General features: G+C 39.8%; 2 protein-coding genes across 6 annotated transcripts; both read right to left on the reverse strand.

The window, feature by feature from the left end:
• Nucleotides 1–238: 238 nt before the first annotated feature.
• Nucleotides 239–34,987, reverse strand: CYB5R4 (cytochrome b5 reductase 4). 5 transcript variants are annotated; one of them, XM_068678048.1, is made up of 16 exons: nt 34,831–34,987; nt 33,888–34,041; nt 31,116–31,216; nt 28,886–28,970; nt 25,420–25,461; nt 19,011–19,065; nt 17,509–17,566; nt 17,312–17,405; nt 16,667–16,699; nt 15,870–15,992; nt 10,354–10,494; nt 10,067–10,219; nt 9,317–9,467; nt 2,937–3,023; nt 1,397–1,561; nt 239–875 (listed from the first exon to the last, which is right to left on the reverse strand). In XM_068678048.1, the coding sequence occupies exons 1-16, from the start codon at nt 34,903–34,905 to the stop codon at nt 821–823; spliced, it is 1,572 nt and encodes a 523-aa protein (XP_068534149.1). In that variant the 5' UTR covers nt 34,906–34,987; the 3' UTR covers nt 239–820. The 5 variants fall into 5 exon arrangements, with proteins under 5 accessions (XP_068534149.1, XP_068534153.1, XP_068534152.1 ...); XM_068678052.1 differs by lacking the exon at nt 34,831–34,987 and adding an exon at nt 34,509–34,784; XM_068678051.1 differs by lacking the exon at nt 34,831–34,987 and adding an exon at nt 34,419–34,784.
• A 442-nt stretch (nt 34,988–35,429) lies between these two features.
• On the reverse strand, nt 35,430–38,148 carry RIPPLY2 (ripply transcriptional repressor 2). The gene is made up of 3 exons (XM_068678054.1): nt 37,512–38,148; nt 37,338–37,402; nt 35,430–35,730 (listed from the first exon to the last, which is right to left on the reverse strand). Exons 1-3 carry the CDS (start codon nt 37,689–37,691, stop codon nt 35,565–35,567), a joined length of 411 nt encoding a protein of 136 aa, XP_068534155.1. The 5' UTR covers nt 37,692–38,148; the 3' UTR covers nt 35,430–35,564.
• Between the last annotated feature and the right edge of the window lie 22,496 nt (nt 38,149–60,644).

Genomic DNA, 60,644 nt, shown 5'->3' on the forward strand with positions numbered 1-60,644 from the left:
TATTTTTAGGTACTTCCATGGTCCTTACCATGGTGTCTGTAGGCCACAGGCTATCTTGTTTTTACCCTCAGAACAGCTCAAGGTAAGTGATGAATAATATCAATGTGGCCACATAGAAAACCTCATGGCAGACCAAGATTGTACCGCTCTAGTAAGTTCTCAGTTGGTGTCCTAAGCTTCTGGAAATCCTTCTGTATCACATTATAAACTGAAAATAAAGAGAATTTAGAAAAATACATTTCGTAACATATTTTTTTTTATTAATATCTGAGATAATTTTTTTTTCTGTTTTAACCAAAGTTACTGTTATTCTTTGTTTACAAAGCCAGAAAACATAATGGGATCACCTGCAAGTCAAATAGAGATTTCAGATGAAAATGAACATTTTTCAATAACTGGTTACCTGAGTTACAGTGCAATGTATAAATTTGGAAAGTATTGCTCTGCAGACTTTTTACAGTAAGAAATAATAAGCTTTTCAGGTCAAAAACCTAAATCAGTGCTTGCAATAGATTTAAGAATATTCACAGACAAACAACATGAAATACCTTACATAATGTAAGCTATACACTTCTGTTTCCCTCTACAATAAATTAACATCCTGGATGACTAAAGTATTAGCAAAAATATTTACAAAGACAAGATAAAACACAGTATAAAATTTTTTTTCCGAAGATGTATTTCCTCCAAGAAACAGTTTGGTACCAAGAGTGAAATTTCAAGTCTTTACAAAATTGTTTCTCACTTATTTAAATTCGTGAAGGTAAATAAATAAAGATGATTGTATGGTACAAACAGACATTGATATCCTCATATGGTTTTATGCAGTAAAAGCGTGCATCTCTTCTTGGGAGTATCCAAGATCCCTCAGACACCTGAAAGTCACAAAGTAAATTTGTAAGATCAGTATTTGGAACCCAAAACACACCACAGACACTGATGAAGCACTGCAGCTATCTAGCACTATCTTGTCTTTATTAAGATGTGCACAATCAAGTATCTCAGATTTCTCAAAAGAAAATGATTATTGGACAAATCCACCCTCCATTAAATCCACAAATTTGACTTCAGTAGCACTGCAAAAATATAAGTGACATCAATTTGGTTCAATATTTTGAAACTGGTCAAGAAAAAGTTAAGAGCCCTTTATCCTTAAATATATGGCATCTAATGAAAGCATTGGGTAGAGATGTAACTAAATGCATCAATAAAAATCAAGAGAACTGCTTGTGATAGAACAGCAGCTTTGAATTTTAGTAACTCAATTTGTTAAGCTAAAACCTACACAGCAAACGAGACATTTTTTAAAAACTTCCAAGTCAGAAACATTCTGGTTGTTTAGGTGATCAAATTAAAAAAATTAATTGTTCTCTAACTCATCATCTAAAATACTCACTCTACTCCCTGTTCTGTAAAAGGTGTTGGGCCACAGATGCAGATAAGCACTTTGGAGTCTTTTCTGCTTCTTTTCACACACTCAGAAAGAAGGGATAAAGAAATCTTCCCCTGTTTACCACCCCAGTCCTTCGTTGGTTCTGAAAGAACAAATTGAACCTCAAACCTGGAAAGCAGAAGAGTATTTCAGAAACATCGCCTTTGATTAGAAATCTGCTTTAAAAATATTAGAAAACATTGATGTTTTCTAGGTTTATTTTCTTGTTGTGCTCTATTCCCACTGTGCAGTATCAGTTCTCACACACATTTAGTTGTTCCTACCAATTAGGTCAATCAAATCACCTCCAATATTGGGTATTTACTTATTAAACGCAATCCTCAAATGTTAAAAATTCCAGTTGTGTATTCCACCTTAAAATAAAAAAATAGCTAGTATCACTCAAGATACTAAAGCACAGATTTTGTTTTTCCATTATTTACTTACACAAATGTTGGTGTAGCTCAGTACATCAACAGGGAGATAAGAATGCTTAGTCAAACTTGTGAAAATGTCAGCACAATTTCATTAATGAGAAAATACTCTAACTAGCTTCAAAAAATCCACTAAGAGGAGTTATTGAGTGAAAAACAAGCACTTGTGTATCTAAGGCTCCTATTGAAAGGGAGAAAGGGATTTTGATGTAAATTTGCAGGGTCTAGACTATGAAGCTTTGAAGGTGCCAGACATCACTATGTTTGAAATAATACCGATTTTTCACATCAATGCTAGGAAGGAACAATGTAAACTTGTTTGTTCATACAATTTCAGCTAAGAATTAAGCAAGCACGAACAAAACATACTTCTGTCACCTAATATCTAGGCACTGGTAATTTAGCTAGTCATAAAAGCAACGGTATTGAAATTAAAAAGCAACCTGAAAAAAAAAATCCTACATCTCCTGACAGAACTATGGCCTGGTAAATAAAGCTAACATTACATATGCGCTAGTGCATTTTAACCCACAATTACTTTGTAACTTAGAAAAGTAACAGCAAGAAAAAATGAAGGTAGGGCCTAATCTGAATTTTGAATTTCTAGATAAGCATTTTTGTAACCAAGTGTCACCAAAGAGACTTTTCAAGACTTCTCAGTAAATTCAAAATTCTCTTCCCAAGGTAGACGATCCATGTCTATTGTTTCCATCTTTCTCTTTGCATATCTCTATTTTCTATCACTAAGGCTAATTTTCTTCACCTTCTAAATGCTTCTCAGCTAATCTTAGCTATCATCTCACCTAACACTCCATCTTCAATAAACATCTACTAAACACTGTCCTCAAACAAACTCTTTGCTTACCAGAATGATGACATACCCTGCTGATATCTGTGGCATATATAACCAAATCTTCTGCCAATCCCTACATCTCATTAAATTCTAGCTGAAAGTTTCCAGAAGCAGGATCTATCCTTGTGCCAGAGCTGTACAGTTACTACATGCCTCAAGGTTTATTCTCCTGAACATTGGGATAATACAAGTTGTTCTGCACAAGGGTTGTAAATACCTTTTATCTTTAAGAGCTAATTCCTCTAGTTGGTTTCTCCAAAGTATGTCATCTTCCTTTTTGTTGAAGAAGATCAACTTCACTGTCCTTAAAAAGAAAGAAATAAAATTTAATTGCAGGTTGTTTCTGCATTTGAAACACATGTTAAAGAATCAGAAGTTACGGGATTATACAGAAGACTTTTACAACAACAACGATGTAACTATTCAATTCTCTATTTTTTTTTACTTCTAACCCACTATAAATTTCTTGTTGTACGTGAAAGCTGTTGAACTTGTGACCTCTCTTCTAAATGCCATTATCCTGTCTGTGATTGCAACCTCTACTTCAGGAACTACTGCTCTAAGAAAAATAAAATCTCTTAAAGTTACTAAGGCTTGACTGAGAATACAATATATTTATTTGTCAAGTTTTATGTAATGGTTTCTTGATATTGCCTGAGCACTACAACTGGAATTAATAGCTGGTTTATGAACTCTGTACACGCTTTTTATATTATGTACCCCAGCTTATGGAGAAGTGGAATGTCAAGAAGCTTATGTCAATATTAAATTCCTAAAGACAGAATTAAGCATATAGAAGAAGTAAGAGAAATCTAGCTTACCAATTTGAAGAGAAAACTGCAGTTCTGTACCAGATTATCTTATTCAGATGTTATTTGCTAATTTATAAAACCTATTTTCATTGAAATCTACTGTTTATAAGCCTTATATTTGCCAAGTAGTTAATTTTGCTGTTAAGGTGAGTGCTATTATCTTTTCAGATTTTTATGCTACCATGAAGGTAAAATGCAAAGAGACCAACTACACGAAGTATAATTTACACCACTTGATAAAGCTACATAAACCTAATTTCTCCTTTTTTGCTAATGCCAGACTAATGCCCAGCATACAACTGATACAATACAGATGATCTGCTGTTGAATGCAAGCAGTTCCCGAACTGTATCCCACAGGGCTTTAAGTTACTGTTGTTTCTTCTGCTGGGGCACAGCTCTGAGTAGAGTGCCTCCTGCTGTGGTTGCAGAAGCAGTAAATTCAGCATTGTACTCGCAGGAATCAGGAGCACTAAGATCCCAAGTGCAGAAATGCTTGCAGAACCACAGGGGTATCTGTCAGGGACACCACTGAGGCTCAGCTAAGCCTGTTGGCCCTTCTCACCACACAGCCCTTACTTACGAGTAGAATTCTTTTTCAGCTGCCAAAAAATAAAATACTGAGGTATTACAATAGTGCATAATACACAATATCAACTGTGTTATTGAGAGAACTTTCCCATACAATACAACTCTAAATAATTTACAATACACAAGCTTTGGAAAACTTCCCTGGTATAGAACAGACCATCCCCAAATCAGCGATACTGCATCCTTAAATACTAAAAATCAACATATTCAGAAGCTAGCCTGTGCCAAAAATCCGAGTTCCTTATGTGCTTCCCAGGGCCCACTGCCCTGAAAACACAGATAATAAAGCTCACTTCCAGAATGTAATGCTGTCAAAGCTGGCATGGTGCACTACAGCATCAAGTACTACTCAGGTGGGGAAAAGAGTCACCAAAAACAAGCATGGAAAGACGTGAAATTTAGTCCTTGAATATTAAGGTAGAGGTTGGGTTATTTGAGGAATAATGCCTTGGGACACGCCTACTGAAACTCCCCATTCATTGTATATACATTTATTTGGTGCAGTACTGCTCAGTAAGCATTACAAAGAGAACCCAAAGACGTGGAATGAACTAATCATAATTTTGCTACAAAAGAGAGAAAAAACAGCTAAAAGGAACATGTGGAGATTCAGATACAATACCTACCATTACAGAAGAGCTATCTGAGAGAATGATGACAGAACTTCGAATTTAAAAAAAAAGAAAAAAAAAGAAAAAAAAAAGAGGAACTTTCAGTCTTTGGAAAATAGATGGGAAGAATCTAACATACTGCCAACTTCAAGGGATGCAGATTTCAATAAACTTGAAAAAAAAATGGTATGTAATGTCTTACAGAAAGTTATGTAGGAAGAGGAGTAAAAATGAGCCATCCATGATTTTAACACAGAGGAAGAAGAGAAGGTAGAAAAAGCTACAATATCAACTTTAACAACAACAAAAAAGAAGGCTGTTCAAAGTGGAATGGTGTATTTATAAGGAGTATAAAAACAGTATGGTAATTTAGGAATGAAAACCTGGATACAAAACTAGATACAAATACCAAAGAGAATTAAGAACAGCCTACTAGCATTCTGTATGTAGTTGAGAAGAGCGTTAGCCCCCTAACTAGTGTTTAGTGCCTCTGTGCCTCAGCCTTTTTTAAGAAACATATATCCACTTAATTGTGGTAATACACCACAAGTAAAAAGGAGCAAAAGTGCCACCTTAAATAGGAAAAAAAGCTGCATAGATACTCGTTAAAATGAATACTTCAGCCAAATACAATTTGACCTTTAAGAGAAAAAAACAAGATGAATAAAGATCATTATGGCTTCATACACAAAGAGAGATATTGCAGACAGGAAAATAATAAATTGCTTTCCGTATTTACCGTAGACAATAACAGACTTAAAAAATAATAGGGAGACGTAGGCTAGGCAGTAAGAATGGAAATCCAATGATGCAAGACAGTAACGTCACAAAAAAACGCTTCATAGGGAAGCTGTAGGTTCTCCAACATTAGCAGCACTACCTCAGAGGTTCACCTCAGAGGTTCTGTTACCACTGGCCTAGAACTAGACAGAAACTGCTTCTGCAGCTGAGGTGACCATTAAGTCATTATTCAGATCCTTCCTCACCTTTCTTTCTGTAATTTGTGTTCCAGCATATGCAATCCAAAGCTATGGCAATTGTTACTTTTTACAGTAAGATATTCTTTTATGAAAATTACATTTACATTGTTTATATATGTTTAATATACATTTACATTGTTTATAACACCTAACAAGCCTCCAAGGTGAAAAGAAAAAAAAAACGTTTACTTTGACTAGTAAGAAAGTAGTAAGAAAACATGCTGCTGCAGCCTGAACTAACTGCTAGTACTGAGTTCCCAAGAAATCATGCTGAAGAGAGTTAAAATAAGCACTTCTGATCATCCTTCAATGACAGAGTAGATATGAGCACTGTCTGTGCTGTAGAAGTCTTTCACACACATTACCTACCATGTTTATTCTGGTGATGGACAAAACGTCAAGATTTGCATCTTTTGTTATTGGTTTTTCTGTCCTTGGTTTTGCTTTCACGTTATATTTACCTCACATGCTAGTTTTCCACTCAAGAAGGTAAAAAACAAAACAAAAAAAAATCTGAATTCACTCTGTAGTATTTCCCAAGCATTTTGTCAGATGATAAATTTATTTCACAAAGCCAGGCAGTCCTGTATCATTTGCTACTGACAACAAACGATGCTTCGGAAGAGCCTTGTAGGCAAACAGCACATACTCTCTGTCCTCACAAAAGAGGATTACGTGTAATTACTGGACAATACAAATACAAGAATAAAGTACGCTTTTAGATTCTTTTCTACAAACAGATTATTGCAGTCCACGTAATCCTTTTAGTTTTACTAAGAAGACTGGCCTCCAATTTAAACCCTTTATACTCTTTCAAAATGTGCTTCATAAAGACATAATGAGCCAAAACATCCTCTGTTTATATTGAATAAAACCCTGTATTACAAATTAATATCTATTATGAGAGTCTGAATTCAAAGACACAGAAAACAGTAGCAAGTATCTAAAAATGTCCCCTGCAACAGCTTTAAAGAAAACTAAAGGTCAGGCATATTTTCCATTTCTGTAATCTCCCAAACTACAACAGTTCACATCGACAAAAATGTAATCTGTTAAGAAAATCTGCAAAGCATGACACTGGAGACAAAACCTTGCTAAAAGCAACATAAACACAGTTCATCTCTTCAAAACATGCCCCTATGAGTAATTCTTTGCATTTCCTTTTAGAGTTGAGCTATCGCACATTCTTCTCAGTTAGGACTTTTTACACTCGCTGTCACATTTCAGTTTACATTACAGCTTAAATAAAGACACACATGGCAAAGCATTCTTTTAGAATTCACGTTGCTCAGCTGTTTTTTTTTTACGAGAGACCAACACAAGCAACAATCTCTTGTACACCCTGCATTTATTCACACAAGAGAATTGCTTGTGGGTCTGCTTGAACATAATCAAAATCCAAATTCAAGATGACAGCATGGTCAGATCTCAAAAAAATATAACTATGCTAACTGATCAAAATCTGAGTATTTTTAATTTAGGCTCCTAATTCTCCCAGATTATTTTTAGCTTAACACATTTTTCTCCTCTCAAGGAAAAAGATTTTCCTAATAGGTGCTGCAGAAATGGTTGAACTCTAATAGAGAGTGCTAGTGTCTGTCTCACATCAAACCATAGCACAGTTTGTTATTTACTGAGAATGGGACTGAGAACTGTACCTAAGGATTTGAAAAGCTGAGGAAATCTCAAAATTACCAAAAAACAAAATGCCATCACTACTCAAAATTTCATCCATTACCTAGATGTATGTCTACAGTGAAAGTTCAAGCCAAATGAAGTTGGAGTTTCCTGCTGAAAACAGGAGGAAGACAGAGTGTACAGTTACATACAGTTATGTGTTTTTGTAAAACATAATCAAGTGGCATGTAGAAACTAAATGGCAAAAGAAAGGGTGAGAAAACTTGAGCAGAGATACTATTAAAAGAAGAGGTGGCCTGCCTCAGTTTCTCTGTGGTTACATAGCAAAGATACTTAACAATACTGGACTACCAGTTCATGTACAACTTGGTCTTTTTTAGAAGTTAGTAACTAACCCAAAACCTCTGTGTAGTTTGAAAGTATAGAAGACTTATCCAGTAGCCTGGTTCCAAAGGGATTCCTGCCCACAGAGGGACACTTTTCAACTAATTGCTCCAAGTCTTGAAAACTCTAGCAATCCCCAAGTGGGTAAGAGACACTGATAGGTAAAACAAAGGAGGAAGAACACAAAACTGTTACTAAATATGGAAGGATCAGTGTGCTGATCTGGTGGGAGAGGTTAAAAATGCAGAAGGGTTTCCAAAGCTGCAATTCAGAAAAGGCTGGTAATTTCTGAGTGAAGCACTGGGTCCATTTGTTCACCACAACGGAGCCCGGAGGAATATTAGAAACGATGCAACCAAGTCTTGTGTTAACTGATCAGGTGGGTGCTCAGTTGCATGTATTATTGCTCCAGTTTTGCAACCTTCTCATGGGCAATGTTTCTTATTTCAAAGATTTCTGTGACCTCTTGTCACAGACTTCAAGCACTAGAGCAGTTCAGGTCTCTCCAGCTGTTGGCTGTATTTACTTGTGTGACAAACAAAGAAAACAATCAAATACATGTGTGAATGAAAACAGATGGAGCAATACCTGAAGAAAGATATATATGGAAGACTTTAAAGGGCCAGGTTTCCAAAGCAACAAAACCATAAATCAAAAAGAAACAATTGTGAGAACTGATATCAAAAAGAGAACAACTACGACTAAACAAAATAAAAAGTTTGACTGATGCAGTGAAATTGTAGCAAGATTTGCCTAAACCAATGAAAGGAATGATATTGTAGAAATGTACTTTTGACAACACACACTTGAAGAAGGCATGAGTATGTTCTCTCCACATATGGCAAAGACTAGGATTTGCCAAGCAAGACCACACAGAAGTGTACATTCAGCATACACATGGACAATCGTGTCAAGAAGTACTAGTTCTGGGGTTCTGAAGGACTTAAGTGGCCAAAAGAACAAGTTCACTTCAGCAAGAAGTATTGTTTCCTTTTGGAGATTTTACGAGCAGCGTACAGAACAGATCTTCAATACTCATGTTTTTCTGCATCCGAATAAGCTTAATCCCCTGCTTACATAAATTGCACTTTTGTGAAAACTGGAACTATTCCAGTAAAAATATGTTACTACTGCTTACCAGGTGAAAACAAAATAAATGTATGTAAGGTATTCTGAAAGGTTAAACAGAAGCCATAACTAAACAACCATAAATCTTCTCAATCAGAAAACAATACCTACGTTGCAACTTTCAACATTAGAAAGTGCTCAAATGTAAAACTAGTTTTAAAAAAGAAATCAGATTTTCTACTTGATGAACTCATTTATATCATAACTAAAATCCGAAATACAAATCAACCCCTTTTGTTGACAGTAGCCAATAACCAAACGTGCTAGTTCCCAAAGACTCTGACAGAGCATTCCCTAAAGCATTCCAGCTTTTGGCATAAAAAAAGAAAAATGCTTTCGTGCTTTTTTTTTTTTTTAATTGTTTTATTAATACTGAAGTTTGCCTCTCACATTTCATCTCATTCTTCTTATAAATTACAGTAGCCTGGTGCTAAATCATAAGATATGTACATACCGGAGACAACTAACTTCAGTCAGAGCAAAATTCAGCAGTTTAACCATTGGTGTGAAGCCTGTGCCTGCTGCCAGCAAAAAGAGGTCTTCTGAAGTTTGAACTTGTGACTTCTTGAAGTTACCTTCAGGACTGCTGACAGAAATGTAGTCCCCTATATAGTCAAAAGAGAATGGTAAATCTTAATGAGATGAACAAACTAACTAGCATTCTGATTTTTAAAAGGTCCCTTTGTACTCCATCATTTTAGCATTAGGGCTCTTTACAGAAAGGTATCATACATATCAAATATGGATCATTTTTGTTAAAGGAACAGATGTTCAATTAAGATGTCTTGTTTTTGATAGATTTTACATTATACGAGTACATAAACATTTGTGAAGTCATTGTTAAAAATCTTCCTTATATCTGAAACAAAAAAGGAAGCATGTCTGAAGTCTAAAAAAACAGAATTAGTTTCTTTAATTAAAAATACGATGAGATTTTCTAAGAGTATATCTACTCAAATACAAAATGAACATATTTAGAAGATCAGTCCAGAGAATGTTATGTAATGGACGGTTCCTAGTTACACTGAGGATAAGCCTGTACACTTGGGGCATGGAGAATAGGTCTTAAAAAGAGTAATTAAGTATGCCCCAGTTTAATAGCAGGTAAGCAGTAAGAACATCACAATACCCAGACAGTGAATCTGAAAAGATAAAATAATCGCTGCAAAACCAAACACAATTCCCCCCCAAACCATATACTCACCAATTTGTAGACGGTCAAGTGCCTGTGTGAACAGTCCACAGGAATAAATTTTGATCATTAAATATATATGTGCACCATCATGGCAAGATGGTTGTTTGAAATCTAGCGTTAAAGAAGGCAATATAGGCGTGTATGGTTTCACTACTTCTGTCCCTAAACAAAAGACAAAAATGTAACTGAAGAATATGAAAAATAGTCTGTATCCAGCAAATTTAATGCAAACTATATAGACTCAAAATAGAAATTTAAGTTAATATATCCATGGTCACATTCTGAATTTTTCTTACCTGCAATGTCTTGTTTGAGGTAAACATGTTGTCCAGTGGGAACTTGTAGATGGGTGCTCTTAGGCAACATTAAGCAGAAGAGCTTGGTGTCGTGGGTAACTTCTGTCTTAGAAACCAGCTTGCATTTCCTGTAGAACAGTCCTAAAAATAAGGTTTTACTTGTTACTTAAGCCTCAACCTGTGTCTTTCTATTCTCACACATCTTTTAATGAGAGAGAAAAAGCCATGTATTTCACTATATACTGTTCTAAAAAGACTACAGATGCTTCTTGTATCATTACTTTTTCTAAATAACTCTTCTAATTTTGGGCTCAGGAATCACCTGTAGGTGCCTCATATTAGGCACTTTACAGACCGAATCTGCACGTACTAGTTAGCATTGGCTAAGAAGTAGAAAAAAAAACACCAAATACTAGCAGAAAGCAGAACCACTTGTACCACATTGTATCTACGCTTAATTCACAGTAGGACTTCAGCATGAAGTCATATGCAGATTAAAAACAGCTTGGGTGATGCAAATGAGGAGAAAGTGAGGCACAGCTCCACTGTCTTCACTATCAGACTACCTAAACCCACCCAAAACCCTGGGTATTTATTCCGCTGACTACCCTGCGCTGTTGCATTTTCACTTCTGTTAACACAGCCAGTATTTCTGACATGGCTACCTATAGGGAAGTATCTTCACAGTTCTTGCTGAAGATGGTGTATATTGACCAAAGAGTATCTTTCAGAATGGTTTCATCAGCTACTACCCTAGCTCGGTCTGCTTACAGTAATCAGTGCCACAGAACACCTTGTCAAGTCAGAACACCCACAGGAATTTCTACCATGCTGCTCAAAATGCAAAACAGCTTACAGCAGAAACTTAATTACTGATAAGAGTTTAAAAATTCAAGCATCCACATTCAAGTGGAGCCTCTTCACCTTTAGATGCACAAGTTTAACAGCCTAGCAGCATTCATTAGCTAAGAGTTTTGCAGTTTTTATGTACACAATACCAATGCTTAAATGCTTACACTTGACATAAGATAAAACTAACATACGTGCCTACATAGGCAAAGCACACTTCAGCATCACCAATACTTTAGACAGGATTTGTTGCCTTTTAGCTAAGCAGAAATGATGAACTCCAGTTATATGTTCACATGCTTCCTTAAACCAAATACAAGGTCATATGTAAAGTACAAACTTCTGTCGACACAGTTGTTTGTGAAGGCAAACACAGCAAGATATTTCTTAACTGCAGTACTCAGTTAGCAATACTCATCATCTTTCATCTAACATCCTACAAACTTGCTTATTTTCAATGAGCAAACCTTTCAGATGTACCAAAAGAATTGCCTTGAAAAATGAAAGGCAATAATACAATTTTATACCAATCTTGATGTATAGCAAAGCAGCAGCAGCTCTCCCAGCTATAAAAGAAATTTTATAAAATGTTTATTGTAATTTGTTCTTCTATCATTCTTTTGAAAAACTATATACTAAGATTGCTAAGTATATATTTTGTATATTATATTTGTATACCGTGTCTTTTACAGTACACAAATAACATACAGTGGAGCACACTTTAGCATAACGTAAGCTCAGATTGCTGTCAAATCTTCAGACTTATGAATTATCTGAAAGGATATGGGTGGTTGGCATCATATCCCACAGTATGCATCAGCTAGTATTATTCCAGATATTTGTAAGGAGAGGGAGAGATAAAGAGAGAGGTTAAAAAAAATGATTCATCAACTGATTCACCATTTCTTGACCTTTCTGATGTGACGAATTCCAACTGTTTCTACATGTAACAAACTAACCTTTACCTCCCCATTTCTAATTTTCCATACAGAACTTCTGTCCTAAATCACTTGATCTGACTTCTGAAAATTCTGACCTTTCTAGGACTGAGCAAACTCCTTGTTTAGGTTGTCCTCTTTACTGTATTAAATACAATGAATGGTCCCAATATAATTTGGAGTCACAAGCAAAAACAGTTGGCAATGTGGAAAAGCCTTTCACAACACCAGCGTCTGATAGCAAGCTGGAGAACAGTTGCTTTTAGCTACACATGAAGCCAAGTTTACTGGCAGATGCCAAAGACCTAGGATTTGCTATTACACATAAGGAAAAGGCACTGCTCTCACAATTTTGTAGCATGACGCAAGCGTGTAGCAGCAACTTCTGGTTTTCAAAGTAGGATGTTAGGCTTCATCAGGCTCTCCAGGATTGTGCAGACATTAAAAGTCAGTATCACAGCGCCAGATCTTCTCTAGTTATATCTTTTGCTTAATCATACTACTTATTGACAGTGTTAAACTTTTCCAGCAAAATCCTAAACACTTTAGTTTTCAGAAATAGTTTTCTCTGTATGGCCATAAGAGCTCTTCAAAGCTGAGGGATTCCAGGCTTGAAAGGTGCATTGCAGAGGTTGGACCATTCATTTACTCCCAAGCTAGTCAAAAGGACGAAAGAATTAATTCAGTACCAGTGTTTGCCCATCTGGAGTCCTTCAATAAGATTTTGTTTTCACGGACATGTTTACAAAAGAATAGTTCATTCTGTTATCTTAAAGATCACAACATCAGGTTAGAGATGTCACTCTTTGCTGAACATCTTCCTCTGCTGGAATCAATAACTACAGCACCTTGATTCACACACACATGACATGAGATCTATTAACATGACTGGAAGCATGGAAATATTCTGAGTAAAATTACTACTTTTATTAGAACATCAGTAACTTATTAAAAGAACTATGAACCTACACAAGCTGAATAAAACTGAAAAAACACATGTTAAATAAATTAATGCAACTACTTTTCAATTTGCTACCAGATTTTCAGATGCTTTTAAGCAGTGGAAGAATTTACATGTTATCAGTTATATTTTCTTTAAGCAAGACTCTCACACTCAAGGGAAGTAAATGGGCATGCTGAGAGAAAGTAGTAGAAAATACATAAACTTGAGTGAAAAGAAAAACAGAATATTTAACGCAATCATCTGTGCAACCATACACATACTGCAGCACAAAAATGACAGATATAAAGCTATAAAAACTTAATAACAGCTTTAACTAGACAGCTCAGGTCTTGGAAGCAAAGCCGATCTCAAGGCCCTACTTCAACACCAGTGCTGCTTCTGTTGCTCTAGCCTGCCTGCTTGCCTAGAAGAAGCACCAGTCTGCGGAGTTTGGTACAGACATGCCACACAAGTCACTATATACCTCACAGCAGTTGTTCCACCTGCTCTCAGCTATGACAAAATTTGAGGAACTCTTCCCAACAGAATAAGTTACTTCATTTATGGCACAGATTTTATTTTTTTAATGCTTATTTGTTTTTTATATAGCAACTGACAGATACATCACGTAAGTACAGCTGTTTACTAAACTAGTACATCCTTCCTCTGCCCTTTTATACAATCCTTGCAGACCTTTCTCAGCTATTTCACAACTATGCACTGGAGTAGTGTAAGTGGCTATGAATATATGGTAAATTGGACTCTGGTCAGCATCGTATGCATTTATGCTATCTTACTGAAGTGTTTAGGAGGAAATTCTTCACTCAGAAGGTGGTGAGGCACTGGAGCAGGTGCTCAGAGAAGCTGTGGATGCCCCATCCCTGGAGGTGCTCAAGGCCAGGCTGGATGGGGCTTTGGGCAACCTGGGCTGGTGGGAGGTGTCCCTGCCCATGGCAGGGAGTTGGAACCAGATGATCTTTTAGGTCCCTCCCAACCCAAGCCATTCTATGGTTCCCAGTACTTCTTGACATAATGTTATGTATTAAAAGTGCTCCTAGCCTGGGCATAGGTAAATAGTCAAGCTGCATGTGTTTAACCCTGATAATATTACTATCCCAGAATGCAAAATAAACCATACTAAGCTGTAGTAGCATTAAGGAGAACCTCTGTATCTACAACACACTTCATACTAACAGTTTCTGCAGTTTATTAAAGAAAATCCGAACTTCTCTTCAAAGACCTGTTTAACTCCATATAAAAATGTATTACTTCACTTATGAGGTCAGAATTACTTACCAGGCTGGAAGTCTAGACTATTTTATTTCCAGGATAAAGTTTCTATACTTCAGAAAAAGTAGTTTTGTATACAAAAACAAAATTTTACATCCAGTAAAGGTAGGAAAAAAAATAATCTAGAGTTGTTAATTACTATTTCTACGCTCTCAGCGTAAGAGGCATTTCTCTACATTTAACACTGTTTTGCTTCTATAGAAGTGGGATCAAAACAAACCCTGACAGTTTAGAGACAAGGGGGCACAATTAGAAGCACTAACTGTGAGGGCCTATTTAAGACTAGATTATACACACAGAAGTTACGCAAACATGTAGATGTTGGAGGCTCCTGTTTGCATCGTATGGCCTTAATTATTATGGCTGAGCTGCAAGTGCAGAGATGGAATAAACGAGAAGTACTTAAGACTGAACATCCTGTTTCTATAAACCTTCTGGTATATTCCTTGTTTTGAACATTGAAAATTCTAATGTTAAAGTGGATAACTCAACAGTTTCTGAAACACTCATAAGCAAAACTACAACCTGTGTATAATAAATAACCTAAGTGTACCTAGGAGAGGTGCTTTTATACAGTCTTCCTTTTTGGACTACTGTAATCTCTCAACTTTAAAGGCCTAATTAGCTTAACTAAAAGACAGTAAGAGGTATACGACACAGGGATCAACATTTAATTAGCTCTTAAAATGTACAGCTTTGCTCTTACACATAGGACAGACTGAAGTCAGAAAGCAGGCAGAGGGCCAAGAGCGCTTTTGAGAAATAGGGAAGTTACAGTAACATCAGGAACACCTTTGTATTATATAATGTAATTGTGTAGAAATTCCTAATTTAGCTGTAAAAAAAATGAATCACAGCGATCAGGGTAATGCATTTGAATGCTGCCTCATGTTCATACTATTCTGTTACCACAAAATGTATTCATACAAACACAGTAGCTTATTCAGAGCTGGCTTCAAGTGCCTCATTTAAGCATAGGGCAAGGTACAAAGATGCAGGCTGCTGGAACAACATTAGAGCAGTGAAAATGCATCCGTAGTAACAGTTGGAAGCAAGGTTTTTTGTTCTTTTGCTACGGCTACCGCTACATTGATTGACGCAAGGCTGTGCACCATCTCCTCAGGGTCTAATGAGGTTTTCATATGAAAGAAGGGATATTAAGTGCAAAGCTAGCCATGAGATGTCAACAACTCTCAAGCAGTTTTCACCTTCCCCTGTTAGGTTCTCCCAATCTTCCATCAAACCTGAAAGACCTCCAATTCTACTGTGGGACAAAACAAGCAAATCAAACTGGGGGAAAAAAAAAATAAAAAGAGGCTTCTGTCCTGAATCTGTTCAAGGTGAATACCTGAGCAGCTTTCAACAAGACCAGAAAACATTCTTGAAAGAAATGAAGTACGACTACAGAAAAGAAAAATCCTGGGAGAAACCAAGTATGCCTAACTTGCCCCCAGAAGTCTTAAAAGAACAGGTAACATGGCCATGAAACTGTTTACCTCTGTCTGTGCGTTTGATAAACGTATTATGACTCTCCAAGGGCCGTCCCAGCACTTTCCAGTGAATATTATCCTTTTTCTTTAAGATAATCTCTACCTTGCCAACTTTTTCAGCAATATTCACTACAAAAAAAAATTGTTTCATACTGTTACTTTTACTTACATTTTGTGCAAAAAAATAATTTTACTTCTCTATTATAATTAAACTCTAGAAGGATCGGTCATTTCTCAAGACACACAGAATTCATGCATTAAATTATAACGGCAAATTAAATGCACTTCCAGCTATTTCTGTGTAATGTTTTAAAGTGCATTTAAAACAACAAACACTAGCTTAACATGCATAATGAATGGACCATATTTACTAAATACATTGTGACAATAGTCATAGCCCATCTGGTCAGAAATAATGCTCATGAATTCAGAATACTTATTTACTGGAAATAGTTAACTGCCATTATTTACTTACTCCTTTCTTTTAAAGGCCATCTGAATGAACAAATAAGTTTAAGAAAATCCCACTTTAGGCAAAGAATGGTTTACTAATAAACAACTGAAGAAACTTGTAATTATTTTAGCATTTAGTGATGCTTAGAGGGATCAGAAAACCATCAACATATTACTTTTACAGACCCAAATGCCAAAATGAAAAAAATAATTTAATTTGATGGATTCATTTGTTGACACTGTCAGAAGCTGATGGTAAGAAAAACTGTGAAGTATCTGATAAGTCAGAAAAATAAACTCTATATTCTGATGTTAGAAGAGATATGGAAGAGTTGCAAGAGACAACTTACCATCAAAGCCTTCTTGAACCGCATGATCCAAGTCTGAAATAAAGAAAAACTATTATAAAGCAAAAACATTACCTTCTAGTCCTCATATACATACAGCTTAAGGCTAGAATACTGAGTGAAGAATGGGCCTAGAACCCTACAAATCTTTATCTGGCCCTGACATTTCATTCTTGCTTCATATTAGTCTCAGTGACTTCTGCAACCTAATACTTAACATTAAGAACAGCATTGTTTTTTGTTTTTTTTTTTTAAAAAAAGCACAATGACTCATGTGAAACTAACAATCTACGTTCCTCTAAATCATTCTGCTTGCCCTTTTTGAATAAGGGCATTTTAATAACCATCAGGAATATACACTTGCAGAAAATCTGCACAACTTTTACACCGATTTCTTACTGCATTTTATTTTATATGGCTTAGGGCATCAAATAAGAAACAGAAGTTAAGAAATTATATACATACTAAACACAAAAATGCTAGTCAATAATGTAATTCCTTGACATTAGGCTACTTTTAAGTAATCATCTACAGTAAAAGAGGAATAAAACGTTAATTGGTATATATAAAACATATGACCTAATGAAAAGGTTTCAGTAAAGCAGAATGAAAATTCATTATTTCCAATGGCAAAGATACTGTACCTACCAAGTTCTATAAGATACGAGTGGTCAGCCAGGATGATCTCTCCCCTTAATCTTTTGTCTTGACAATCAACTATCACCAATTCTGCGTTCATATCCTTTCATAGGCAAGGAAAAGGAGCATTTTAATTAAATTCTCCCAAAATTCAAGCTGGATCACAACTGGATCTTGTAATCACCTCTTTAATAAAATACATTTACCTTCTGCTTAGTATATACAACAATAGTGATCAAACCATCTGTTTGGAACCAGTCATAACTGTAAAACAAAATATACAGGAAAGAAAGAAAATTATACTTTTTATTTTTCCAGCATACCAAAATATGCTTAACCAGCAGTTTTCAAGTTGAGTTTCTTTCACAAAGTTACCAGCCAAATACATTACGTACTGTGTTTTCAAGAGGTAATCCCAGAGCCAATAATTTTGAAAAGACAATATAAAAGCAGTCTATACCCATCCTGATAGTCATCACATTGTAGCTGAAGTTATATGACAGTGGCTTTACTTAAAAAGAACATGCATCCTCTTTGCAACAAATTAATCTTCTTAGAAAGATGGTTAAAGTCCTTGGCTCCAAACAAAATTATTAAATTGCCAGAGAGGGTTCCAAGAGTTATGGATTCCACGCACATATCAGAAAATCACAATTCCCTTTGTCTCCCCAAATCGAAGTTCTACATTCCCATGTCCCCAAACAACCCAAACATTGCAGTTAATGAAGGGTAAGGTAAGCAGTCAAAGGGCATTCTTTCTGATTTCTTGCATTACCTTAAACTTGCCAGGCTTTCCAGCACCTCTTCAGCACAGTAACTTGCCCACTCAAACCTAGAAAAGCTTTTCCTTTCTCTCCCTGTTTTCATGGGGTCCATCCATGTGGCTATCTTACACCTGGCTCTCCACCGTATGACATCTACAGTTCTGACCTGACTCCAGCATCATGAAGCTGCAGTCCTGGTCCAAATCAACTCTATCACAACAAGGTAACCTCTCCCATCCACATTACTACTGCCTTTTCCCTTCCCTGTTACCTAACTACTTCTGCCTACTGTTTGAACCTCTTGGACCCAGAAGGAAGGGATGGTTGCATGTAACTAGCTCAGAGATTACCCATTCACAGGAGATTTTGATGCAAAGTCAGAAACTGAGCCTTGAGGGTTCAAGGAACAATGGAGTAGAACTAGAACGATACCTCAAGACTTATCACAGTGCTTTTTTTGTGGTTTACTTTGTTTTACATTTGCAAATCACAGAAACCTGGATAGCAGTATCACATCTTAAAGCATTCCAGCCTGAATTGAAGTACTTTTCCAAGGCATGCCAACTTGTACTTCCACAGACAAATAAATCAAAAAAATGATCAGCCCAGCTGGAATTACTTCCTAGAAGTTTTCTCAAGAAGTAAGGCTGAGGAGCCAGTGAAAACAAACCATAAGTTTATATACAATGCAGGGCAGTAAAAGTGTCAGAAACCAGAGCAAGCCAAGAAACGTGCATTACAATCTATTTGTAAGGTCAGTATGACCTCTGGCAAGTTGTTTAAACCTGAACCTCTACCATCCTTCTATAAGTAGGAAGGTTATGATACATACTCTCTTAGCCAAAACACTGAGATCTAAACATGTAAAAAGTTGCCTTCATTTACTAAGAACTGCCTAGAGTTATTAAATAGAATGTGTAAAAGAATGAAAAATAAAAGCTTACCTTGGAGTTAAATCTCTAGCAGAAGCACCCGGTATGTTCTTCTCAGAAACCATACCTACAAAGGGCAGAGAGTCATTAAAATATGTGCTGCGACACTCATTTAATAAAAACCATAAATATGTATGTATATATATGGAAAAATAAATATTCTATATGCAAAATACCCCTCAACAGATGGTATTTTCTTTCCACAGGACAGCTGGAAGTATTCATGCACTTTTTAAAGTTTTGCTATTATTCAGCACTTGCTCCTGGAGAGGAGGCTCCTAGAACATGATGTTCTGTTTCAGAAATTGAATTCCATATACCACAGAACCTGTGCACGCAGGCTTCCTGGTACATGTAAGCTGGTCTCCATTTCATTAGGTATTAGCTTGTGCTTTTATACTTTGTGACAGCGAAGCAGGAAAAAACATTATCTGAATAAATTTAACAGAACTATTTGTTCAGCCTACATTGCTCTACTTTGTGCTTTGCTAAGGATTTTCACAGAATTCAGCTACGTGTTTTAATTATTAAACAACATGAAAACCTGAAAAAAGCCTTTGCTTGGATACAATACTTGGTCAGTCTTTGCAAAAGTCTATTGGCCTAATCTAAATGGAAACAACAGATCTGGCAACAATTTGAGCACAGACCACAGGTTAAAGCAATTGCAATCCTTCATCAATTTTCATACACGGAAGCTAAATAAAATTAGATAGAAGAAGCTGCACAGCCTTGAATATAATATTATTTGTAACACCACAGATAGCAGCAATTTCACTGGACAATGGTTTAGGCAGAGGTCTAAGGTAACAGTTGGCAAGTGCTGGACAGCTGGAGCTGTTTTCAACTACATTCAAAGGCAGACCTTGGAAACTTAAAAAGGCTACGAATAAAATAATGGTCTAAGAAAATGAGAATTCACACATGAATTATCTTTTATAGGCCAATTAAGTTTCGTAGTTAGACTACAAGTTTAAACACAAGAATTATATGGCTTTGCTATGTGGGATGTAGATAAAACAAAGAGGACCATTCTGGTCTAATCCAATCTGCCAAAACTATAAACCATCCAGATGGGGAATTAACCCAAAACAATTAATACACGCTGGAACTATTTATTCTTTTTCTAATTACCCCTATGTACACACCATCTGCAGCTGCCAAGGAAGCTAAATGGCAGACCAGTCAGATCACTGCAAAAGAAAACCAATCATCTCATGATAAAAGCCTTCTCAAAGGCTAAGTCTTTTTCAGGGACTATATTGGGTTTAAATGGCAAGGTTTTGGTTGAAGGGGTAGCCTCTGTGAGCAGAGCCCTGCAGCTGCCCCCGGTCAGAGCAGAGCCAGCTCCAGCTGGCTCCATAAGGGACCTGCTGCTGACCAGAGCTGGGCGGGACTCTGGGAGAGAAGATTGAAGGAAGGGAAAAAAACTGCTGGGCAACAGCTGCTGTGAGAGTGTGAAGTGAGAAGCAGCCCTGCAGCCCCCCAGGTCAGTGCAGCAGGAGGACAGGAGGTGCTCCAGGCAGGCAGCAGCAGTTCCCCTGCAGGGAGAGGCCCCTGGTGGAGCAGGCTGTCCCCCTGCAGCCCATGGGTCCCACATGGAGCAGATCTCCACGCTGCAGCCCCCCCATGGGTGGAGGAGCCCCCGGTGGAGCAGGTGGATGTGGCCTGGAGGAGGCTGCGGCCCATGGAGAGCCCCCGCAGGAGCAGACCCCGGGCCGGAGCTGCAGCCCGTGGAGAGGAGCCCACGCAGGAGCAGGGGGTCTGGGGGGAGCTGCCCCCACCCGTGGGGGCCCCGTGCTGGAGCAGTTTGCTCCTGGGGGATGGACCCCATGGGACGGAGCCCTGTGGGAGCAGTGCTTGAGGAGCTGCTGCCTGCGGGCAGCCTGCGCGTCCCCACAGGGAGAGAATGAAGCATCAGGGACTGACCACAGCCCCCATTCCCCTTTCCCCTGCACTTTTCGGGGGAAGGGGTGCAAGAAGGTGGATGTAGAGAAGGCGTTTTTAGTTTGCTCTTAGATCTTATGCCTCTCTACTATTACCAACTGTCAATAAATGAAATTTATCTTCTTTACACTCTGCCTGTTTTGCCTGTGAGAATAATTGATTTGCAGTTTCCTTGCCCTTATCTCAACCCTTGAGCTGTTTTCAATTGCATTTTCTACCCCTGTTCCTTTGAGGAGGGGGAGTGAGAGAGTAGCTGTGTGGTGCCTGAGTACCTGGTGGTGTTAAACCACAACAGAGACATATACTGTGCGCTTAAACTGGCCTCTACAGATAAGAGAAATTTATGATCATACACACTCCTGTATGCTTTTGCAGGGCAACAGAAATATATGAACAGCCAGAATAAGACAGGACATTCTCGCAAACCAAGTTAATTTTGAATTATTCTGAAATACTGTAAGATTTTAAATGAAAACAAGAAATCACATTGTAACAAAAAGAGAATGATTCAGGTGATCAAAGACCCAATTCATTAAGCATGCTTCTGACTATGGTGGTCATAAATAATTAATAATTGGAGGTGAATCCAACAGCTGATGGCAGATATGAAATGAAGGTGTTCAAGATATTGAGAGAAGCAAGCACCTCTGCACCTCATGAGAGCAAATTTCAGCTTGTTGAGTGAACTTGCTGGCAAAATCCCATGCAGATCAGATAGGAAGGCTACTGATGGTCTCTCACAGGTTCTCCTTGTAGCCACACTGGAGAGAGCCGAGTTAGCAAGGTGAACTAAGATCTAGACAGAGCATTAGAAGGGCTGCCAGTTGCAAAAGGTGCTGTTAACAATATGAAGCCTGATTTCTGGCTAATTACAGCTGGCATTCCCTAGGGTATGCCAGGGCTGTTCAACATCCTGATTAGCAACATGAAGCATGCACGCTGTCCCACTGTCACGAATTAGTAGATGATAACAAATCAGTGAAAGCAGTGGAAGCACTAAAGGTCATGGTTACAATTCAAAGGGACCCTGAAATAAGCTGCCAAAAGATGCAAGAAGTTCAAAAGCAAATGCAGAGTTTTGCACCTGGACCAAAACAATCTTGTATATTGAACGGGCTGGGTGCCTGACAGGGTAGAAAGCAGCTTTGTAGAAAACTTCCTGGGGACCTAATAGACAAAAAGAGCCAGGACAGATACTACACCCTTTGGGCAATGAAAGCCAATTGTATATTGGGCAAAAACACAGCAACTAGCTTGAGGAAAGTGATTCTTCTTCTCTGTTCAGCAACTGTGAGACCATATCTGGAGTACTATGTCCAGATTTGGCTCCCCAGTGCAGGGCAGCCACTGACATGCATGAGCAACTCCAGGGAAGGGCCACAGAGATGGTCAGCAGTCAGAGCACAAAATACATGGAGGAGGCTGAGGGAATTGGGCTTGTTCAGCCTACAGAAGGAACAGCTAAGGGACAGGTTTCAGTGTGATCTTCAACTACCGAAAGAAAAGGGTGTGGGGAGGAAGAAGTACAGAAAAGATAGCCAGGTGCTTCTCTGAGGGAAGTGGCTGAAAGCAACAGACTAGTAGCATGGAGGAAAATTCTGTTTATGTTATTAAAAAAAGAAAACAAACAAAACACCACCACAAACCTCTTCTCTTCCCATGATGGTGGGGTTATGAGCACTCATGATCATGAGAACTGTGATCAAAGTTCACCCTGCCATGAGCAGGGGAGTGGACCAAACTAGCTCCAGATCCTTGTTCTAGCCTAAATTACTTTGGGATTCAGTGAAAACTTTCTCTATCTATTGTTTTCTTTGTCCTCTAAAGGCCCAGAACACGCCCAATCCATATTTATAAACTCCATACATTAATGAGAAAAATAGGATTGCATATATTACTTACACAAAAGAATTCCAGCTGCTTGAACCATGAGACTTAGGTTTCTGTACTCAAAGCCCTAACTCAAACTCTCCTCCCATTACCCTCTTATGTGCCATCTGTATTTTCAAGTTTGATGTGTTTAGACTCAAACACCAGCTTGTTTTCAGATGGCAGAATTGCTAAAGTCATTTACTTTACCATTAATACTACGGAAATTTTCATCTTAATAGTTGGGGTACAAAACAAATTCAGTTTAGCTTGACGGTGCAAAGTTGAAAAGATCATTTTTAAAGTATGTGCTTGATGCTAACTTGTTTTCAAACAAATAGGAAGTTTTCAAGCATGCCTTGGGAATGGCAGTGTTTTGAAATATTGATGTCTTTTGTCTGAATCTCATACATGAAGAGATGTGCAGGAGCACATCCACTTTTGAGGCTGTTATCATGAGTAATATATTCTGGAAACTTCAGCTTTCATTGTCCCTTATATTACACAAAATTGATGTTCACAAAAGTCAAGGATACATTTAAGTTGATTGATCTGAACATGCGACACAATACAATTATCATTTATATTTTAGATCAATACAACAAAAATGTCTTCACTAGTGCCCACAACTTCCTAAAAAATAAATTGGTGCCCATGCAGGCTCCTCTTCCCAAATTTCAGACAGTGCTGCTTATTTCTAGTCTCACTTTGATTTCAGTTTACGCTAAGACACAGCAATTGAGTATAACAAACTTCTAAGAAGGTAAAATAAATATGTCCACAACAGGCAAAGTCAGTGAAAAAACCCCAGGAACTGACCTTTCCTATTTTGGAAAAAGTCTTGCCAAACAGGTAAACTGAATACAAGAAGCAAGCATCAGTATCAGGCAATTTCAAAATCAGGCAGTTTCACTGGAAAACACAATCAGAATAATTTCCAACGTCTCTTGACAAGTCACATAATCTGGACAAAAAGTATTTCTGGGAGCACAAAGGGAAGCAAGACAAGAAGAAAGAAGGAGTACTGCTTATTATTCATGTTCACAGTAGATGCAGATAAAGAAAGAAGCACAGAAAAGCTCCGGGCAGCTAGACAAGCACGAAAAGTAAGGATTTCACGAACAAACATAACTGAGAAGATAAACATTGAAATAGATGCTACAGTTAGTCTTCTACTTGAATCAAAATACTTGTGGTGTATTTAATGACTACTAGCTGCTGCCAAGTGATATAATTCTGATAAAATAAAGCAAAATTTGTCTTCTAATTCTCCCTGCCCTTCAAAGCAAGGCTGATACATTCCAACTTGTTCATTCCTGAAGTCACACAGCAAACCCTGGCACAAAGTTTAGCTTAACATCCTATTAGGCTATACAGCAAAACAGGAACAAGTAAAATCAGTCTTGCTTATTTTTACATGGTGTATATTTAGTTGTAGGCATTATTGTGTAGCTCAAGCTTGTGCATACTGTAAGGTAAACTGCCTTTTAGAAGACAAATACGACATTCTCAGAACACAAGAGGACAGCAAGAAAGACAGTACAGAAGAGACAGTACAGAGAACAGAAGGAAACAAGATTCAAATTCATCCAACTAAGCATGGATGAGTAGGTGTCCTCTAACCATGCCTGGACTTGCTGGCACACCATCACGAGAGCCTCTCTGCCTCTATCTCAAACCACATCTAGGTTTCTGCTCCTCCTGCCATTCCAAAATTTGTCTGTTCCAGGCTCCTTTTCCTAGACTTTTCCATGACCAATTTATACACTTCCATGCTAAAAGGTCAACCTTCAGCGCAAAGTGCGTTACTTCCCTTCACAGGTGTTCATCTTATTTGCTCCACCAACACTCCCCCATCACACCTCATCTGATCGGACTTCATAAGCTGTATTATTTTAGGCAGCCTCTTATGCGAAGATGACTAATCACTCCGTAACTTTTCCCTAAAAAGAGCAAAATCAAATGTACGGTTCTCCATCACTAGCAACCAAAGCTACCCTCAGTAATCACGGAGGGCTCAGTGAAAGTTTATGCAAAGCCTGAATGCTTCCCTACCTCTGCAAGGACTACTGTCATCCTCCTTGTATATCACAGGACTTCATTTGCTCCTCTCGGAGCTACATCAATTAACAGCCCAGTCATTCCCACGGTTACACCTCAAGTAGTTGTCACGCTGCGCTCAACTAATACACCTCCATTTCAACTCGTTTTCCAGTGACAAATTTAATTCTATGTGTTACCCAAGTTTTTGTCACATCTCTGCTACTCCCCTGCAGGGCCACCTAGCGTTTCTGATACTGAGGAGTTTGGAAATGGCACATTTCAATAGCACACAGTTATTTCCCATTTACCTTCTCAAGTAAAAAGCTTGTCCATCTCTCATCTCCCCTTTCTACTGCACTGCACCACCATCTTCTAACACTTTTATTCACTGAATTTGCGATGTCTGATTAGGATTTTGCCTTCCGTAATTCCCAAATATCACTACAGCCTCAACATCAGATTCAAATGTATAGACAAAGAAGTCTGGATAAGCATCATGCATTAAACAATACTCAGGTAAGTTTAAGATTGACTCCCCACCTCGCCCCAGGTGAATACTTACCATTAACCTGTTTCTTCTCTTCAGACAGGGTAGAAGAAACGTCTACAAGCATTAAGAAAAAGGAGCATGACAGTAAGAAGTTGCAGTGCAGTACTTGCACATATCATACTATAAAAATAAGCCAAAGTAAGGCTTTCCAAATAAACCTTCCAAAACATTAACAGATTCACCAGGATGCTTCAGATATCAAGTCAGCACAATTAAACGCAGCACTGATTACCATTCCAAAATATTACATGCAATTAAAAAAAAAGTTTAAAATACCCTTTAGTGCTGTGCAACTTTTGTTAAGAAACATAAGAACTTCCCTGGCTCTTTAAAACAGACACCACAGATTATCTTGCACAATTATAAGCTTGATAGCCAAGAAGCTTGCTAAGTCTGTCAGGCTTTGAAAGACACTTGTCTCGAGACAACACATAGAAGACGCTGAGTCTGACCTACAACTATCTAAATCCAATCTTTGGCAGAAACCCAGGAAAAGGAAAATCTTCCTTTAAGCTCATTCTGTCAAGCAGCTTTATTTGACAAGTTATCTTCAACAACAACAACAAAACATAAGTACTAGTAGAAAAAAAGCAGATACAGACCAAGTAGATGAATACATAGTGACAATTCATACATATGGTGCTCATCTCAAGGGCAGAGGCATAGTGTCTCTTGGCCATGTATCTTTCTTCTAGTCCTCTGGATGTACCCAAGTCCCTTCTGCCTTCTCTACATGCATATCTCAAATTTTCCCAATATAAAGACCCCTTTTATATTTGCAAGATTTGGGGAAGTGGGAGCATCCAATTTGATCTTCCTGCTTCTTTTCATGAAGGCAAAATGATGAGTTACATTAATCTCCCCTTATTATGGGCTTTCGAGCCTCTCTCACTTCTCTCCATCACAGCAGTCAGTATTAGAGGGAAAATGCCAGTACAACAGCAATAAATAAAATGCTGGAACAATCTGCCAAGCATATAGTATTGCAAAATGACTTCAGAGCTGATCAAGTATTGCCCTTATCAGAGTCTTTCATGCTGTGCCACTGCGAGGTGAAAACACTCCACGGGTTGAATGGGACAGTGCACCCAAACCCTTTGTTTTAGGCTGTATTTCTTTGTATATTCTGCTATACACCATTTCAAGCTTTCTGCCAGGATAGGCAAGTCACAAAATCTCATTTATCATTAGAGGGAATTGTTTGAGTTCAAAAGTAAGCTCTCATTTCACTACATTTTAATACACTGCACTGAAACCAGCATTTGCAGGTTTAAGGACAATTGTTAGAGGCATTTCCAAGACACAGCCCAACTCCCTCTTCCTCGGATCATACCATAGCTCTCAGTCTCATCTCACTTACTCAATACATGTACATGCATTCCAACTCCCAAGTTATGGTACCTGTGAAGTTCCATACAGCCACATACTTACATATATCTGAGAGAAACATCAGCGATAGTTAAAGGTACTAAAGCAATGTCTGTGCTGATGTTTACAGCCGAGTACTCTGAAGGGAAGGCAAGCAAAATAATGGCAAAAAGCTTAAAGCTGTGAGGAAGAGGAATAGATAAAAAGATAAAGGGATTATCTTCCTTTGTTGAGGAAGATAAAAGCAGAAGGGAGATTCTGAAATAATAAATCTCTTGCATGCTTGATCACTACTGCAGTTACTGCATGGGCCTTCTCAGCAAGTACAAACACGGCACATTTCTGTGCACAGCTCTACTGTTCTATAACATTGAAGGGACACTTCAGAGTCACCTGCTAGTTGTGTATGCAAGAATAAGCTTCAGCTTCCTTAAAAAAAGTTCAGTGAGTAAATAATTGTACTATATTTCAAAGAATATCCAGAACACAGGAAACAAAACTAAGCTGAACAATCACAAGTCTTCCAGCAATGCCCCAACAAACCTACACCTGACTTACTCTCATCATATGCCTGCCCTAATGCCAAAAGCTCACCCACCCTCTGCCATGAAAAGAAAACAAATTAGGCTGTAATTTGAAGTCCTGTCATCCCTCCATGCATATGGGCCTATTTAATCCTACATGCAAAGACATGCACCTGAACTGTTTTGTTCTATTTTCAGACCCAAACTTTGCCAAATACAGTTTGCTGGAAGGACACAAGCTAAGAAGTATCACTGTCTGATAGTGAAGCTGGTCAATCGTGTTTTTGATAATTCACCACTTAAACGAGGATACAGAACCCACCAGAAATCACGGTACACTTTGAGAATTTTGCTAGGAAGAATTTCAGCAAATTCAGGCTAATCAGTTTTATTCGTCATTAATAAAATACAAAAAATAAAAATAAAAATCAAGCCTTAAATGGCCAAAAGAGAGACAGGCAACCAAACCACTTTTATGCAGCTGGTAACCTTTCACTTGCAAGTTTTACTACAGCAAAGTGTATAAAGCAGTGCTACTAGAGAAGAAAGCAGAGAAAAAGTAAACAGCAGAAAATGGACTGTCACAGCTGGCAGGAACAAAGATATGTTTATTTCTTTACTGACTTGCTGTCACAAGAATTCCCTCTGGTTGCAGAAAAGTCAGACTAAGGAGCTCAGTAAAAGTCAGGTTTATTTTTAAGTTTCTAGTTCAGTTGACAAAGTGGCAGTAACTTACTCGTAACACCTCAACTCTATGAAGCTGTTACACTGCCAAGGTGTCTCCATACATTGCAGCACTCAGCTTAAAAACTCCACAATGGCATTAGCTACCTAGCAACACAGAGATGTAAAATCATCTTTCCCCCCTTCACAAACAGGCAAACTCAACCAAACTGGCAAAGTGATCTGTGTGCTGAGCAAGTGCATCATGCCCCATGCCAGAAGCTGAAGAGCTAAAAGAGATGGCTGAATTTGTGAACTACAGGATACCAGATAAAAATAGTTGTAAACAGTAATTCTGTCATGCTTTCAGAGCAGATCTGCTAAGGGCCTCCATCCAGTGTCTGGTTTTAAGATACTGTGATTTTTTACTGTGATCTACAAACCAAAACACTGGAGAGTAAATTCTTTTGAAGCTACCACCAGCATTTTAGGACAATATGCTACATTTAATGAAGAATCACACCAGGGGGCTTCCTGTGATAGTTTAACACCCTCCCCCTCCTCCCCCCCCCGGACCTAAAGAAGAAAGAGCAATCCTTGGGAGAAAAAAGAATAATATATATATATATACACACACACACACACTATATACACACACACACACACACACACACACACAAACACATGTTTATTTTCTGATGACTTAGAACAAAAGACAAAAGTTAGCAGTACATTATGTGTAAAAGTCTTCATTTATAAAACAGTTTCATCTTCAGGTACATACTATCAGAAGACTGAACACATGCAACAGCCTTCGTCTCTATGTCTGAATAGACACTCTCCTCATAAATAAGACAATTCAGGATTTTTCACAACTTTGGAATGAAGCATATTAGAAATCATTTCATTCTAAAACCCCTCACCTTTTGGAGCAGCAATAGGCTTGAAAGCCATTCTCCCAACAAGACATTCCTTCAGCATCGATTCATAATTGACCCAACGATGGACCTATATTAACAAAATTAGTTTTCACAACGTTTGTAATTCTTACTACATTGTTTGCTCTATGCAGTAATACACAAAGACCATTTTTGCACAGTGGCTGACATCATTCATTTTGTAGGGTTTTATTTTGTTTTCTGTTATTTACCCAGACAACAATTTCTCAAATTTTAAGTACTTATTTTTCACCACTACTACAGATAAGATGTACTTTAAAACAAACAAAAAAATAGGACTCTGAATATGACAGTAGTTTGATTTATTCAGGTTATGTTTTGCAGTATCTGAACATCACAACCTTGAGATACAAGAAAGATTTCAGAAGTGTGTTTTTATGATGTGTGCTATATAATTAACAGAACTTGTCCTTACCACAAAGGAAACCAGCCTTGTTTAGACACAAACATGGGGAAAGAGGCTGATGAATGAACCAAAGACAGATCATAGTAGTTTAGACACATCAACACCTCCTATGAAGTTGGTGTATTTCTGTTTCTGTCTGACAATCACTGAATTATTGGGAAATAAGCTGTTTTAGAAAGTCAAAGTGAAGAAAAAGCAGTAGCTTTACAGACCAGAACTGAAAAACTTCCCTAGAAAATGGATGGCAGGAAAGCCAGTCCTGACAGGGCATTCAGGACAACACTGCAAGAAGAGAAAAGGAAATGGAGTGCAGCATGACAAATTTAAATGGCACATAAAGATTTTAAAACAAAAACTTTAAACTTGACAAGCTAAGCAGACAAGATAAGGTAGCCCACAACTTGTAGTTGCCTTTTACACAGATAATGGAAAGAAATGAATAATTTGAACAACAGTTACGTTTTTCAGATATTTAACACTAGCAACAAAGTCTTAAATAAATCAGTATCTGACAGACATAGAATGCTAGAGCAGAGGAGATAACAGAAACTTCTCCAGAACAGGAAAGACATGACCCAGAAACAAAGAGGTGAACTGGTTACTTTAAAGTAACCACTGTTTTTCACTCTCATGACAAAACAAATAAATAAAAATGTACAAGTACGTATCTGAACTTGGTAACAATTTGATGGGTTTCTGGTAATACTTATGATGCCAAGATTCCTGTTTCTGAGTATTACCGTACAATATTTGACAGTGCTCCTGCTACAGAATCTGAGGCCACAATTTCATACTGTATGAACTTGCAGGACAGAAAATAAAAATTTCTTTAAACCAGAGTAGCTTTGTGACCAAGAGAGAATTATGCCCAAATCCTAGACTTCATTTGTGAAAGGATTAACCGAAAATACCAAAACAAAGTTTAAAATATCATCTCATCTTTCCTTTATTCACATTTATTGCTAAGCACATTTTTTTAAGTAAAGGCACAACATATTGTGATTCAAGAAATGTAAAGCTCTAACAATTTCCTCTCAGAAATAAAGGAAATTTCCTTTCTGCTCTTTCCCATTTTCTCAGGAAAAACTTGTGAGGCAAGGTTTTTTGCATGTTTGTTTCTAAAAAAAAAAAAAAAAAAAATACTATCTCAATGAATCACCCTTTACAATATGAGATTTGCAAGCGCTTCCTTACAGAAAGGACACCCATTTTGCAGACCTTTTCTTTTCAGTCTCTTCAAAACATTTAAAGAAATGGGGAACCAAGAAGAGACCAACTGTTATTTTGTGATTTGTTCACAATCAGTTAAGAGCAGCCCCAACACTTTTTCTTAATACTTTGTTTGCTGATAATGCAATAACCAAGTTAACAGACAAAAGAATACTGCACGTATTTGTCAAAAAAAAGTTATCTGAGAAGAAAATGCTTCTCAACTGACAGCCATTAGTGAATGCAGCAATTTAATAAGGCAGTAGTATCTCAAGTTGTTGCAAGTTTACTTGCTATTTCTGCTAAAAAAAAAAAATAATAAAATGGTCAAATTGAAGCATAATCTCAACAGCATAAAGGGACATTTTCATTTTTTTTTTTTTAAATACAAAATTTAAATTATATGCCTCTTTCAGTACATGTAAGTGCAATTCTGAACTGTAACCCAACACCTTCCCTTGGACCTCAAAAGGTTTGAACCACCATTTCCACTGGAATGCTCTAAAAGAATCAGAAAACATGCATTTTTTCGAAATACCTTTTGGTGAGCAAGTGCCATTCGCTGCCAGTTGTTCTCACCTGATCAAAAAGATCTGTACCATCAGTTCCTGCTGCCTTCATTAGTTCATCCTCGCCACCAGGATGATATTCCATGTACGGTGTGACATTATATACAAGTCCTGCAGAAAACAGAATATAAAAACACGTGAGTAACATTTCCACAACCACTGCGACTACTCTCCCAGCTCCAAAACCAGTGGAAAGGTTTCTGTGTATTACACAGCATAATGTCAAGCAACAGACACCTTCAGAACAAACAGCATGACTTTCCAAAACTAGAATCAGAAGTTGCACGATCTATTAATGCCCAAGACGTATCTTATTAAACAGAGGTGTCAATTCTACAGTGACGTTCCACTTGTCCCAGTATACATCTAGTGAAAATGTGCAGATTTAAGAGTTGAACATAGCAAACACCTGAAGGTGTTACAGTCTAGTTAAGGGGTATGAGAGCTAGAGGTCAATTTAAACAGAGACATGAAATTGAGCCAGTTAGTGCACAGAATTGTTTTAGCTATCCCTTCCAATTAAATTACCACTGATGTGCTGTCACAGTGGCTTCCCTGCCACCCATCACCTATGGAATAAAACGCCTATGGGAGGAAGCTGTCTTCTCCAAAGAAAAACTGCTGCCATCAGCAGCAAAACTTCCATTGTACAGATTCAGCAACATAAAAAAGTAAACATACTCTATGCTCATTAAAGGCTGATAACACTTGTAAAAAATTTGCCCCCAATAAAAGGACTCAGCATTCTTTCTAAGCAAGTACTACACTTAGTAATTCTAGTAAGATAAAAAAACGCTTCATAGATTTGAAATAACGAAGTCTAATTAGTGTTGCTATGCAACCAGAGTAATTAGAGCTTGGAGAATGCTGCTATAAGCGTTTAACTACAGATTTAACTACAGACACATTGCTGCTCTTGCACAACTACTGCAGGTCTACCCAGCAGAATATTTCAAGAAATGTAACATTATCAAAACAGGAAGCTACCGAAGTGGAACTGTAACAGTGTTTACATAATAAGTTTGTAACACATTTAAAAACAAACAACCAAACAAAAACATGACTTCAGAGAAAGATGTAGGCATTCAGCACTGGGTGGGGGGGAGACACAAACTTGGGACAATCCTAGTTTGTAAGAACCCTCCTGGACAAAGAAAGTCCTTTTGCATTTTGCAGACTTTCTCTTTTGATGCATGTATCCACTGTGCCACCTTGTGAGCAGCGCTGATTACTGCACACAAGAAAACACACTAGTGAAAATCCAACTAATTAGGAACTCCTGAGTATTAGCCAAATGTTTAATTTAGCTTCTGGCTTGCATGAGCAAAAGAAATCTCATTTATATACCCTTCACACTTTTCTAAGCCCCCTACCATCCCATTTTATATACTCACACCCTATATGACAGCTCTCTGATGAACACCCTACTCGTTTTTGAACAGTTAGCTCCGGATTTTCTTCTTCATGTTCCTCTCAATTTCTGCTCTTTCCTAGAGAGCCACAGTTTAACTACATCAATACAAAGACTTCATTTAGCTTTTCCACAGTGGTGTTATTTTAATACTTGTCTTCATATCAGGTCTACAGGTAGTCTATCAGGATTTTCAGTTACGCTGCTTTTATTTTCTTTAGTAGTTCCACAACAAAAAAAAGGCAGAGATGTGAAAAATTAAAGGCAAATACAGAAGCAGTGTAATGGAGTTCTTGCAAAAAGAAGCCTCAGTGATGCAATCTAGGGAGAGTAAGAGATTAAAAACAGAACTGAGGCATTTTTAAGTGGTGATTCTGCCCTCAGTAGTAGATGTGTGGTTTTTTGAAAAGGATACAAACAATCCTCTACAGTAAAGAGGCTTTCTTTAGCTCTCCTCCCTCTATAGTTTTGCTATTATGTGCAAGAGCAGTACACAGAGCATTAACTATGCTATTATTTTGCTCAAAAGCTACCACCAATGGACATTTTACTCTTACTTTCACTCTCACCCCTCTTTTTGACCCAACAAAGGTCACCTTTGTAAAGAACTTCTTAGCTTAATTTTGCTGGAGTTCAGAGATGACATTACATTGAATTTCTTAGCAGATCAAAGAAGTTACCGTTCACATGAAACACTCTTCCTAGAGGTGGTCACACCTGATCTTCTTGATCTATTTTCATAAAAGTGTTATATCGTAGCAAATTTAAAGCAACATTAATGTATTTTAGTCTCTAAATGATTAAACTGGAGAGCAAATATTTTCCTACTTTCTCTAAGACGACTAGAAACTTCATCTTCAGTACACAAAATACTCTTCTAGCCAGGGCTATTGCTTCAAACCACCTTTAGCACATTGCCATTGTACACCACATAGTAATTCCAACTTTTGAGCCAAAATTTCCTAGAATTAATAACAAACAGCATGAGTTGATTACCACAGGTATTTGCTATGCCAGATACAAGCAACAATCGCTCTCTATGGCAATTGTCACTCACCTTTCTAAAATTGTTCTGAAGTAGTACATGGGCCTACACACACTTATTTCCCAAAGACCATCCTACAGATCTAAACATCTTTTTAATACATTTTTATGTCTCTACATGCTTTAAAGCAAAAATCTTCAGCTGCTAAGGATAATGAATACTCCAGAACTGAAGACTGTAAGTACAAGTCAGCATCTTTAGCATCTTGTTCTTGAACCCTTGTTGCCTGAGGCATCACCTTGTTTTGTTGTTTTTTTTGCTGTTTAGTTATAAGTACAGAGGAGAGGTTAAACAAAAAATGCACAAGCACCATCAGAGCAACCAACCTCTTATACATATCCAGCAGTCCTCCTTTTTGTTGTGTTTAGCAAGCTCATCTTCAGTCACTTCAATCAGCCTCCCCTTTAAACCAGTCAAGTCCTTCCCACTTTTAGTTAATCGAATCCAATCCATTAGGCTCCTTCCTGGTTTTAAAGGTACCTGGAAAATAACAAACGCACCAACATTATTAAGCTGTAAAGGAAGAAAAAGCCATTCAATACACTTTTCTGAGCTCCCAAGGAAGATGGGAAAAACAAGAAATAACACAAGCTATACACTTTAATGACATTGGGGAGCCCAACACAGCAGTAAGGCTGCTTAGGGAAGCTTCCTATCTCATAACCCAAGCGAGGGAATTCTCGAATGTCAAATGTTTAGAGAACTCTTCCCAAAGCAAACTGCAGGTACCCAATCTTCCTGAGGCAGTAAAAAGTTTTATCAGTGTCATTTGGGTTATGGCCTGGAAACTTATGAGCAACAAAGAAAAGAGATTTGAAAATCACGGCTATGTAGGAAAAGGTTGGGAAGTTCCTCACCTCCACAGCATCCGAGGAGACCACCTGCAAGCCCTACAGCAACTGGGAACCTTGCTCTGAGAGAGGTGGGGGCGAGATCTGCTGGCTTACCAGGGACAGAGGCAGAACAAGACCTGAAGGCTTTCTATCACCTTCCTTAGGCCGCACGGGGAGGGTTTCACCACCGGCAGCCTCCAAAATGAGAAGCAGGAGGCACTGCCAGCTCCGCACCCGAGCCGAGGCCGCTGTCACCGCCTCTCCTTCCCCCCCGGCCGCCCTCCAGGGCTGGGGGCCGGCAGGAGGAGCCGGGCTGAGCCCCAGCGGGGGAGGCCGCCGGGGCGGCAGCTCGGAGCCCCGCGGCCCGGCCCAGCCCGGCGCTGGGCCCGCAGCCCCGGCCGCGCCCGCTCCCTGCTCCCGGCTCCCCGCTCCCTACCTTGGCTCGGCCGCCCGCAGCCACCCGCTGCTGGGAGCTGGGCGCCGGGAAGGCCCCCGGCGGCACGTTCAGCATCCTGCCCGGCCCCGGCAGCCCCGGCGGGCGGGGAGAGCCGCGGCAGGGCGCAGGCGCCGCGACACCGCCGGGCCGGGCCGGGATGGGGCGGTGACAGCGGGACGGGGCGGGGACCGGGGGTTTGGGGGAGGTTTGGGTTTGGCAGCTCCTCGAGCACTGCTCCCACACGGCTCCGTCCCCCGGGGTCCATCCCCCAGGAGCAAACTGCTCCAGCACGGGGCCCCCACGGGTGGGGGCAGCTCCCCCCAGACCCCCTGCTCCTGCGTGGGCTCCTCTCCACGGGCTGCAGCTCCGGCCCGGGGCCTGCTCCTGCGGGGGCTCTCCATGGGCCGCAGCCTCCTCCAGGCCACATCCACCTGCTCCCCCGGGGGCTCCTCCACCCATGGGGGGGCTGCAGCGTGGAGATCTGCTCCATGTGGGACCCATGGGCTGCCTATAAAATATTGTACCTTAGACAAAAACACTAAGCAATACCTTCCCAGCCTAGAAGCAGGAAGGGAGTAAGCCAAAGGAAGAGGCTCGGATAAAGTTACAAAACATTCCAGTTTTATTAAGAATAACTTACATACAAATAAATTATCTTTAAAAATACTATAATACATTTTTATATTAAGCTTAAATTAAATCTTAGAAGTGTCCTTGGTTGGCCTTTCTTGCAGTCAGCAGTCTGATTCTGTTCTTGAGTCTTGTTCCAGGTCATCTTCATCATCTTCACTGTCCGAGTCTTCATAAAAGGAAATTGTAGCTTGAACTGGAAAGTTTTTCAGAAGTGCTTCAGCTTCCTGGTATAAATAATCATAGCACCTCGATTTGGGCCAAAATAGTCTGAAACAAGCATACAGGTCAATTTGCTTATTGTTATTATGTTCTACTTGGAGGCTGACAGACAAGAGACAGCAGTGAAGTTCTGTTAACAGACAAGCTACAGAGTTTTCCCCTCACATGCTCAGTCATGAAACTAATCTCTACATTTAAGTAGAAAAAACGTTCTCTGGATTGCGTATTTTCATCTGAAGAAAGAAACATGCCCTCAAAACACTAGTATTGCAGCAAAACTATTCTAAAGCCCAGGATCCACATCTGAAACTTACCACTCCAGTACTTCATTAACAGTATTCATGAGGATCTAATCCAAATAGTACTGCCCTCACTGGAACAATTCCTAGGGAATATAATGGGTGTCAAACAGGATCCCCCAAATATTTGGATTAGTAGTTTTATTAGTAATGGTCAATCTTGCTTGTTGTTTACAGTGGTCTGAAACAAGTCTCAAGGTGAAAAGAATTATAAGTCTAAGAGGATCAGGCCTTGATATTTCCTCACAGTCTTGTCTGTCCAAGTAGAATTATCCACTGACTTCTTATAGAAGGTGCCACCTAGGTCTAGATTTTAAAGTAGTCCATGCTGTATCCATAAATTAGCATAAGAATTGCTGATAATAAAATGTCACAAGGGCTATCAGCTAGTGATGTTACTCCACCTTACACATGCTGCTGTTCAGCTAACATCCTCTTGCTTACTATTTGGGAGTAACTGCAAGAAATAGACAATGGAAGTCCCAAGAGCTCAGAGACTGGCACAATGCAACATAATTAAGTGCTGACTACAGACTGTTTGAAATAGAAATACATTAAGGAAGAGAACTAGAGGGTTTTCTAGCAAATACAAAAATGCTTTCTAGCTTGCAGCTTAACAGAGCACATCTTCCTCTGCAGCACAGAGCACGCTTGCTTTGTACCAGCTCACTCCCAGTGCTCCCTGCAGCATTCACTCATGCACGAGAGCAGTGTCAGAAATCAGCCAGCATAACTGCTTAAATCGCCTGTGCTTCAGTATTTGACAGATCAGAGCCTAAATTTGGGAGAAAGCTGCACCTTACCTGGAGGAGCTACCTGTGCAGTTACACAAAGCACCTTGCAACAACCCTGAGTGCTTCTGAATACAGATTCAGCTGTAAGTTTTACTCATTTTCAGACTGACAGTGCAGATACCATCACTACCATCACCACTAAAGCACCAATTAGTTACGCGAGCTTTTCTCTTGGCAGTGCTGGCTTGTTTCATACCTTCTCCTCCTGCCACTCGCTCTCACACCTGCGCTGGGAGGACACGGGCACACCAAGACAGCCTAGGGAGTGTCCTTCACCCCACCTTTTGTAACCCTGGGCACAGGAATGAGTAGCAGCGTGTTTCACCCAACAAAACAACCCAAAAACAGATAACTTAGAGAGCGACTAAGCCCCAGACCCTAGAAGCACGCTGACAGCTTAAAGATCAAGCAAATCCACAAGTGCTGGCAACCTGCACAAGGGCCTGCTGCCCAGAATAGCACTGCAAAGAGCCCAAACCACCCAAAAACTACCTTAACACCTATTCATGTATAAAAAACAAACAAAAAAAAAGGGTGGGAGAGGCGCTCTGCCGGCACTTACCTGACGGGGTGCGCGTACTGCGCCAGCTTGCGGGAGCCTTGCGCCAGCCCGCGGGGGCTGCGGGGCTGGGGACGAGAGAGCAGAGGTCACCCCCGCGGCCGGCCCGGAGCCCCCGCCACCCCACCCCAGCCCTCGGCAGCTCCCCTTAGAGCCGAGCCGAGACGCCCCACTCACCACAGCGGGGCCGGGCAGCCAGGGCCTCCAGAAGGGCGCGGGGCTGCGGGGCGAGGGCAGGGCGGTGAGGCCGCTGTGATGGCGGCGGCGGTGGCAGCAGCAGCAGCGCGGGGGGGACGAAGGGGTTGAGAGGGGCGAGAAGCCCCGGGGGCAGCCGCAGCGCACCCCGCCGACCTCCATGCTCCACCACACGGCTCCTGCCACCGCCTCGCCTCTCCTCGCCCTGCCCGGGGCTGCTTTTATAGCCCGCGGCGGCGGAGCCCACCTCCCCCGGCTCGTCTGCCAGCGCCATCAACAAACAGGCGCCGCCGTGTAAACGCGGGGCGCGGACGCGTGCATGCCCCAAATGGCCCCTGGTCGGGGGGAAGGTTTGGCGACGGGGTGTGAATCACACCCCAGAGGTGATTCACAGTCACACATGGCCGCTGCCCGGCCTCGGGGGGAGCCCCTGTGGGAACGGGGGGCGGCGGGAGGGGCGAGGCGAGGGGGCGCCGGGCGTTATCGCCCCGGCCCCGCTGCCTCCAGGGCAGCCTCTTGGCCCTAAAACCCTGATCCTTTATCCCCGAGGGTCCCCCGTGCTCGCACACAGAGGAATTTCACCCTGGGGTGCTGGAGAAAGCGCCTCTTCCAGGGGTCCTTGCTCCCTAGCTCGCCACCTCCCGATACTCCCCGTGGCATGTCCCCCCCGAGGCAGCATCGTCAGCTAGCACAGCGGCTTTTTATAGGGTATTTTTTTACCGAAACGTGCCTTTTTTTATTCTTTTTCATACGCTCCTGGCACTTTATTCCGCTGCCAGCATCAGATGCTCTTGCTACACGCACGAGGTTTTATACCAAACTCGTACCGTGTTCCCCAGTACCGAGGGAGCTCCTTTTTATTTCTCTTTTTTATCCCCCTCCCTTTTTTCTTTTTTTTTCTTCTCTTTCCAAGATCTCAGTCACTGATGCGTGTGAGCAACAGCAGTGATCACATATAAGAGCTAGTAAATAGCAGTAGTACCAGCCCTGGGGAAGCCAGGCAGGTTGGAGGGATGGAGCTGCCCTAGTTCTGAAGGACAGCTTCAAACCCCGTTAATTTATTGCCCACTAAAAGACTCAGCTAAAGTCTGAGGCACTGTGCCCTGTGGAATAATATTGTGCCTTTTTCAGCTTAGCCATAAAGAGTGTGTCTACTTTAGCACTGCCTAAGGATAGCCACAGATAGAAGGTGACTTGTGCCTTCTTCCAGTGTCTTCAGCACAGTCCATTTCACTAAATAGTATTAGCGGTACCTGTTGTAAAAACGCTGCACATTAGAAGTTTTGTGGGAAATGTAGTCATTAATTAAATATGGCAATAGCACGTTTTCAGGTCTTTAAGTCTAAAACAGATGTAGTCTGAGTTATCTTTCTGAAGAATAGCAACCTCTTGCTATAAAAGAAATAGATGCAACATTGCAGGCTTTTAAGCTTGTGCATGCTGTGATCTGTTCCACCTTGAGCAGCGGGTGTATTCTGTCATTTTGGAGGTTTATACCATTTGACCACGTGGAAAAAATCATAATGATTATAACTTTAGAAGTAATTAAAGGAAAATGTAATTCACAGTGAAAAGTCCAACTTATTAGAACCTTAGGGTTAAGCCAAATGCTTAAAATAATAAAATTTCCAGAATAATTTTACTGCACTGTTATGTTTGCAGATGTCTGCATTTTTCCCACCTCCTTTTCACCATGCCCTAAAATAAGATTAACTAAAATAAGAGTGAACAAAAGGCTCAAACTGTTTGTAAATATTCATCCTACAGTTAGGAGAAGCAGAGACTGGAGGGAAGTGGCTTGTGCAGTAAGTTCATCATAAGCAAGATGGTATCTAATTTTCTTCTGTTTCCAAATGGCTGCTGTGAAACTTCGTCAGAAGATGTGAAGTGTAAAACAGATGTTTCAAAGCTGTCTAATGGCAGATTCTTCCTTTGCCTAGATGAAGTGAGAGCAATAATTTCTGTAGTTGGTATTTCTCTTTTGAGAACTACAACACAGGCTGTACAAGAAGAGAAGGAATAGAGGCACGGTTTGTTGCCTAAAGAAAAGCAGAAACATCCGCTCATCCATCATATTAGCAGCAAGAATAGAATAATAGAACTCAACATCAGTATTATTTGTTTGATAAAGCATAAAAGTGGGTATCAACATGTGCAGTAAAAGCAAAAAACAAAACAAAACCACAAACGTGTCTTTGGCCAATGACCCTTAATTGTTTTAGAATTCTCTTTAGTATCAGCCCAAAATGAGAAAATGTCCTATGAAGAAAGTGTGATTTACCCATTAAAAAACAAACTGACACAGAGGTGTTGAAAGGATAAGGAGAAAATAATGACTAGCAGCTGTTGTTCCCTCTGCATATTTTCACACTATATGACTCTTCTTGGCCCTACAGTTTAGTGATGCAGTCCTGTTTATTGACAGAAATACAAATGTCTGTATTTGCAATAACGACTTACTATCATTGTCACCATGGAAAAAAAGAACCCAATATTATGCCATATTCCAATAGACCTTGAAATATAGGCTAAAAATTCTTAAAACAAGAATAGAAGATTGATTTTATTCATTGTCTTTTCTTCTTCAGCTTGTGCGCAGAACAAAAGTAACAATGCATTTGTAAACTATGATCTGAGCTGCATTTTAATTGTGCAGAAACCATTGTTTGCAGAAGCTACAGTAACCAAGCAAGCAGTTGGTCAAATGGGAGTAATAAACACACTAAAAAATATATATTTTACATTTAATAGCAGAAAGTTCTGAATTCAACATGAAGTCTAGTAGAGTCAGTGTCCTCATGCATTCTTACTTGTTCTAATAAAAACTGTGTTCTCCTTTCTTATTAAAGAAGAATAATTGCTGAGCTGAAGGTTTTTCTTGGTTGCACATGTGTAACTAAACTGCCTTTAGTAATGTACACCTGGGAGTCAGGATCCAATACATTGTGTTGTAAATATCAGAGTGGAATCAAAACTGAAAAATGGTGTTGTGTGCTTTTATTTACTTTCTTATAAATATTGGGATACACAAATATTTTTCTTATTTTTCTTATAAAAATATTTGTGTATCCCATTGGTTCACAGCTTTTTAAAAATATCTCTCAAGACCATGAATATATATATATATTCATGGTCTTGAATAATATATATATATATATATATAAATATATATATAAATATATATATTTATATATATATATATTTAATTATTTCCTCTTGTCATTTTCCAAGCAGATCATATCTAAAAACTTACAGGGTTCAATTTTATTTAGCAAAAGTCTACTTATTATAGGACTTACTGTGTAATTACAATTGAACAATTGCAATTGTGATAAGAACTCTTGCATGGTCATTCTGGATTTACAGCAGTAGAACTAAAAACATGATTTCATTTTCTGAGAACATAAACCAAGCAGTGTGTATCCAGAACAAAAGCAATTACCTCAGTTTGCTTTAAATTGATTAAAAGTGCTTTTGTGGCTTTCCGCAGTTTGACATCTTGAAATGTAATGCACTGTTAATAGGATACACAGAAGAGCAAACACAGAGGTCTGTGCAGGTTTGAGTGTGCTACTACAAACAAAGAAGGTGTTCACAAATGGCTTAGAGCTAAATTTGACAAGACGGTGCTAATCACACTTGGACATGGGAATATCTGGACAGGGAACACTCAGCTGGCTACATGTTAACCTCTCTGAAGGCAGTGATAGATCTTATTAGTAAAACATAGACATGTATGGAATGAGTTTATATAGAGAGAAAATGGGTCTGATCTGGTTAGAACTTTCTTTAATAGGAAAGATAAAGTCAAACATCTTCTTACTGAGACTGGACTGAGGTTAACAGTCAACATTTGATCTTGAACATTTGATAACCTGGCTTCATCTTGATATTTCCAATTTTTACAAAACTTTAGGACTAAGTTTTGAAAATTAAGTCTATGCTTACTATTTGCATAAAGATATTTACCTTGTGTAAATATCTTACATAATGGCATACTATAAATGTGTATGCCATTTATTTACCTTTGGCATATTAACTGATAAATTGAGCTATTACTATTATTATTATTATTATTATTATTATTGCTGGTAAACACAAAATTTGCATCAGATATTTATGTGCACAACTTAGGTAGATGTATATCTGTTATGATTGCTTTACTGGAAAATTTGCAGCAGTATTTTATAATGCATCAAGCATTTTTCAGTTGTGAAAATATATATTTGGATTTTTTTTTCTAGTGTAATTTGAAAGGAAAGCATCAGTTTATAAAGAGCAAATAACAGCAGAGTTGGTTTTGCCAGCCTCTCTGTCCTCATTTGGGTTTGATCAATATTTTAGATTTTGCTGATGTACCTGAAGGTGGACTTGGTTCAACACTTCCACAAAGTGGAGTCTTTTTCAGTAAATAGTATGAGATCCAAATTAGGTCCTAAGAAATAAAATACATAGAAGTTCAAATTTCTTTCTCTCTCTCTCTCTCTCCATATATATATGGTTATAAAAATATTGCTTAGCTAATAAAGAGACATCTTTCACAGAGACATCCATCCTTCTTTTCCCCATCTCTCTGGATTTTGACTGCAGCGTGATAGGATTAATTAGTATTAAACACCTTTATTTCATTTTATGGACAAAATGATTCTTCCCCTTCCTCTGTCTGACTGGATATGGGGGATTGCACATGAGAGTGTGCATACATGAGAGTGCTAAGGTGGTCACTGGTATTTGCTGGGAAAAAATAAACACGTTTGTGTTTGTGTGGATGTGCGGCACATGCATGCCTGCCTGAGGCCCCCCCATGTACGTGCATGTGGCAAGGTGTGACCCCACACAGCAGGTTGGGTTTCCTCATTTGCCTCCCCCCTTACACTCCACTCCCAGGCCCATGCTGGCAAATGGTAAAGGATAATGTATCCGTATGGGAAAGCAGCGCATTAAGGGGCTAGGAATGTGTAATGGGATCAGCTGCTGGGTACAAGGATCTTTTTTAATGTAAGAATATCATTTGCTGTCGAGTTACGGGCACTTTAAATTCCATGCAGATAAGAAACAGAGACATCAGTGCCGAACACCAATCTTGCCATTTCTTTTAATAGAATGGGAGTTAGTGAAACACTGATACATCATTAATGCCGGGGCTCAGCAGAAGTGTCTGGCTCGCTCAGCATAACGCAGCACAATGTCACGGTGTTCGCTGCAGTTGGAGCTCCCAGTGCTGCAGTGTGGCACTGGCAGCATTTATCTTTTCACCTCTAAATAAAAGTGAGAGGCAGCCAAATGTAATGAAGCTGTTCTAGCCCAACAGCTATTGACAGAAAAGAAGAAATTAGATAATCATTGGAATGTCCTGATCTGACTCCTCTGGCTGGTAACACAGTCTCTAACAGTGTCATCTGTCCTCTCACAGTGTACCATTCAATTAAGTGTTTCTTCAGATTTATTGCCTCCCTGGCTAGAAAGATAGTCATGGAAACAGAGCAGTTGTTTTTCAATTTCCCCTGTATCTCTAAGACATCGGCACAGCATCAACCCTCAAACAGGATGCATGTCTCTAAACTTGGGGTATAGGTAATTCAGTGTTTAACCTCCAGTAGCAGGGAATGAATGAAACAGCCATACCTTAGACAAATGAGCACCTGAAAAAGGCAAACCAGCCCTGAGGAGTACACACAGTATCTTGTACTGCACTGTGTGGATGACAGAGCCTTCACACAGGTGCCCAGAGATAAGTCCTGACAGAGAGCCCCAGCCCTGCGGTTCCTTTGTGTCCCTCCCCACAGAGAAGGGTGGCTTCTGGCTACTGCTGTCATGAGGCTGCAGATCCCATCACAGCAGAATTTCAGTATTTCTTAATTGCATGCTCACATCCCGGCAATCCTAAATGCTATAGCTAGCACTGAACACAGGGAATACAGTGCTCATTGTGCAGGCTTGTAGTAGCCTGCCTGTCCTAGTTAGGATGCACATAAATGGCAGAGGTACCAAAGAGTAAATATTGGTATCACTTACCCTTAAGACTACCTGTTGGTTCCCTTAAAAATCATATTTTCCATTGCTTATAGCTTTTCAGATTTCATTTGGACTGGATTTTTCCATGCTCAGTTGATTCAGGTTTAGTTTTGGGGAAACCTGCAATCAAAATAAGACAGGCCAAATCATTGACCCATTTCCAAGAATGAGGGGGAAATGGTAGAAACATTAATAGTGCAACAACACATCATCAGTAGGGCAAAAATGACCTCTCTCATGACACTCTAAACCCAGCTCATGTTCCCTATTAGTGGGTGAAAAATCCAATTCTTGGTGAGTTCTGCTTCACAATGATAGGAAGAACTTTTCTGGGGCTCGTTAGTTAACCAATGACAGCAGCTGGTTTTGGACTCTGAAGTTTGCCATTGCATCAGGTATTTGCCTTTTGGATTTTCTGTGAAAATCTACTCAAATTCGGCCAATTTCCAGGTCTATAAAAATGACAGTCTGAGTTGCCCACTAAAAAAACTTTGAAGAATTTAATTACTAAATTCTTTGAAGAATTAAATATGCTTTGGGCACATTCCATCCAGAACATACCAGGCGTCTCCTCACATCATATTCTTTATGTTGTTAGAGGCTGGGGTACATCTTGGAGTGAGTGATCCAAACCGAGAGGTGCTTTCTTTTCTTCTATTCTCCTCTACTTCCTTTGTATAAGCCAAACCCACAGGCTGCAGCAAGAGGAGGGTGGCAGGGAGAGGAGGAGGAGGAAGGGAAGAAGTGAGCAAGTGCTTCAGTGACCTGTGCTAACACCCAGAGCCTCAGGGGCTCTCTGAGACCCCTCCACATCTGTCCGGCTGTGGCAGCTCACACCCAAGGCTTTCATGGTAGACTTTCCAGCTCACAGGGGAATGCAGCCATTCCAGTAATTGTGGCCCTGACACTTCCCACAATACTTCCCATGTCATGGCCTCCTTCACTGTATCATTACTAAACAGGGGAGCCAGTTCAGACAGGTTTTGGAAAGAGTTCCTGGGCTTCTAAAGCTCACTTCTCTCCCTCATGGCACTCCCAGTCCCACAGTGTCACAGCAACTCCCTCCGTGCTGGCTGGGCCACCACTCTCCCTCCACAGGGACTAATCACAAAAACAGTGCTCACAAAGCTACCCAGCAGAGCCTGTTGGTGCACCCAGGGTGCTGACACGACAACCAGGCAGGGTGTGGAGAGAGGCGAGGAGAGGAGGGGACCTTTGTGAGCTGAGTCCAGAGGTCATCTGGGACCAGGGGCTGGGCTCAGGAGGGACATTGCAGCTGGCTGATCAAAGAGCTGAAATCCTGAAGAGATGTCTTGAAGGAATCTGTTCCGGTAGATACGGGGAAGAATAGCTTGAGGGTGTGGGTAGGTGGGTCGAGTTTGAGCAGGTAGAGTGGGTCCAGGTTCCAAATGGGCAGTGGAGAAAGGGAGGGCAGGGGCAGGACTTCTTTTCATAAGCAAAGAAGAGCTGAAACTAGGAAGGGAAAATATTAAAATATTAATACATTTGAGGGGAAGGAAAAGAGGAGTCAAATTTGGAAATATTAAGTACAGGAGTTGTAGGCACAGGCATATCCTCCCAAAGCCTGGGGTGGACCCCAGGAATCCCTGCCCTGACCAAACCTGTGAAACCTGCTGGCAAGGTCTCATCAGCTACTGGGGAGGCTACAAGCCCATACCACTAACATACTAAAGTAGTAAGAGCCTACATTGTAGACCTGAAGTTTTCCTGCCTTGGTGCTAGTATAGCATTATCTGATGCTAAATCAATCACTCAAAAATCCTGAAACTTTTGAAGAAAAAACATTTCTCAGAGGTTCACGTGTGAATTATACCTCATCTAATTTCGGTGTTTAAAGGCTAGTCATTCAAGTCTAAGCTGGTGAATTCGGGCTGTTAAATGGGAACATTCAGAGGACAGTGCACTGCATCCTGAGATAAGGTGTCTAGGATGTCTGAAATGTATAGGGTAGGCAAGCTGACTGGCTCTCTGGCACAATCTGTGTCTCTCTACTGATTCTAAAAGATGATTACTTTAGCTTGGAAATGACTAGCTGAGCTTGAAAATAGCTTTTAGGTGCCTCAAGCTAGGTAATATGAATCACAATGATACGTTTCTGTATTTTTGTGTCTGATATGAGAGTCTGCAGGATGATTTGTAGAAATGTTTAAGTATAGCCCCCCCCAGGGTCTGTAAGTGCAAACTCCCTCTTGTAATTTGTGTGTCCTAAATAGCTTGGACACAGTGGGTGTGAGGCTCACAACTGCAGCTGAAATGAATAATAATCATGCCCAAAATGCAGTACGATGCAAAGCTATGTAAAAATGAGATCATAACTATCTCAACTGGCCAGCCAGGTTTAAAGAGCCTTTTTAACAGCAATGTGTGTCCTTAGTTGCCTATTTATAAAATGGCAACACTAGTAATTCACTCACTGTCCCTAAAGGCTCTGTGAATTCTGTTCATTAATTCATACAACTACTACAGTTACTGGCACTGCAGAAAACTCTTAGGGAAATTCATCAGAGCAGCATTTTGAAATCCTGTCTGTAAATTTTTGCTGTGCGAGAAAAAAGTCTGAGCGTGCAGACTGTACAGAGAGCAAACAATATATTGAATAGCAATTCAACGACTTGTCATCCCCTATTCTGGGCACAGAGAAGAAAGGGACTTGTGGAAAACAGAGTATGCTGATGCCATTGAGACTGCCATAATGCATGTACACACATGATCCGAATTTAAGTCATGCAGACAACCATAATTCTGGCATTTTTCTGGTGCTCGCTATTGCAGTCTTAATAATGTTGTTTTGGCACATGATTGCTTGAGAGTGTGAAACAGATGTGTCTCTGCTTTATTCCATCTGGAGATTTTGCATAAGATCCTCCCCTTTTTAATTTCTCTCAGAAGCTTCTGAACATGTATTTATATGCTCTGGCTTTAATATTCAAGATATTAAAATATTTGCTATAAAATAAATCAAAATATTCATTGTATTTTATACCCAGTTATAAACTATGAGGTACAGTGTTTGATCCTGGTGTGAACACATATTCCAGTTACTGCAATGTAGATGACAGCAAACTTTCTCTGATAGGCATAAACTTGACATTTTTAAAGAACTTGAAGATCGTTATTGAAGAATTTTTAAAGTTGCATGCTCCATGTTTTTATCAGTTTCCTCTGCTCAGTATTATACTGATTTCTTTCCTCTCTGAACTGTAGCTACAGTCTCATTATCACACATTGCATTCTTGTACATTCTGGTATTCATAATACAAAACACAGAATTGCAAATCAGTGTGATATCATGTTATTCTAAATTTTCTGGTCTCACCTTTTAAATTTTCTCCTCTCGGATTTTTTTTCATTAATGTGCTTTAAGAATTCTGCGGATCCCACTTGCCAAGTTACCAAGGTGGCTTTGCTCTTTAGAACACAAGTCTCCCAACAATTATCATTTTCTTAGTCAGCCAAGTATCTCTCTGGCCTCCAGGCATTACTGCAGCATAAGGAAAAAAAAAAAAAAAGTTTGAAATTTTTCCATTACTGTCACCTATTGTCTGTCTTCTTAACCTAGTTCTTTACTCAAAAGAACAGTTTGGATCAAGTTTTTTTTTTTTTTTTTTTTTTTCTTTCTTGTTGAAATACTTCATGGCTATACTACACATTGTAGTCTCACCAGTTATTTTTTCTTAGCTTCACAAAGCATATATACATACATGTTTACACATGTATATATATATAAGAAATATATTTTAAAAACACTTCTACCTGAATGAATATGACCTAGTCAGAAAGTGACATATACAAAATAGAAACTCTGTCAGATACATATATATGTACACATATATACACATATAAGTTTGTCAAAAAACTAGGTACTTATATATATTATGGACATATATATTTATATGGTGCTGCTGTTAAGAAGAAAAATTTTGAATGCAGATGATTTTCAGAATGTCTTCCAGATGAAATGCAAATTTCATCATGGAAATGATTACCTTGTGTATTCATTATCTCAGTACTGCAAGAGATCACTCATACTGCACATGACATTAGCATTAGGCGAATACTCCAAACTAGAATATTGTTTGAAATGCATACCAATTGAACAGCTGTTTGTCTGAAACAAGTATTTTAAATACATTTAAGCATGTATATTTGAAATCATTTTTATTTATTCACTGATTTACTTAAAGAGGATTCAAAGGACATGAATAGAAAGTGCTGGGCTAATTTGTGCAAATACTAAGTGAATTGTCTGTTAAAGCAACTCTGACTTGTTCTGTTATATATGTTGTCAAGCACCTAGCAAAGACTTTTGCTTTGAATTTTGAGCTATGTTAACTCTGCCTGAAAACTAGAGCTATGTAATAACTGCAGAGTAGGTGGAGGCTTCTTTTCCTGGTGCGTTTTCTGCTCTTCTCAGAAAGAAAAAAATGTGCTGATTGGCACCAAGCTGCCAATTTATAGGGGATTCAATGGCCTCTAAAGGAAATGTTATATTAAAGCCTGCCCTAGCTCCTTCTGAAACCTGCAGTCATTTTACTTTCGAGCTCCAGGGGAGTCACGTCAGCTCCCAGCTGTTGCCCCACCATCAATGAACACATTCCCATGAGTGAGAGGGAAAGAAAGTGCATGTTGACACTGCAAGACCTCTGCCTGTGCAGCCAGGCAAAAAGAAAACACCAGCTTCTGAGGACCCATCCTTTCACTGAACTTCTTCAAGGAGCCGAAGAGCTGAGATGCATTTCACGATACCGTTTATATCCAAAAGCAAAGAAACAGCAGAGGACCCGTGCTTGTTTATCCCCACACTGAGGCCAAGAAATAATTTATTCAGAGAAAACTGATGGAGATTTTTCTGAGGAGTTGGTTTCTCTTTCCATTCCTGCTGCTGTCTCTGTTCTCCCTCATTGTTCTTTTCCCATGGCAGGAGAGCAGGTGCAGGGCAGAATCTGTGGCAGGTAAAGATGTTCTAGTGCTATAATATTTAAATGTAAAATTTCCAGGGGTTTCTGGATACACGTATAGGAATTTCCATGCAGTTTTCAGTTCCTTGCTCTCACTCTACATCTCACGTCAATACTAACAGCTTCAATCTTCTGGAGAATTTCAAATGTACTTCGGGGGAAGCAATGTCCCTGGGAAGTATTGGCTTGACAAGGCTTCATAGTTCCTTGTTCATATGTCCATAGTTTATATGTCCATAGCATAGTGAAATGGGAGAGGAAACACCAAGAATATTCTGCAAAAGCAGCCTCTCTGATTTAGCCCAGCACCAGGACAGTTCACAAAACGACACCGGCCTCACCGCCTCCAGCACACCTCTAGGTGCCTATGGCAAGCTTGGCATGGTGGCTGGTGGTGGAGAGATACGTGGCAGGAGGAGCAGCTTTGTGATTTTCATGGGCTTTATATAGAGATGGCATTTTCTCTTAAAGTGAGAGAAATCTGGAGGAATAGCAAGGATGGAAAGCAGAGATAGCACAGGATTTCTGGGAGAAGTCCCTGGAGGAGGAGGACATGGGGTTTGTTCCTGCGGCTCTCGCAGTCCTTAGCTTCTGTGCTGCCTGTGCAAACCACTGCGACAGTTGGGGGAATGGTTTCATCAGACAGGATGCACATGTGACAGGAGAAATTAGCTCAGCTCAATAGCATGCCTCGCTGAACATGGGAGCTGAGAATAGAGTTTTCAATAAATCATTTACTTAAAAAGATTCACCTCTGCATGAGAGTGCATGCTTCCTTATTTTTGTAATAGGTCTTTGAACAGGCTGTAAAATACTTAAATTTTTGTTTGTTTAAAATTACATATCTCTATTTTCCATAAATTATGCACAAACTGTTTTTGCAGTTCTTCCTAACTGAACTCACATGGTCTCAGTGAGATGGACAGATTCACCACGTGTCTCTGTTCTCTTCCTGGGCTGGACTTTTAAGGTTAGGATTCCCGTGAGGATATTATACACATTCATATTTATCAGTTAAGACTTCTTTTTTCCTGAACATCTTGAGCATTATGTTTAAGAGTCTTTGTTTTCATGGACCATTATTCCAGTAAACAGGATAAAGGCAGACAGAAAATGGATGAAAACCACAACTTGAAATGTGTAGTGGAATGAGTCTGCCAGCACTTAAGGTTAAAAGAAGACCATAGAGGACATTTTAAATGGAGAATTGAGGAAAAGATGACAGAGAGCACACAAGTTGGAGTGACTCATCATCTACAGGGTAAAAGCAGAAACACTGCACGTGTGAGAGAAAATGACAAAAAGCAGATAGGAATCAACAGTGGTTGGTGCAAACATTCCACATAAAATTGGGTGTATGAGAATGGATTAGATCAAGTTTCCATATAAAAGTGCTCTGTGTTAATGCCAGGAGTCAACGAACTGAGATGAGTGAACTAGCACATTTAACTTTAAATGTTTGAAATAATAGGCATCTGGGAAACTTGCTGGAAGATATTCAGTGGGATACTGTAATACCAGAGTGCAAATATATCTGAATAACAGAGGAGATTGAGAGGAGGAGTCAGCACTAAGTTTTAAACTGATAAGAACAAAAATGTGCTATAAAATTAATTTGGGTTGAAATCTGGAAATGGCAGACACAAACGAGTTGTCCTGCTCTTGGAGGTCAGGTAGGCACATCTTGAGGACCCTGCACCCCATCCCAAGGCAGAGCACCAAAGAGGTGGAGTGAGCTACCCCATGTAAGTGCCTGTCACTCCCTGTGACAAGGAGCTCATGAGGATGAGCTCCTACAAAACACTTACCTCTTCAGGGAGCCACATCGGGCATGATACAGCAACCTGATGATCAGGGCTGTACTGATGGTGTCTACATGGGGTGGTGACAACAGCTGCAAAACAACCACAGATTAAAGGCAAAATCTAAGTTGAAGAAGGAAGCTCCTTACAAATGATGAAGCCAGTCAAAAGCAAATGGCAGGAGTCATAAAATAAAGGTAAATATTGTATGTTTGAGGAAGTAAGTACGTCTTGCACAGGTGGAAGTGACACAACACCAATGTTCAAAGTGATTAAGGTATCAACAACTTGTTAAAATGCAGAAATCAAGCATAAACAAAAGCTGTCATTGTAACACCTTATGAGCCTATGGTGAAACTCTGATGATTATTGCATGGAATATTGCTCCACTGTCACAAAAAGAAAATACAGTATAGCTAGAAAAGGTACAGGAAGGCAGCAATTAGGATAAGAGACTGGAAACAACATCTGGGTAAGGAGAGTAAACATTACAGGGCTCTCCAGCTTAGGAAAAAAATAAAACAAAATAATGAAATGGTTACTTAAAGATGTGTGTTAGATACCTGTAAATTGTTAATGATATAGAGATAGCAAACAACCATTTCTCATAATGTGATATCTAGAACCATCATATAAAATTGCCATGTAGCAGTCCTAAAATGAAGGGAAGATGCTTTTCCATACAATACGTAATTGTACTGAGAAACACTGCCACAGGGTGCAGTAGAGACCAAAAGCACAGAGAAGTTTTAAAAAGGATCAGACACAGATAAGACAGATATGTCAGAGAGTATTAAATATGATCACTTGGCTATCCTGTCTGGCTTAGAAAGTCAGGGTAAGAATCAGTGTTTTCCCAGGGCTGGAGCCTGCAGGTGGGCTGGCCAGGCGCCTGCCCTGCCTGTGGTAGAGGTTCCTATGTCCTAACCAAAGACACAGAGTAGCTGAAGGGAAAATTGGGTGGTTATTTTCTCTAGCCCTGCCCATCAGGTAATAACCTTTGATTATTGCGGACTGGGCTGGATTCCAAGTGTTGAATTCAAGATGAACAGCTCCAGCTCAGTTACTGTATCCCAGGGGCTTTCATTTGTAAATGGAGAATAAACACAAATACCAACTATTTCTTAATTGCATGAAGTGCAGCAACTCCGTCTGATTATTGCAACGATGACAAACATCTTTAACTGAGATGAAATATATGCCTTGCAGTGCTCAATTCAATTATTTCCACTTTCACGTCCTTCTGTTCCAGTGAGAATTTGGTAAGAAAAACATTACCAGCTTTGGTGTTAGTTTCTGACCAACGCCTCCTCTCTTTGCAGTCGTTACTCAGAAAACATGGAAAACGGTGCTGTGCTTATCTGCCTCTTTCTGGTGGCTCAGTGCGTTCTGTGACTTGTCTTGAGGCACCATAAGCCAGGAACGATAAACTTAATTAAGCTCCTTAAGCAACAGCATTCTGGCTCAGTAAACATTAACACTTCCCCTCATGCCTGAGCAAACACAGAGATCTGGTCTCAGCCTGGGAATACTTCAGAGCGCTAACACAAACAACACAACTTAAGCCATTTCTGCAAATGGTCCTGAAAGGTTTTCTAACAAGTGTTAATCACACTTCTCACTTGGGAAGATAATTTTACTCTGCTGTTCTGCATTGTACAATCGGAGTCTTCTGTGTGGATACATGGAATGATTTATTTGAGAAAATGTGGTAATGAGGGGGGGACCTTTGCTGAGAAGCCTCTAACTGGTCCTCCTAGAATAAATAATAATAATAATAATAATAATAATAATAATAAAGACTGCAATATCCCTGATCCTTCTCTCCATCAAAGATCATAGTAGCTAGAATTTTAATCTGCAGATATTCCCCGGTGACATGGGGTAGATTACTTTTTTTTAAGGTTTTAACAGCCTCACCCTACACAGTTCATAGGGGCCAGAGTTAGTTTTGTCCATGTTTGCATCTGCATTTTATACAGCTTTACAAAGGCATATGTGCATAGGCATGTGTGTAGTTATGTATGGGTTTGTATGTGGATCAATAAGGGCCAGCAGTGGCATAGCAGTGTTTCCCACAAATTTCAGATGCCCATATGAGCACAGAATCACAGAATGGCTGAGGTAGGAAGGAACCTCTGAAGATCACCTAGTCCAATGCCCCTGCCAAGCAGGATCACCTAGAGCACTTTGTGCAGGCTGGCATCCAGGCAGGTTTTGGATATCTCCAGAGAAAGAGACTCCACAACCTCTCTGGGCAGCCTGTCCCAGTGCTCTGTCACTCTCACAGCATAGAAGTGCCCCCTCATATTCAGCCGGAACATTTTTGTGCTTCAGTTTGTGCCCATTGCCTCTTGTCCTGCCACTGGGCCCAATTGAAAGAGACCGGCTCCATCCTCTTGACACCCTCCCCTCAGATATTTATAGACAGTGGTGAGGTCTCCCCTCGGCCTTCTCTTTTCCAGGCTAAACAGGCCCAGCTCTCTCAGCCTGTCCTCGTACGACAGGTGCTCCAGGCCTCTCATCATCTTCGTAGCCCTCTTCTGGACTTGCTCCAGTAGCTCCATGTCCCTCTGGTACTGGGGAGCCCAGCCCCAGCACTGGACACAGTGCTCCAGGTGTGGCCTCAGCAGGGCTGAGCAGAGGGGCAGGATCACTTCCCTTGACCTGCTGCCAACACTCTTCTGAATGCAGCCCAGTATACTCTTGGCCTTCTTGGCCACAAGGGCACATTGCTGGCTCGTGGTCAGCCTGATGTCCACCAGGACTCCCAGATCTCTCTCTGCAGAGCTGGTTGCATCTCCATAACTGATATAGTGGAAGTGCCATGCGATGGCACATATTTGGAGCCACCAGGCCTCAGAGGAGACCATTCTCAGGGCATGCTCAGAAAGATGCAGCATTGCAGCCCTTCATTCTTAAACTCAGTCCCAAGAGGAGGATTTGGGAGCAATGGGTCAGAGTGCAGAGCAATGGGTCATCAGTGGTGCCATGGCTGAGCTCCTGGTGCATGGTCTGTGATGCTTTTCAATGGGTTTTGGGAAAGGCAGCTTTGGAGCCTTGTGGGGGTATGTGCATTGCACTCTGGCTCAATGATTCATCACAAGTTCAGTAATTTTAACTTATCTCTTTACTCTTATCTCTTTACTCAGCTTACAAATGGAGAAAGGCTGGGGAATAAGAGAGATGTTTGTGGTTTTCATTACCTTTAAAAAAATTACCTTTGTGCCTCCTATTGCCTATATTTCTGAAAGGAATGGTAAAACCTGTTATATTTATCTGCACCACCACCATTCTTTCAGTGTAGATCCCCTTCTGTAAATCCTATAAAATTTGGTAAACTACATATTTCTATAAAGTACATACTCTTTATTACTTCTATTTCATTCAAACTGGATGCAACAAAAACAGATCCAGTTGTTGAGCTTTTATATTTGTCTGGTTTTGTCCCAATGCTAAAAGGCAAATTTTGTGTTGCAAAATCTGAAAATAGGGGAAGGTTTGCATCCAAGAATATTTTTCCTTTGAAATACAGGATAGGAATATTATTTAAATAAGTCTTTGAAATTTTTTGTGTGCTCAAGGCTCAATTGACCCAATCAATATTCCTTTTAGTCAAGTCCATTTAGTCCTTATCCTTTCATTGACTCTGAACTATGTCTTGTTTACAAATACACATAAGTTCACCAACCAACCTTTTTGGTCTATGTGAATTTTGTGTTACATAATTTCTGCAGGAAAGTGCTGCCTGGTTTAAAGGTTCACTATTATTTTACTTTCTTTGTTTGCAGCTATAATTTGTTTCCTCTCAAAGTTCTACTCTCATCCATCACTTTTCTTTTGTTCCCTTTTATTGTCAAGCCATTGTCGTAGGGAACATGAGCTAAACACCAAACACGCCTTTGTTAGTTGGTTGTCCTTATCGTTATCGTCAGAATAATTTCCTTTTACATTTGTATGTCTGACCTGCCTTCTTGAAAGTCAAAATTATATAACAATCAGAAGTGCTGTCGATGTAATGTGCACAGGAACTTCCTATTCATGTCCATAGAGTTGTGTATCTTAAGCTGAGCAGAAAAACAATCCACTATATTTGAAGAGCTAACTTTGAGGATTAGGTGAGGTAGATGGCAGACTTGCCTTGGGACTCATAATTTTTATCTGCCTTATTTACCATCCAAAAGGGGTTAGTGATTCTTATAAAACAGCTGGGAGTTCCCAGCTGACCTCTGGCCCAGGATATATCTATTTAACTGTTATCTTGGGCTGGAGGAACTGAAATTTATGCCTTCAATCTGCCCAGAAAATGACCTAATCAGGAGGCAACAGGCCATCCTGATGGGGGAGGGAGGAAGGTTTTCAACTCTCCCAAGGACAAGCTTTCTGGTGTCTAGGAAAGCATTTCCAGATTCACTGGCCATAAAATAGAGGAAAACATCTACTGAATCTGCAGAGACGGACAGGTCACAAGAGGACAGTAGGAACCCAAACCCTCTCTGCAGGATCTGCTACATCAGATGGGGGAAAAGGTGTACAGAGGGGGACACATGGAAAAACACCTGCAAGGAAGAGCGACCAGAGAGGATGCTGAGGTGCTGGACTGGCCGGATGAGGACCCCAAAACTGGGTATCCACCAAAACCGCCTCTGTTGTCTGTGTCAGGAGGTTGCTATCAAATGTGTGAGAGTAATTTATGTCCACTGCTGTGATTGTCCTGAGAGGAGGAAAGACATGCTGTTCCCAAGGTTTTCATCCACCAGTTTGGTTAAAACCTACTTTATAGCTCAAAAAATATATGTCGCTTTTTTTTTTTTTTTCTTTGCCTAGAAGACTTCTTTCTACTGGAGCATTTCTGATGTCTTCTTTTTTCCTCCTTGAGATCTTCCCTTGCCAACCGTGTCACTGATGAGGTGGGTCTCAGAGCTGACTCTACCTTATTCTCCTGCTCATTCACCTTCCATATAATCAGTTTGTTTCTGCACAGTTTCTGAGTTCCAAATTTAAACTCATGGCATTTCTCCAGTAACAGAATAACCCACCTTTTCTCCAGAGATCAGTATAGAAAAGAAGCTGTGTGTGCTGTCTGACTCTCTTCCCTCATTATCTCCACTGTTAGTATAAAACTTTTCATTTTCTATTCTTCACTGTAAACCTCTCAAGGTTTACAGTGTATTTTGATAACCTCTGCAATTCACTGAGCAGAGCTGGCTGTACCTTCATCCAACAGAACACACAAAAGCAGGCAAGGAAAGAACAGAGTTTCCGGTATGATTTCTTGCAGGTACAGGCTTGCCTGTCTTTTTGCTGGGCATCACTGAAGAGACTCAAGGTGAGGAATCTTATAGAGGATGAGCTTCATGTGTTCTCATACCCTGTGGAGACTTTATATAATATTATTCTTTGGTTGTATATTTCCATAAAGTAAAATAAAAATAGATTGAAAGTACATTCATTGCTCCAGGTGCATAAAAACATAGTAGGAAATGTGCAGATCATTGTGTTGCACCTGATGATACCCTGTATATTTTTTCTCATAAAACCTCTCCTTTGTGATACAGATGTTCTGTGTATATAAGAAAAAAAAATATCCGTAGTTATTGATGCCTTGATTTCTTTCTTTCCAATTTTTTAATTGGAACTTTTTTTTTTTTTTTTCTTATGAGCCAAATTTCACTGCCTGTGCTAATATCAACTAAACAAATGTGCAGTGGAAGGGAACAGTGGCTGGGATTGGATATGATCAAGACTTCTTCAGGATGAAAGGATATCAAAACCACAGTAACACCCTGACAAGAGAGCAAATTATAACAAGGGCATTCAGTTCCCAGAACGTCCCCCTGAATTCCACGAACCATGCTAGGATGAACGGTGCCAGCACCTCTCTTGCTCCATCAGATCCTAAAGGATGGTTTGCACGATATTTATTCAGGAAGCAGAAAGCCAGGGACCAAATTTTCATCGGTAATCTCTAGTTTTGTCTGAAATCTGAAGAGCCTTGCTTAAGACATTCAAATACCCTGAGCCTGCTGAAGAAAGTATCTTTCGGTAAGTAAGGGATGCTGACACTTCTCAAAAAATCTCAGACAGAAGCAGATCAATTTGAGATTATATTTCTTATGTCTAGAACATTGTGTTTCCTAATTCTTTTCTGTAGTTGAGAACTGAATATTTTACTCTATCCCATTTGATACCTTAGGGCTGACTCTATATCATATAAGCTGAAGAAAAAGATTACACAATGTGGTTGCCTGTGTTCCTAAGTCAAAACGAGTTTTGCCATCAGTGAGAACAGCATCATATCATAATTCCCACGACAACTTGTGATGACAAACAGGATTACAATCTGTGGTTCAGTAGAGGAAAGAAATAGTGGAAGGAAACAAAGTCTTAAGAAACAAAGACCTTGTTTTCATTCAGCTAGGTTTTACAGCACAAAATAAAACAACATCCGGAGAAATTTGATTTTGGGGGTCTCTGACAGGCATTTTATCTTGAAGTATTTAATCATCTTGTGTTTGTCACAATCATTAAAGCGTCAGGCTTCTGGCTTGCTGGCTGTGCAAGTACAACTGTATGTGTTATATATATCATGATACGAAGTAGAAGAAATAAGGATTCTGAAAAAATCAAAACCTAACTGAGTCTAAGGTGGAAGAAAAAATGTAGGTCTTAGACCTGTGATTAAATCTCCTTTAGTTAACTTCAGTGGAAACCCGGACTCACAGGGCTACTGGAGCATGTAAGACAACAAAAGCTGAAGCTTTGTAATGTTACAAGTCAGAAGCCATCTTTTTTACTTTTCAGTCATGCAGAAAGCCACAGAAATGTCTATGCAGCCTGTTCTAGCATAGATTTATTTGCAGTGGGCCCTTGATTAAAAAAGCTTTTTAGGCATAATTCAGTTTAGCATGCTCTGTACTTTAATGCTTATTCTCTTTTTCTGCTTTACTAGCTTAGACACCTTAGAGATTAACTTTATTTTTTATTTTTTTAAACTTACAGAAATCAAATCACTAGTTCATAACCAACCACCAGTGAAGACTAACTCCTGAGTTATGGTCTCATATCCTTTAAGTAAAGCACTGTCCTTTAAATAAACTCTACCACATTACAGCTGTAATTCCCACGTGATTATCCCCTGGGGAAGCATCATCAAGTAGATATCATTTTTCCCATGCTCAGATCAGCTCACTGAAAGCAGCTGCCTTTGATTTCGGACAGCACTAACCCTCCACACGAGGCATTTGTGGGGATTCCTGTCGTTTCAGGTGCAGCACAGCGCAGGCTGTAGGTTTCCCATTGCATTGTTGAAGGGATCTGACGACAAAACTTCCCTGTCACTTGCCTTCTTTCATGACCCTACTTGATCACTGTAAACATCTGCTTTCTCCATGCTACCCGCAGAAGGAAGGAAGTGATGGTTTAGAAAGCTAATTGCATTTCTTATCAGAAGCCAGGGAAATGCCCCTTCTCTCCTCAGACTGCACAGTGTTTCATTCGATATTTTCATTGCCCCCTCTGTGGCTCATGGAAGGAGGAGCAGAGGAGCTCCCACGCAAAACAAGTGCATTCATAGATTTGCTTTATAATACAAGCAGTAGTTTCCCAAATGTACACTAACAGTTTTATTGCACGATGAACACATGGGTGGCTTGTGTTAATGTTGCGTCTATTGAATCCCTGATTGTCTAGGGAACCTGTAATTATCATATATAAAAAGCAGAGTGATCTAAAAGGCTCAGTAGTGATGTTTACTTGTTTCAATGCAATGTCTCTTTGATACTTTAACAGAACAGCTGCTCAGCTGAAAGGAGAACTGGGAATGGAGGACCAGGAACTGCTCTCAGCCTGTGCAAGGATCCAGTGGGGGTGAGGCTTCCCAGCTCTGGCAGTTCCTCAAAGGGCTGACTTGGTTCCTTTAGGAACTTACCTTTACTTATATGTTTATGATTATGTTGCTCTTCAGCTGCTCTTAATTATAAAAATGGGAGGAGTTCATGTTTAATATTTCCCATTAGTATTATATAACTTACTTCAGAATGTGAGATTACTTAAAAGGATGGAGGGATTATATACGGTTGCTCTAACATAGTAAAAATGAGGTAAGCTCACACAAAAGTACATTAAGCTAAAAGGATGCTGCCAGGTAATTTAAATCCAAAATAATATCTAAGTAGTATATTTAAGTGTCTGTGAGCATATAAGTACTAGTACATATGAGTAGTATATGTGAGTGTATCCCTTTCTCTTGGCTGGACATGATTTTATCTACCTGCTAAGCTATTCTGGACAATTTGGTTAAAGCATGATTTTTTTTTTTTTTTTAGAAAACCAACTGCCAGTGGAAAGCCTTTAGAATTTATTTTAACATTTCAGCTAAAGCAGCTGTTGCTTTGGTTCACACACTGTACATAACCAAACACTTAAACCAAGCAGAAACAGAATTAGGCGAGAAGAAACCCCTTGTCTTATTGACCAGATGATGAATTTTAACACTGTCAGAGCTGGACCTTTGGCTGGGGTTCCAGGCTGATTTTCAGAAATACCAAACAGCCACATCCATCCAGTAAGCTCAGCAGAAAACAAGGGAAACTGCACCAAAACCTCCAATTCTCCATCCTGGCTTTGTTTCTGTGCAGCCAGCAGCTCCCTATGGAAACGAAGCAGTGAGGGAACAGGAGCACATGCAGGAGCCAGCCAGCCCCTTGTCTCCTCCACTTGTGTGCCTTCTTGAACAACACCCAGGCAGCCTCCAGTGGCCCTTTTCTTATCGTCTCACAGGCTATTGAGAAGTCCAGGCTGGAAAGTACCTTCCAGTGTGTGTCAGGGCTATTCTGTCCATGTCTTGTGTAGCAGGACAAACAGATGATGGGCTATAATATTTCCTTTACTAAAGGGAATCCTCACAGAGATGCTGCAGCAGCTCCTGTACAAGTTATATACACCCCAACTGGCATATTTGGCATTTCCCCAGCCCTCCCCTCCAATACTCAGCCTCCTCGCATAATATTGTGAATGTTTTTCTGCAGGTTAAGGGAAGCTTCCTGAAACAGCCAGCTTTCTGCTGGGCTTTTTAATCAGCAATAATAGTTGAGAGGAAAAAAAAAATTAAAAAATCCTGTCTCTCCTTGTTCAATGTGACAAGTGTGAAAAAATTGAAGGTGATTGTAGCTCGTGCGGAAAGCACTGGAGAGCACTGAGTGATGCAGGATCTGCAGCCTCCTGCTCAGGGCTGCCGTGGCTATGGTCTCTGTACATGGATGATTTCTCCCCCAAATCCACCCCAGCAATGGATGTAAGCTAGATGTAGGGAGTCTGCTACCACACCAAAGGCAAAATGATTTAAATAATCCTCTCCCATTTATGCAATTTAAAATTCAATACAGTAAAAATGATAATTAGTATTTGGTGCAATCTGAGAGCAAAATGCCCTACTGCAACAGAGAGGCAGAGTTCCTGAACCACAGCCATTAATAACATCAATACCAATTAGGCTCTCTAGGGGACGGTCTGATATAGGTATCATAAGTAATAGCTGTGGAGAGAAAACAAGACTGGTAATGCAATTACTGCTCAGATACGCAGTAAATGCTTTGCAATCTTCTAAATTCTGTAGGGCTTAAATACACCCTGAAGATCAGAATTAAGTGTTGGGGAGAGAAAAGCTGCAGAGCAGGGGGGGAGTAAAGACACAGTGTGTCATTAAACAGCGGTTAGAGTATTAAAAACAGACGAGCTGCTTTCCCTGCAGCTCTCAGAGCTTAGAAAATCATCTAGTGAATCACATTGTAGCTGATCAGGATGCAGATCAAAAAGCTGCATATCATGGAGGGGATGAAAGGGAATTTGATTTGTAGGATCCTTCACAAGGGGAAGATGAAGATGAAATTGCAGTGAGTATTTGGGTGTGTCAGTAAATGTGGCAGGCACTCACGGGTACGCAGTGCTGTAGACAGCCCCTAACACTGGCACAGTTGTAGGGAGCCTGTGTGTGAAAGCCTTTAGATGAAGATCTCATGTGAGGCTCAGATTTTCTCCATAGACTTAGGAGGTTTGAAAGTACAAGCTCTCTGCTCACTCTGTGTATGTAAAAAAAATAAAAAAAAATAAAAAAAAATAAAAATAAACAAACAACAGAAATAAGTTTTCAGCTGGCATAAAGTTTTCTTTTTTTTTTTTTTTTTTTTTTTCTTTTTTTTAAATAAAAGTAAAACGAGAGAATGTAAAAGGTTATCTACTAAATTTAAACATTTTCAAGTGTATTAGCCTGGAGATCTCACACCAAAGATCCGGAAGGAAATATACAAGGAGATCTTGTA

This window comes from Anas acuta, chromosome 3 (assembly GCF_963932015.1).
Source record: "Anas acuta chromosome 3, bAnaAcu1.1, whole genome shotgun sequence".
Lineage (NCBI taxonomy): Eukaryota > Metazoa > Chordata > Aves > Anseriformes > Anatidae > Anas > Anas acuta.

Bases quoted from the DNA above. Each gene is read 5' to 3' on its own strand.
- CYB5R4 (XM_068678048.1), bottom strand. From the start codon at position 34,905: ATGCTGAACGTGCCGCCGGGGGCCTTCCCGGCGCCCAGCTCCCAGCAG. The intron at 9,468-10,066 runs GTGAGTATATGG...TTGACTATATAG, and splicing joins ACTTGACCGTCTACAAATTG to GGGACTACATTTCTGTCAGC. The intron at 1,562-2,936 runs GTATTTACAACC...TCTGCTTTCCAG, and splicing joins TTAGCTCTTAAAGATAAAAG to GTTTGAGGTTCAATTTGTTC.
- RIPPLY2 (XM_068678054.1), bottom strand. From the start codon at position 37,691: ATGGAGGTCGGCGGGGTGCGCTGCGGCTGCCCCCGGGGCTTCTCGCCC. The intron at 37,403-37,511 runs GTGAGTGGGGCG...TCTCGTCCCCAG, and splicing joins GGCTGCCCGGCCCCGCTGTG to CCCCGCAGCCCCCGCGGGCT. The intron at 35,731-37,337 runs GTAAGTGCCGGC...TGCTTGTTTCAG, and splicing joins CAGTACGCGCACCCCGTCAG to ACTATTTTGGCCCAAATCGA.